Source organism: Drosophila eugracilis, unplaced genomic scaffold (genome assembly GCF_018153835.1).
Source record: "Drosophila eugracilis isolate 14026-0451.02 unplaced genomic scaffold, ASM1815383v1 contig_647, whole genome shotgun sequence".
Lineage (NCBI taxonomy): Eukaryota > Metazoa > Arthropoda > Insecta > Diptera > Drosophilidae > Drosophila > Drosophila eugracilis.
In genome coordinates, this window is record NW_024573533.1 from 105,920 (window position 1) to 171,933 (window position 66,014).

The 66,014-nt window shown below is 39.5% G+C and overlaps 1 protein-coding gene, 2 long non-coding RNA genes and 1 pseudogene across 8 annotated transcripts; 2 read left to right on the plus strand and 2 right to left on the minus strand.

Annotated features, from left to right (window-relative positions):
- Window positions 1-2,183: 2,183 nt before the first annotated feature.
- Window positions 2,184-4,078, plus strand: LOC108116722. Of its 2 annotated transcripts, none has more exons than XR_001772856.2 (2): window positions 2,184-3,720; window positions 3,772-4,078. It is a non-coding gene; the product is annotated as an uncharacterized LOC108116722 (long non-coding RNA). The 2 variants fall into 2 exon arrangements; XR_001772857.2 differs by having other exon boundaries at window positions 3,786-4,078.
- A 27,278-nt stretch (window positions 4,079-31,356) lies between these two features.
- LOC121530378 lies at window positions 31,357-36,312 on the minus strand. Its single transcript, XR_005993937.1, has 3 exons — window positions 36,148-36,312; window positions 35,900-36,087; window positions 31,357-31,546 (listed from the first exon to the last, which is right to left on the minus strand). It is a non-coding gene; the product is annotated as an uncharacterized LOC121530378 (long non-coding RNA).
- A 13,158-nt stretch (window positions 36,313-49,470) lies between these two features.
- Window positions 49,471-52,593, minus strand: LOC108111890 (protein adenylyltransferase Fic-like). Of its 5 annotated transcripts, none has more exons than XM_041819364.1 (4): window positions 52,492-52,593; window positions 51,477-52,415; window positions 50,939-51,142; window positions 49,471-50,252 (listed from the first exon to the last, which is right to left on the minus strand). In XM_041819364.1, exons 2-4 carry the CDS (start codon window positions 52,343-52,345, stop codon window positions 49,925-49,927), a joined length of 1,401 nt encoding a protein of 466 aa, XP_041675298.1. In that variant the 5' UTR covers window positions 52,346-52,415; window positions 52,492-52,593; the 3' UTR covers window positions 49,471-49,924. The 5 variants fall into 5 exon arrangements, with proteins under 5 accessions (XP_041675298.1, XP_041675299.1, XP_041675300.1 ...); XM_041819365.1 differs by having other exon boundaries at window positions 51,477-52,355; window positions 52,459-52,536; XM_041819366.1 differs by having other exon boundaries at window positions 51,477-52,355; window positions 52,492-52,507.
- A 3,844-nt stretch (window positions 52,594-56,437) lies between these two features.
- On the plus strand, window positions 56,438-57,299 carry LOC121530377 (annotated as a pseudogene).
- The last annotated feature ends 8,715 nt before the right edge of the window (window positions 57,300-66,014 follow it).

The window sequence follows — 66,014 nt, forward strand, 5'->3', positions numbered from 1 at the left end:
ACCAAAATTGCAAAAATCTCCGAAACTAAAGGAGCTAAAAAGTTAGGCCTAACAATACGTATTTTAGGGTTGCCACTGCCACTTCCAACGAGTTTCCAACGAGTCCGGCCACGCCCACTCTAACGCTCACAAACCGCGGAACACTGTGGCGTCTATAATAATATTATGAATGCCTTCGTTTGGCCTTGTATAACTTATTTATGTTAATATCTATCGATTTACCAACGATTTTTCAAATCGGAACATTTTTCGCTACTTATGAAGAAATTTAGGTTATAAGGCAGTGACGTCACTATCAGTTACTCGACATGCTTTCTCCGACAATAGGTTGCGCTTGGGTAATTTCCACTAGCAAAATGAATATTTTAAAATTGTGTAAAACAGTAACGGGTATCTTATAGTCGCGGCACTCGACTATAGCGATACTCTCTTGTTTTTCTAGTGCTCAACGCCTATGCTCTAAGAGCTCATTCGCTTTCGAAAATGCATTTAGCGCTCGCGGCGATATTACACTAACCATTTTTAATCTTCCAACAGCAATAAAATTTATTTTTGTTTTTTTCTGGAACTTCCCCGAACACTTGCAGTGGGATTCATTCATTAAGGTTAGTGATGAATGTGTTATTGCACAGCTCAAGCCAAAACAAAAATTCAATAAATATGTGAACGCTTCCCTGTATTTTTTTTAGTAAATGCTCTGCCGTAAGGTGATTTTGAGCACCTCTAATGTACACTGATAGACTGGTTCAGTGTACTCTCCAATGGATATTACCTTTTCGAGGTCGGTCTTGGCCCGGTTTTCGCGGAAGAATTTTTTTTTGGTCTCTTTTTCATGTTGGTCTCACACAGGCATTTTTTTAAGAACTTTGTCAATGTGCCTTACATAGTCGGCAGCATTTTCGAAAAACATTACCAAGTCGTCTACATAGACATAACAAGTTCTTCTTATTTGTTCGCGGAGAACGATACTTTCCTTCGTTCACGGATAAAGCTCTTTGCTCACGGTCTTTTTTGCCAAAATAAATCTGGAAGTACCATGATGGTATAATTCAAGGGTGGTAATAATTGTTGCCTTTTCTAAGCTAGCTAGAATCATAGGAATGCTTGGCATAGGATAACGATCGGATGTCGTTTGCTCATTCAGTTTTCTGAAGTCGATAACCGTCGGCATCAGACCCTTTTTTGTCAACAACCCACGTTTGAATGTTAAATGGCGACCTGAGAGGTCTGATAAAGCCATCCTTAACCATTTGATTTCTGTATTAATGGGGTGTAGCTTTGAATATATGGGTTCGATACTCTCATTACGAATAGTGGCAATAACTGAGGTGATAAACGGAAGCGCCTTGTTAAGGCGCGAAAGAACTTGTTCCCTCTTAAGGATCATTTTCTTAAATTCCTCGAGATCGGGACTAGAAGGTCATCGATATTTGTGCTGTTCATATTATCGCATTTGTGATGTTTACGTTGTTCAGATACGTTTCGATATCTGATTACGCTGTTACGTTCGCCCCAGGTTGAAACCTACTTTGCCATCAAACGTATTAAGGGCATCAAGTAGCAGTGTTGCCATTTAAGCTTATTATAAGATTGTTCTATTTGAAATTGGAAAAGCTTGTAAGATTTGCATTTCACTTATAGCTTGAAATATAGCTTACTTTACATTTTATCTAGCATATTCTATCTTTAAATATATTTGCGACATCAACGGAAAAATATGCTTTATGCCATGAAAATGACGAAGCTTGTTCTCTTTTGCCGATGATTTTGTGCGTTTCATATGATCGTGAATTTATTTCAAATCGATAGTGTCATCGAAGATCGATATGTTTGCTGAAGTTTTTCCACCAACCTCTTGGAGCTGTGAAATACTTCTTTTTAATTTCTCAGATACGGATTGAGCAGGCATGGGAAATGTTGACGTAGGTACACCTTGCCAGGAAAATATATAATTCTCATAAAAAAAGGAAAAATATTTAAATGACGATAAAGATGCTTTTCATATATATAGTGACATATCTGTAACCTCGTCACCTCCACGTTAAACATAAGTAAGGAATGGATAAATTATATTTGTAAGCTTAATCAAGAGTGGAAATTTCCTATACTTATTTGTAAACTTAATCAAGAGTTGAAATTATCCATACATATATGTTAAGCCAATCGACAGTGGAAAATTCTAAAGTAAACTTTCCCAGACTTTCAAAATAAACACAGAGAGATCGCAGTGCCCAAATTCTTTCCCATACTGCAGATCGAAAACAAAACAGTCTTATTACCAGACTCTAGCTTAGACTAAACATTCAAAACAAAATGTTCCACAACCGATTAAAGCCAGAGTAGGAGTCGTGCTAAGGACATTTAGAAAGAGCAATCTTGTATTCAAGGGAAATGAACTTGAATACAAGAGAATTAAGCTTAGCTTTGAGAAAGTTCTCTCAGAGAACATAAGAAATGTGAAAGCCCAAAACCAAGGCTTCATTAAAAATTAAAACATAAAATCAAATCAGTTCTTGACAGTTCACAGAATAGTGAAGTTTAGTTTAAAACTCAGAGTTCAGCTTGAGACATACTACTTGTTCGTAATATGTCAGTGAGTTCAACTTAAAATAGTGTGTAAAATAGTGGTATAATAGAGAAATAGTGTTTTTTTATTCAGATTCCTTATACGAAATATGTTATTGGCGCAGTCGGTAGGATTTCAATAAAATTCGGTAATGGTCAGAACTGGACTACTAAACAACTAGTATCCTTGACCGGCGAAGTGTAAACTTGAGATCCGCAAAAGAATCGCGATCCTTAATCGCAGAACCGTGACAAAACGTAGTCGCAGACCCTAATCCCAGAACCGTGAACCGCAATCGCAGACATTCACTAAAATTTTAAAATACAAAAACATTTTATTTCATTTACAAGTGAAAGAAAACCCAACAAAGACATTTACTTAAAATTCTACAAGTAAACAAAATTTTACAAGTGAAATAAATGAAAAAATGCGCAGAAAACCCATTCTAAAATTTTACAAGTGAACAAAAATTCCACAAGTGATATGAATGAAATACCTAGCAAAGACATTTAACAAAATCTTACAAGTGAATAAAATTTTACAAATAAAATAAATGAAACCCATTCACAATTTTATAAAACTCAACAAAGTAATTCAAAATTAATAAAGTAAATTTTACAAAGAACCAAAACCCATTTTTGTAAAATAAAAAACATTCAAAAGAAAAACTAAAAACTTTGTGAAAAAATAAAAACCAACATAAAAGATGACTTCACCACAACTACTATCGGAGATTCATCTGAATCAATTATTAAGTCAACTGAAGGAGCTACAATATTTTGATGGGACTCCAGGTAGACTATTCGAGTGCATCAATCAAGTGGAGTACTTATTGCAACTTTACCCAACACCAGACGCGAGACGAGCCCACATCATATTCGGAGCAATTAGAAGACTAGTAGTGGACTCAGCACAGGAAACAGTGGCACAAGCGGGAGCAAGCAACTGGCCATCTATGAAGCATCTATGGAGCACTATCCACATCATTTAAGGATCACCGCCTCTATGAAACATTTATAAAACATCTTGGAAACACCGAATATCGTGGAAGTACCAGTAAGTTCATAGAAACCAGAGCAAAAGATCTGTGACATAAGAGGGGCACAGAGGAGAGAGATTTTATGCAGAATAGAGCGTAATACTCTGGATTGTATGTGAGTATCCTGCTACAATGTTGTTTTGATGATAAATGAATTGGCAACCAGATGTACTTTAAAAGTTGTAAAAAGATGGTCGTTGATGGGTATCCAAGTGGTTGGGTTTGTACGAAAGAGAGCTTGTACTCCAGAGAATTTGAGAAGTGTTATCCCGTCAAACTAATGCGTAAAGGCACAAGAGGTGCATTTAAAATTGTCTTCAAGAGTAAATAGGATATGTAATTATAAGAATTTGAGAAGTGTTATCCCGTCAAACTAATTAAAGGCACAAGTGCCTTGAATTTATCTTGAACAGTAAAAATGATATGTAATTATAAGAGTAAAGAGGATCATAAATAAAGAGATTGGTAACCAAGTTTCACGACATATTTTGTATTGGGCAGAGCAACACAAGGACGTGTTATAGTCAGAAAGGCCGTGTCGGAAATAGGTATAATAATGAGCAAAGTCGATGCAGGAACAAAGGGAAAGGGGGAATGTTCCTTGTAAATGAGGAACTGCGAGTAGATTTCAATAGGGCTAGAGAGGAATCTAAGGAAAGTATGAATAAGAACACTCAGTATGATAAGGCTAGAATAGATAAAAAGCATGCTCATGTCGTAAGGCATGAAAATGGCGATCTTGTTTTATTGAAAAACGTAGAGCGGCACCAAACGAAGTTGGATCCAACACTTAAGGGACCATTTGAAATTGTCCAAGTGCTATATAGTGACCGATACTTGTTCAAATCATTGACAGCTAGGCGAGTGTATAAATATCTACATGATAGTGTGCGTAGTGTACCCAAGGTTCGAGAGATTTTGAAATTGGCGGAAGAGCGTGACGACGGCAAGAGAGTCGTGCGTGCAAGCAAAAGATTATTGACCTTGAGCGGAAGAGAGCGTGTACTTTAAAAGTTGTAAAAGGATCGTCGTTGATGGGTATCCAAGTGGTTGGGTTTGTACGAAAGAGAGCTTGAACTCTAGAGAATTTGAGTAGTGTTATTCCGTCAAACTAATTAAAGGCACAAGTGCCTTGAATTTATCTTGAACAGTAAAAATGATATGTAATTATAAGAGTAAAGAGGAGCATTAATAAAGAGATCGGTAACCAAGTTTCACGACAAATCTTGTACTGGGCAGAGCAACACAAGGTCGTGTTATAGTCAGGAAGACCGTGTCGGAGATAGGTTTAATAATGAGCAAAGTCGAAGCAGGCACAAAGGGAAAGTGGGAAGAACAGTTGGACTATACTTCGCTTTCCCTTTGGAGCGAGTGTGAGGCGGCTCTGGATAAGCTATAGCAGCACAAGGTCGTTGAAGAGGCTTCCAAGCCCAAAAATGTTCAGCCTAGCAATACGTTCCCGAAGAAGAGTGGAAATAAAAGTTTTCGTAGGTCTTTCTTTTTTTTCTTTAACATAGTAAATAGTAAATAAAATTGACCTCCGTGTAGTAGCGACGGGTATCAGTAGAGCAAATGGTCAGGTGGAGCGTGTCATGAGTGTGCTAAAGAGCATCCTGACGGCTCTGGGACGAGCGAACGATCATGGCAGGAGGCATTGGGCGAAGTAGAATTGGCAATAAATTGTACCATGAACCGAGTAACTAAGCATAGTGCCTCATAGTTGATGATTGGCAAAGAAGCGAGGCCCTTGGGAATGCTCCCTGTAAATGAGGAAGTGCGAGTAGATTTCAATAGGGCTAGAAAGGAATCTAAGGAAAGTATGAAGAAGAACACTCAGCATGTAGTAAGGCATGAAAATGACGATCTTGTTTTATTGAAAAACGAAAAGCGACACCAAACGAAGTTGGATCCAACATTTAGATGGTGACCGATACTTGTTAAAATCATTAACAGTTGGACGAGTGTATAAATATCAACATGATAGTGTGCGTAGTGTACCTAAGGTTCGAGAGATTTTGAAGTTGGCGGAAGAGCTTGACGACGGCAAGGGTCGTCAGCTAGACGAGTGTATAAATATCTACATAATAGTGTGCGTAGTGTACCTAAGGATCGAGAGATTTTGAAATTGGCGAAAGAACTTGACGACGGCAAGAGAGTCGTGCGTGCATGCAAAATATCTGTGACCTAAGAGGGGCGCAGAGGAGAGAGATTTTATGCAGAAAAGAGCGTACTACTCTGGATTGTATGTGAGTAGCGTGCTAAAATGTTGTTTTGATGATAAATGAATTGGCAACAAGATGATTGAGCTTGAGCGGAAGAGAGTCTGTATTTTAAAAGTTGTAAAAAGAGGGAGTTATCCTGCTAAGCTAATTTTTGATGGGTATCCAAGTGGTTGGGTTTGTACGAAAGAGAGTTTGTACTCTAGAGAATTTGAGAAGTGTTATCCCGTCAAACTAACGCGTAAAGGCACAATGGGTGCACTTGAATTTGTCTTCAAGAGTAAATAGGATATGTAATTATAAGAGTAAAGAGGATCATAAATAAAGAGATTGGTAACCAAGTTTCACGACATATTTTGTATTGGGCAGAGCAACACAAGGACGTGTTATAGTCAGAAAGGCCGTGTCGGAAATAGGTATAATAATGAGCAAAGTCGATGCAGAGGAACAAAGGGAAAAGGGGGAATGTTCCTTGTAAATGAGGAACTGCGAGTAGATTTCAATAGGGCTAGAGAGGAATCTAAGGAAAGTATGAATAAGAACACTCAGTATGATAAGGCTAGAATAGATAAAAAGCATGCTCATGTCGTAAGGCATGAAAATGGCGATCTTGTTTTATTGAAAAACGTAGAGCGGCACCAAACGAAGTTGGATCCAACACTTAAGGGACCATTTGAAATTGTCCAAGTGCTATATAGTGACCGATACTTGTTCAAATCATTGACAGCTAGGCGAGTGTATAAATATCTACATGATAGTGTGCGTAGTGTACCCAAGGTTCGAGAGATTTTGAAATTGGCGGAAGAGCGTGACGACGGCAAGAGAGTCGTGCGTGCAAGCAAAAAGATTATTGACCTTGAGCGGAAGAGAGCGTGTACTTTAAAAGTTGTAAAAGGATCGTCGTTGATGGGTATCCAAGTGGTTGGGTTTGTACGAAAGAGAGCTTGAACTCTAGAGAATTTGAGTAGTGTTATTCCGTCAAACTAATTAAAGGCACAAGTGCCTTGAATTTATCTTGAACAGTAAAAATGATATGTAATTATAAGAGTAAAGAGGAGCATTAATAAAGAGATCGGTAACCAAGTTTCACGACAAATCTTGTACTGGGCAGAGCAACACAAGGTCGTGTTATAGTCAGGAAGACCGTGTCGGAGATAGGTTTAATAATGAGCAAAGTCGAGAAAGCAGGAACAAAGGGAAAGTGGGAAGAACAGTTGGACTATACTTCGCTTTCCCTTTGGAGCGAGTGTGAGGCGGCTCTGGATAAGCTTTATAGCAGCACAAGGTCGTTGAAGAGGCTTCCAAGCCCAAAAATGTTCAGCCTAGCAATACGTTCCCCGAAGAAGAGTGGAAATAAAAGTTTTCGTAGGTCTTTCTTTTTTTCTTTAACATAGTAAATAGTAAATAAAATTGACCTCCGTGTAGTAGCGACGGGTATCAGTAGAGCAAATGGTCAGGTGGAGCGTGTCATGAGTGTGCTAAAGAGCATCCTGACGGCTCTGGGACGAGCGAACGATCATGGCAGGAGGCATTGGGCGAAGTACAATTGGCAATAAATTGTACCATGAACCGAGTAACTAAGCATAGTGCCTCATAGTTGATGATTGGCAAAGAAGCGAGGCCCTTGGGAATGCTCCCTGTAAATGAGGAAGTGCGAGTAGATTTCAATAGGGCTAGAAAGGAATCTAAGGAAAGTATGAAGAAGAGCACTCAGCATGTAGTAAGGCATGAAAATGACGATCTTGTTTTATTGAAAAACGAAAAGCGACACCAAACGAAGTTGGATCCAACATTTAAGGGACCATTTCAAGTTGTGCAATTGCTAGATGGTGACCGATACTTGTTAAAATCATTAACAGTTGGACGAGTATATAAATATCAACATGATAGTGTGCGTAGTGTACCTAAGGTTCGAGAGATTTTGAAGTTGGCGGAAGAGCTTGACGACGGCAAGGGTCGTCAGCTAGACGAGTGTATAAATATCTACATAATAGTGTGCGTAGTGTACCTAAGGATCGAGAGATTTTGAAATTGGCGAAAGAACTTGACGACGGCAAGAGAGTCGTGCGTGCAAGCAAAATATCTGTGACCTAAGAGGGGCGCAGAGGAGAGAGATTTTATGCAGAAAAGAGCGTACTACTCTGGATTGTATGTGAGTAGCGTGCTAAAATGTTGTTTTGATGATAAATGAATTGGCAACAAGATGATTGAGCTTGAGCGGAAGAGAGTCTGTATTTTAAAAGTTGTAAAAAGAGGGAGTTATCCTGCTAAGCTAATTGTTGATGGGTATCCAAGTGGTTGGGTTTGTACGAAAGAGAGTTTGTACTCTAGAGAATTTGAGAAGTGTTATCCCGTCAAACTAACGCGTAAAGGCACAATGGGTGCACTTGAATTTGTCTTCAAGAGTAAATAGGATATGTAATTATAAGAGTAAAGAGGATCATAAATAAAGAGATTGGTAACCAAGTTTCACGACATATTTTGTATTGGGCAGAGCAACACAAGGACGTGTTATAGTCAGAAAGGCCGTGTCGGAAATAGGTATAATAATGAGCAAAGTCGATGCAGGAACAAAGGGAAAGGGGGAATGTTCCTTGTAAATGAGGAACTGCGAGTAGATTTCAATAGGGCTAGAGAGGAATCTAAGGAAAGTATGAATAAGAACACTCAGTATGATAAGGCTATAATAGATAAAAAGCATGCTCATGTCGTAAGGCATGAAAATGGCGATCTTGTTTTATTGAAAAACGTAGAGCGGCACCAAACGAAGTTGGATCCAACACTTAAGGGACCATTTGAAATTGTCCAAGTGCTATATAGTGACCGATACTTGTTCAAATCATTGACAGCTAGGCGAGTGTATAAATATCTACATGATAGTGTGCGTAGTGTACCCAAGGTTCGAGAGATTTTGAAATTGGCGGAAGAGCGTGACGACGGCAAGAGAGTCGTGCGTGCAAGCAAAAGATTATTGACCTTGAGCGGAAGAGAGCGTGTACTTTAAAAGTTGTAAAAGGATCGTCGTTGATGGGTATCCAAGTGGTTGGGTTTGTACGAAAGAGAGCTTGAACTCTAGAGAATTTGAGTAGTGTTATTCCGTCAAACTAATTAAAGGCACAAGTGCCTTGAATTTATCTTGAACAGTAAAAATGATATGTAATTATAAGAGTAAAGAGGAGCATTAATAAAGAGATCGGTAACCAAGTTTCACGACAAATCTTGTACTGGGCAGAGCAACACAAGGTCGTGTTATAGTCAGGAAGACCGTGTCGGAGATAGGTTTAATAATGAGCAAAGTCGAAGCAGGAACAAAGGGAAAGTGGGAAGAACAGTTGGACTATACTTCGCTTTCCCTTTGGAGCGAGTGTGAGGCGGCTCTGGATAAGCTATAGCAGCACATGGTCGCCGAAGAGGCTTCCAAGCCAAAAAATGTTCAGCCTAGCAATACGTTTCCGAAGAAGAGTGGAAATAAAAGTTTTCGTTGGTTGCTGCCAGGGACAACGTGTGTTTTTCACCAAAAAAAAAGCAGTGTAATGGCGAGATCGCCAGAACATAGGGTGGAGGGATATGGCAAGCAACCTAGTACACCCCCAGCAGCAGGAAAAGACAGCCCAAAAGCTGATAAGGAGCATGGGGATGTGTTGATACAGCTGACTAGCCTAGGATCGAAGACCAGGGAGTTGAAGAAGCTAATGGACGGAATGCGGTCCATCACAAACCCAATGAGGGAGATAGTCGATGAAACTGACTACCTTCAAAGAGAAGTCCTATCGGCGGTACAAAGCATAATCGAAGAGCAGGGAAAAACAAAGGAGGCTGCAGAAAAAACCTGTGCAGAAGTGCTCGCGAGCGGCAAGAGATCCAGAGGGCAAGAAACCTCGAAAACGATAGCACTTCCAGCAAATAAGGCGATGTATAAGGCGCCGGAAAGCGAAGCCAACCAAGGAGAAAATAGGGGAAACATGCTATGGCAGAGAACACCAGCAATCCCTAAAAACCTGTGAAGAAACCAGAAGAGTGGAAGCAGGTGAAAAAGAAGGCACGGAAGCCCAAGGTGCGACCGCCACAGAACGATGCGATAGTCCTCGCAACCTCCACGGGTGGGTCCTATGCAGATATCCTGAAAACAGCAAAGATCCTGATATCCTGAAAAAGTAAAAACAAGCAGTACAGGCTGTCAGGCCCACAGCTAATCCTCCTAAGCAAGGTCTCCGACCCTTAAACCACCGAGCGGTGGCGGTCCAAAATGGACGTTTTATGTGTGGTTAAATCCCAGTTTGATGTGGAACTGCCAGAATCCGCAGTGGAGGCACCCAAACCGCCACACTAAGAGTAATGCCTGACATAGGAAGACGGCTCTTGGAGAAGGGCAAAATCAGGCTAGGATGGACTTAAGGCAGAGTCCGCCCAAAGATAACACCCAAAACGTGTTTTAAGTGTATGCAGTTTAATCACATAGCAGGGAACTTCAGGAACCAGGAGGACTGCTCAAAAAGCTGCTACAATTGCGGCGTAATGGAGCACCAAGTCAGAGGATGCAAAACCTGCTGCATGCTCTGCAAAAAAGAAGAAGACTGCGACCACCCAACAATGAGTGGGAAATGTCCGTACTTCAAGAAGGCTATGCAAGGGCTCAGGGGCAAATGAAGTTCCTGCAGATAAACCTAAACCACTGCGAGGTTGCTCAATCGTTCCTGGAGCAAAGTGTCACCGAACAAAGTTTAGACATGGCACTCATAAGCGAGTAATACCGAAATAAAAACTCCGGGGAATGGCTAGCGAAAAATAGCAAAAAATCAGCAATATGGAGCTGCGGAAACCCAAGGCGCCAGATTAGCAGGAAGAATAGCGGAAACTGCTTCGCCAGGGCTCATGTGAATGATATAGCTTTCTACAGCTGCTACCTGCCCCCAAGCCTTACCCTCGCTAGGCAATATCTGCGGTCGAAGAGATTTCAGAAGACGCCCACGAAAGTCGTCTCACCATAATTGCCGGTGATTTTAATGCATGGGCCACGTAGTGGGGATCACCCCGGACGAATGCGAGAGGAAAAGCGCTACTTGAGAGCTTCGCTGCACTTGACCTAGTACAGCTTAACTCTGGAAAGAAACCGACCTTCTCTAGAGCCGGCACCAATTCCATCATTGACCTCACATTTGTCCGAGGATCTCTCTACAAGCGGCTAGTCTGCGACACATCTATGCAGAAAAAAAGGAAAACCCTTCAAGAAGAAGACCTGCATACTGGTGGAATCGAGACATTGCGGAAGTCAGGAAAGAATGCCACAGGGCAAGACGTGCTTATCAACGATCAAGAGGAAGGCCCGAATTTGAGACACTACAGATTAATTACAGGGAAAGAAGACGAGCCGTGGAAAACGCAATAAAAGAGAGTAAAAGTAGGTGTTTTAACAGGATATGTGATGAAATAGACTCCAACCCATGGGGCTTCGCATATAAACTCGCCACAAAACTGTTTTGGGTATATAGCAGGCCATCGCCGACATGCCTAGCGTATATACAGCGAGTAATATCGAGCTATTTCGAAGACCGCCTGCTTCTGTACGAAACGGAAACCGGGCAGGCCACTCACATGGTCACCGGGAGAGTTCCCCAAGGATCAGTCCTTGGTCCTTTGCTGTGGGACGTCATGTACGACAGAATTTTTAGGATTATGATGCCGGAAGGAGCACGACTGATTGGCTTTGCGGATGACGTAGCCATCAGAGAACGTCAAGGGTGTCTTTTCTCGGCACCCGAATCACACATATACATTTCGATCGCTTTGAGTGTTTTGTGTGTTTGCGTTTTTGTCACCCTCTTAATTCTATACACATGATTCTAATGCACAGACACTCAAAACACTTATAGCAAATGAAGGGAGTGTCTGAAACACCCACGTTTTTTGGATGAGTGATTCGGGTGTCTTCAATTGATCTGAGTGTTTCGGGTGTCTTCAACTGATCTGAGTATTTCTGGAAAGAAGGTATATGGTGCTCTTATTTTAGGGTGCCGATCACACTCTGAGTGCCGAAAAGGCACAAATGATTCGGGTGCACTTATTGTCTGGGTGTACCCTTGCCGTTCTCTGGTAGCCATAGTAGCAACGGCCAAAAAACTCCCAGACGCTGGGGAAATCTGCAACGAAGCTGGGAAACGAGCAAGCGAGTGGCTCGACTATAAGGGTCATGCCCTGGGAGCGCACAAGACCGAGGCAGTTCTAATAAGCTGCAGGCAGAAAGTGGAGACTACCATACGAATCGGAGAAGCCATAATTAACTCCCGCCCAAGTCTAAAATACCTAGGTGTCATGATCGACCACCGGCATTCCTTTAAATAATATTTAGCATACGCCTGTGGCAAGGCAGGTAGAACGGCGGCCGCGATTTCGCGATTCATGGCGAAACACTCGGGGACCGAGGCAACCAAGACGTAGATTACTCTTTAGCGTTGTCACATCGACGCTGATGTATTTTGCTCCCATATGGGCCCGAGTCACAAAAAAATAAAAGCTACAGGCAGGATGGTGACTCTGTACAGAGATTGTGTGCCCTGCTGGTATGCTGTGCCTTCCGCACGGTATCCCATGACGCGGCAATGGTAATAGCGGGAATCATACCGATTGACCTGTTAGCAGTGGAATCTGCTAATATCCGCGCAGGTAGCACAGGGGTCGCCACCGCTGAATCCCTACGCAAGAGGTGCAGAAAACTCAGGTTTAAGCATGAACGCTATCCGCAATGTCCACTCTGCGAGTCGGATAACGCAGACGCAGAACATGTGTTTTTGTCTGTCCGAGATTTAAAAATGAACGTCTAGATCTGAGCATAAGAGTTGGGAGGACGCCAGCCGCTTGTAACCTGGTGGAAATTATGCTTAAAGCTGAAGTAAATTGGTCCGCCGTAAGCCATGGGCACAATAGTACTCAAAAAACTGCGCATCGCAGAAAGACTGCGAAATTCCAATGGTATAGAATCCTAAAGAGCCCTAAGTGCTACTTGCAAAACCTTCGAAATTCTGGATCCCACATGTTGAGAGTATGACTATTAATTTAATCTCTAAGTGCATAAAATGTATAATCCACAGCAACAGATTAAGCGGGTAAACCGTACAATTTTGTCGATTATATCTAAATTATCAACAAGTGAGCCAGCCAAAAGGTACAAACACGTCGCTCCAGTTCAGAAAGCCATCAACTCACATAAAGATGCAACTCTAAAGATGTATCCGTTTGAAGTATTTTTCGAGTAAAAATGCATAATCAATCCGAAGATCTTTTACTAAGAAGAAGAGTTACGTACGCAGTTCACTCTTTGAAAAATCGCGAAGTCGTCAAGTAGAAAACTACGCTGTGAAATAGAAAATTCGACATTTCCTTAATATCATTATATAAGTAAAGTTAAATTATTAACTGCACGCATTGTATATGAACCGATCGCTATGGCTTAGGCCACGCGCAGAAAGTGCTAGCGTCGGCATAATTGCATGAACGTACCGCATGTGCATACCCCTCGCGCTCCTCACATAGAAGGGGATATGTTTATATACATAAGTACATAGATAGCCGTCTTCTGCCGCCGCCTGCGAGCAGCGCAGCAACGAGACTTAGCCTTTACTAGACTTAAAAGAACATTGTAAAGCCACAATCAATTCAAGCCTGGGAGCGGCACCACTGCTGCTCCCTTAACATTAAATAAAGAGTAAACAAAGTATCACGGATTTGTTATATATTTCATGGCGACCGTGACAGGACCCGAAGATGACAGGACGTGCGCGCTGACTGTTGGATCCCAAAACCGTTAACAACTCAAAAAAAAAAAACTCAAAAAGAAAATCAACAAGCGAGCCATAAAGAAAAACCAGTTTAACAAAAAGAAGAAGCAGAAGGAATCGAGAAATCTGAAGAATAAATATATTATATTTTGTGCCCCAGGATATTAACGTAACTCATTCACGCTGGACTTGGGATACCACAAGGCTGTCAAAGGACCGACCGGGAGAGCTCGGAGTTGAATAGGAGGTGTTATGGCGTGTGTCTCCTGCGATCCTGCAATCTCCGGAATACATCAAACAAAAAATTTAAATCTGATTGAGTAGAGTGTGATGGGGCGGGCTAGTGTTAAAAATAAAATACAAAAAAGGATAGCGCACTTGAAGTGGCTATTATATACAAACATACCACCCCCGCCATGGGCCACAGCTGTAAAGCTGCAAAGTGAAATTGACTTTCTAAAGTCAAGTATAAAAAAGCCCAAGCTACCAATCAAAACTCACCCAGTTACAAAATTAATAAACCAAAAAAATACTAAACCTCCATCACCTAAGGAAATACCGAGGAGGAAGGACCGCTGCCCCGCCGACTGTCCAGGGCCACTAAGCAGTTTGCACTCTAAAAACACACACAGGGAAAAACAACTAGTGTGAGAGGCCATCCGCCCCTTACTCCGTGGGAGAAGTTGCCCTGTGCGAAGCCAGCACCGGCACCCGCTTGAGCCCATAGGGCCCAGGACAACAACAGCAGATACTAAGCGTGGGAGGCACGATCGCCCCTCTTTCGAGGGAGCGTCAGCATAGCCAAGCCGGCGACGACCAGCTGACGCGGACCGGTAGGAGAAACATCGCAGGATTAACCCATGCACTGCGTTGCCTAATTTTTTTGATTGGACTGCGATGCATATTTTTTTTATATAACATAATATAAATTGTAAAATTGAGCGGAACCATCTCTGCCCAATTAGTCGTGTAGGTCGTGAAGCTATGGAAAACATAGTGCAAAAACCTGTAAAGATAGATGAGAGGTAATGCAATAAGCAAATCCTCAAAAGAAAACAATAATAATTATATTCCAAATTATAACATAAAGGTATATGTACCACCTACAAAAATGACTTTTAATATAAAAACTGTGCATTCCACTGCCAATGTCATAAACAAAGTAGAATCGAAAATATTGATTTATATTGGGTACATGTACTTTTAATAATCATTGTTGTCATAATGTTCGCAAATTTATTTTATAAAATATATAAGCTGCATAATAGATGTTTAAAGAAAAGATATATGAGTCGGACTAATGACCTGGATAAAATATAAGCAACATTGTTTAAATATACAACATATATGTAATAAAAAAAAATAAAAATAAAAATAATTGTATACAAAAATAATTTAAAAAAAAAAGCCTAAACTAAGTACAATGCCCATGATATAATGGATTGGAATGAATTATACAAAGAAATAAACAATAGCAAAGCTAATTTTGACAAATCGTATAAGTCACTAACCCAGAATAGACCAATCCAGAAGATCACAGTCAGAAAACATGTTGAGATATTAGTAGAGAACTTTAACGAAGCGCGAATACTAATACATGGTCACAGGGAGAGATTGAATCAAGATCATTTGTCTCAGGTATCTAAACTTCTGATACGACTACGATCTAATATCGGTTAATATCGGTTAAAGAAATATTCGGTTTAGAAATAGTAATACCGAATGTTCTAAACACTCCCATAGCAGTAGACACTGCACCTGACGCAGAATCAGCTGAAACGAACGAATTAAAATTAGAAGAGGTAAACCCCAAAATAGAAGAGGAAGATTTAAATAATCTTACTATTCCAGCGGTATACACAGATCGAGATAGTTGCACAGATTGTGATACTCCTAGCGAGACAAGCAACCTTATCACAATGGCACAATCCAATATTGATTTCATAAATACAGCATCCAAGCTGATACCAGTTTTCGATGGTAAAAAGGAAAATCTAACAAGAGTCAATAAAGGGCGAGAGCGAACAACTCGCAGTCTCCATAATAAAAACAAAACTAAAGGGTGCCGCTAGAAATCTAATAGGAAACGAAACAACAATTTCCGAGGTGATTTCTAGACTAAAATGCAACATCAAGGGAGAAACTGTAGAAGTATTGTCAGCAAAACTGATGAACCTACAGCTACGCAACAAAACTGCAAACCAATACACACAAGAGGTTAAGCAGATGACGAAAGCCTTAGAAGGAGCACATATATCAGACGGACTATCACTAGAATTAGCAAGGAATTAAACCATTCAGCATGCTGTCAAGGCAATGACTAAGAACTGCGCAATTTTTAAGGTAAAACTCATCATGCAGGCTGGCACCTTCAACACAATGAATGATGCCATATCCAAGTTCGTCAACAGTTGCACGGAAGCAACTGGACAACCTAATACTGTCCTTTATTTCAAAAATTATTCACAGCGTGGTGAAAACCGCGGACGTGGAAACTTCAGAGGAAACTATAGTAGTAGTAATAATAATTACAACAACTACAGCAGTTCCAACTATTACAGTAATGGACGAGGCCGATATGGAGGAAACAAAGAGGCCGTGGCAACTCAAATCGAGGCCACAATAACAATAATACAAATAATTCTGTGAGAATTGCCCAGAATAATTCGGGAAACTCTCACCCTTCAGATACTCAACAGTAAACCACAATGTTCACACCATCAATCTTAGTCTTAATATATTTGTAAACTTTACAAATACAGAAACCAACAGAAAACTTGTATTCTTAATTGACACTGGTGCAGACATCCTTCGTAATATTCAGAAAAATAATAAAATAAACATTTAAGGCATAGGCCAAGAGGTAATTCTACACGACTTTCATATAGTAGATTTGCATTTTGCAATACCATGTGAAGGAATAATAGGCATTGATTTCATAAAGAAATTTAATTGTCAACTAGACTTTAATTATTATGAAGATTGGTTTATCCTAAGACCAAATAATTTGAATTTTCCAATTTATGTTCCTATAACATACAGTTCTGGTAATAATTCCATAATTCTACCAGCAAGATCTCAAGTGGTCCGAGAGATTCATCGATCATTAGATGAAGAAAGTATACTAATACCTATTTAGAAAATTCAACATGGCATTTATGTTGCGAACACAGTCGCAACAACCAAAAATGCATTTGTCCGATTACTGAATACAATCAGTACTGACCAAATAGTAAATATTCACAGTTTAAAATATGAACCACTTTCGAACTGTGACATAGTTCAAAACAATCCAGAAAATAGAGAAGAAACTGTCTTATCTCAATTATCCAAAAATTTTCCACCTCAGTTCAAGCAAATATTAACTGATTTATGCACACAGTACAGTGATATATTCGGACTCGAAACCGAATCAATAACTACAAACAATTTCTACAAGCAAAAGCTAAGGTTGAAGGGTAAAGAACCGGTTTACATAAAAATTATAGAACAGGTACAGGTACAAAAACTAATAGGGAATAAAATAGTAGAACCGTCTGTATCAGCCTATAATAGCCCACTGTTATTAGTTCCGAAGAAATCACTCCCCGGATCTGATACGAAAAAATGGCGATTAGTAATTGACTATCGTCAGATTAATAAACAAGAGGAAACGCTATATGTCTTCATAAGTAGCGAAATATTGTTCCGATTTAAAAAATCTTTGGTAAATCGATAGATATTAACAGAAATAAGTTACACAAGGTCAAACGAAGGCATTCATAATAATATTATTGACGCCACAGTTTTCAGCGGCTTGTGGGCGTTAGAGTAGGCGTGGCCGGATGCATTTTCGTTGAAAGTTGCACAGGCATCTCTTAAATACGTGTTCTTAAGCAAAATTTTGTAGCTCTTATAGTTTTTGAGATTTTGGCGTTTTTGGTTTTTCGGGTTTGGTGGGCGTTAGAGTGGGGGTGGCTTGATCGGAAAGAAACAATTCGCATTGGGAGCATCATAAAAACCTACATGCTTAATCCGAACTTTCTATTTTTTATAGTTACCGAGATATCGGATTTTCTTGAAAATCCGAAAACCTTCTTTTGAACCTTGTGGGCTTATGGGTGGGTGTGGCCGGATAGAATTACTACTATAAGATGCGCTGGCATCTAAATATTATACTTTCTGAATTTCAACTTTCTAACTCCAATAATTCCTGAGATTTCAGCAATTTTAGTTTTTTGCGATTTGTGGGCGTTATAGTGGGTGTGTCAGGATGCTGTAATAAACTTGCGCTGTCCCGGGACCTCAAGAATCTTCATGCTTAATCTCAACTTTGTTTCTGAGTTCTATAGTTCCTGAGATCTCAGCGTTCATACGGACGGACGGACGGACAGACGGACATCGTTCAATCGACTTCGCTATTGATCCTGATCAAGAATATATATACTTTATAGGGTCGGAAACGCTTCTTTGTATCTGTTACATACTTTTCAACGAATCTAGTATACCCTTTTACTCTATGAGTACCGCGTATAATGAAATCTGTTGTTAAACTGTGGAAATGTTTATTTTTAATCTATTTTTATACCAAATCCAATAACTTTTTAAATCAAAATAAAATGCAAAACCTTTCCTATATCTTCCATTATCCATATCGTTATCTTTACTTATAAGCAAGAATCCAAATTTATCCTCCCAACATTTTTTACAATTTTCCACGAATGTGTCATACCCCATATCTGTATTAATATGATCTCTATAAATATGTCGCATATTTAAATCATCTTGTTTAAACATTATTATAAAGTTTGCATTTTCACGAATCAAGTGTTTAGGTATATGGGTATATGTTTGACATAAATAAAAGGAATTAATATTCTTATGACGACCCATACAAAAATAACATCTTATGTTGTCTTGTTTTTCACAAGCTACATCATCAAATATCATAATAGAATTATTTTTTGCTTCACTGGGGTCTAATACACCATCGTTATGAGAGAAAGTATGATATCCCATTCCTTTAATAGGTTTTATTATTTTTTCAAGTACTCATATTTAGGTTGATATAAACTCTTAGAAAACACGTAAATACGAGGTGTGTTCAAAAAGTAAGGTGACTTTTCAAATTTCGCGGGCAACATATTTCCGATTATCGTTTTTTTTGTTTTGTTATATTGGTACACTCTTCCCTAACATCTGTACCAGTTTCATGGAACATCTTTTGTTTGTTGTGGCGTAAGTTACAAGTTATTTTGCAGCTCGGCGATTTTTGTTTTTCGGTCTTGGCTCGTCTGGGCTCTTCCATTGGGACGATTGGGCTTTGGTTTCGATATCATAACCATATACCCATGATTCGTCACCAGTTATGACCCTTTTGAGTAAATCTGGGTCGTCGTTGACGTCATTCAACAGCTCTTGAGCGATGCTCATGCGACGGTTCTTTTGGTCAAAATTCAGCAATTTCGGAACAAACTTCGCTGACACACGACTCATACCCAAAACGTGTAATACCCAAAGAGTGTCATACCCAAAGAGTGTACCAATATAACAAAACAAAAAAAACGATAATCGAAAATATGTTGCCCGCGAAATTTGAAAAGTCACCTTACTTTTTGAACACACCTCGTATTTTCGAATTTCAATCCGTTTGGACTCTCTATCAAACTGAGCATAACGTTGGTTTTACCACAATTTGAAGGTCCAACAATAAGAGCTCTTATTGTATTAGGTTAGAGATGTCGTGGGGGTTGTTTTTTTTCGTTTTCATCGTTTATATTTCTAACGATAATTTTTTGTTTTTGACTTATTAAACGCATTCTTAAAGCTTATGTACCTCATTCAATGAGAAATCTTTGATGATTAAACATCAATATAATGGGGAAGCGTTTTTATAATCGATTCATTAGTGTTTTCAATTGTAAACGAGGTGGTGGTCTTGTCAACAACTTAATTAATACATTACCGTTCGAAGCCCATATACCAGGATATAAATTTTGTGGGCCGGGTACACAGTAAGAAAAACGTTTGAAACGAGGTGATCAAGGAATAAATAAACTGGATGAGGCTTGTAAAGAACATGATATAGCATATTCCCATAAAAGGATTTACATGAACGTCACATTGCAGACTCTATATTAATTGATAAAGTTTGGTGACGTATAAAAGCACCAGACAGTACTCTTGGTGAAAAAGCAGCAGCATATTTGGTGACCAACATTATGAAAGCAAAGAAAAAATTTGGAATGGGGATATCAAAAACAAAAAAGACATGTAAAGGGAAGACGACGACGAAAAAAGAACATAAAAAAACAAAAGCCATTGGACATTATGAGTGCAATTAAAATTGCACGAAAATCAGTTCAATCGACAATGGGTGCAAAGAAAAACGTGAAAGTACCAAGAATAATTAATGTACCCAAAACTGGTGGTTTTTTTTACCAATCGTACCTATTTTGTCTGCCCTAAGTGCCCTAAGTACCAAGATGGATTCAAAGCAGATCCAATTCTTTTATTGAACTCCATGCATCTGAAAAAGCATATGCCGCCGTAGTATATGCAAAGGTAGGAAAGCTGGTTACGATAGTAGCTAGCAAAAGCCGGGTAAACCCAATTAAGAGTAGGAAAACGATTCCAAAACTAGAGCTGTGCGCTGCTCATCTTCTTAGTAGGCGACTACAAACAATTAAGGAGTAGATTGATAATGCGGCTAAAATATACGCATGGAGTGACTCTACCAGCTAAAGAATTACAGTACGCAGAAACAATAATAATTAAAAAAGAGCAAAAATTCCAATTTGGTTCAGAGCTCAACTGTTTGCTTAACAAAAAAGATTTTAAAATTAATTCAAAAATCTTAAGCTTGCATCCATTCCTTAATAAAAATAATATTATCAGAGTAGGCGGCAGATTATTAAATTCCAATGCCAGATTCGAAGTGAAGCATTTAATTATTATCGATAAAGGTCACGTTTCTTCGTTAATTATAGAAAATGCTTATAAGGAAAGCATGCATGGCGGAATAAATTTAATGAGAACACATATTCAGCGAAAATATTGGATCTTTGGATTAAGGAATTCACTAAAGAAAAAATTAAATGAATGTACGAAATGTGCAAGATATCGTCATATAACAAGCCAACAAATAATGGGGAATTTACCGAAATATAAGGTAAAAATGGCATACCCATTTTTAAATACAGAAATTGATTACGCAGCACCTTACTATATAAGATGTACCAAAAATAGAGGTCAGAAAACATACAAAGTATATGTAACGGTATTTGTGTATATGGCAATAAAGGCGATACACTTGGAAATTGTAAGTGATTTAACTTCTCACGCCTTCTTAGCAGCGCTCAGGAGATTTATCGCAAAAAGAGAAAAATGTGCCAGTATCTATTCCGACAATGGAACAAATTTTGTGGGTGCAGCAAGAAAGTTAGACGTAGAACTGGCAAAGGCAATACAAGAAAATTCTGTAGTCGCATCTCAACTCGAGAAAGAAGGGATTGAGTGGCATTTTATCCCCCCGGCAGGACCTCACTTTGGAGGTATCTGGGAGGCCGGCGTAAAATCTATGAAGTACCATTTAACACGAGTGATTGGAGACAGTATATTGACATTCGTAGAGATGGCAACCTTGATATGCCAAATAGAGGGAGTTTTAAACTCACGACCTCTATATCTATCAGAGGATAATGAAGTTCTATTAAAAAGAACAACGGAAGATGTTAACGCAAATTTTAGGAGTATGCAAGTTAGAATTGATAACATGACGGAAGTTCTTAAAGAAAATTATTATGTCTATAAGGAATCGATAAAGTTCTTTATGATAAAAAAACAACTGAGCTCCCTGATTGAGGAAGGTGAGAAGGTGCAGGCAGGTATAATTAGCCTTTTAATCGATATTAATCATGGTCGGCTAAATACATATATTCTTCGGCCAAACCAACTGAAAAAGGAGATAGGGAAAATTCAGGAAAGTCTTTCGGAAAATCTAATAATTCCGGGAAACGGTCAGGGAGAGAGCTTAAGGAAGTATCTGTTAACAGCCAGGGCATTGTTTCTCGACGAAAAACTAATCATTAGCGCTCAGGTACCTCTGTTTAGTAGGCATCCCTCTAAATTATTCAGACTCATTCCGGTGCCAATTAGGAATGAAGATCAGATGATCATGGTGCATACAGCTTCCGAATATTTAATTTATAATTTTGAGATTGATTCTTATCATATAATGACGGAAGCAACTTTAAATCAATGCCAGAAATGGCAACCGAATAAAAGGATATGCAAAGGAAGATGGCCCTGGAATTCTGCGAATGACAACGCATGTGAGATTAAACCGCTGAAGCCAAATAGAGCTGCGAATTGTATTTATAAACAAATAGTGGATTCTAAAAGTTACTGGGTAGAGTTGAAGAAAAAAGTAGTTGGTTGTTTAAAGTTCCGATTAATACCAAAGTCAGACTGCAATGTACTGGCTCTCAAAAAAGTTATTTGACCTGCTTCAGCAAGGGGTGCTAAGTATTGCGCCATATTGTACGGCACGGACCGACGATAAGATCTTAGTTGCCCATCATAATATGCAATCTGAAAGAGAGGAAACGCTATCAACATCATTGTATTGTTTAAAGAAAAAATAACATTAAAAAATATATACTATACATAAAAACATATAAAAATAAATAAGAACAAATGCATGTACGATAAGCCATTATAAAATTAAAAATAAAGAATATACATATAGTAAAGTTAAAACCATTATAAATAATGTTTGCGACGTAACTGTAAAGCGGGAGTTACCGACCAGTCGGTAGGCAACGAGCCTCCGGCCAAACCTCCCAGAGCTACCCTGGAAATGGTACGCTGACTGGGCGGCCACTTGTACCCACACATCTGGGTGCAATTATGTTGCAATCCAAGCATTGCTATTGAACCCAACCACGACACTCTCGAGTCGTTGCCCCGCTACAAATGCTGACATCGCAACAGGCTGCCCCGACCCTCGCCTACAGGAAAGATGAGACAAGCAAATTCTAAAATAAACATTTTTATATTTTCATGTATGAGTCCTATGTATAGTATATAAGATTTTATGTACTCTTTCGGCAGCGGCGGCTTCTTGGCCACCGCTGAAAAATACAATCGCCAGTCTAGATTTGGACCTGAAGATCGAGTGTTTAATTTACTGAAGATTGGAACCATAACTCGGGCGCAGAACGTTTACACATGAACACGTACATATATATATAATATAAGAATGTTATGTAAACATCAAACCGCTGCAGTACTGTACTGTTAAGCATCTTTATGCATATCTATAAGATGCATATGCATATGCATATCTATAACCCCTTCTCGGACTTTAAGTATACCTGCGATATGGGACCTCTTGCGAGTGTTCACCACATGTTTTTTTAGACAATGATATCGGGCCCCCGATTGTACCTGCGTTGAGATATTTAGAAATAAGTGTCTAGGCGATATTACTGTTAGCTACCTAAGTTACTGTTAGCTACCTAAAATTTATTAAAGCCGATATCAAGGCCCATTCAAAACAGTGTGCGTCATTTTCATTACATAAAATAATAATAGCTTTCTTCGAAGCTAAGAATTTTGGTAGCGGGATAAATGATGAACCTGATAAAGGTTTATATTGGTTCACATTCATTTCTAGGCGCATTATTTTAATTAATGCCCACCCGCTATCTTTTTCTTGGAATTCTTGTATTTTTCCTACTACTTCCATAATATGCTCAAGAAAAATAAAATCCAAATCCGAGAACTGATTCATAATAGTCTTTTTACTCTGAAAACTTTTAATCTCAATTTCTTCCGTTTCATTCTTAAAGAGTATATATTCGGCAAATAACTCGAAATTTTCTTGATACGTCCATCGATGGGTTGATTTGCATTCTTCTTATGCGTCTTCGTGCGGACAGAGTTTGCCCACTTGTTTTCGATAACAAACAATTGGCACGAATGACAAACTCGAATTGTTTTGTTTTTTATTTTATTATTAAATTTTTCTTTTTTATTTATTTTATGATACTTGAAAAATATAAATATATATATATATTATATATAAGTTAAGTGTGTCGCGCCTGCCAAACTGCCGACTAAGCAATGTGCCGGACGCTCGTGCACAGACGGCAAACACAGCATATTTGCGTGGCCGCTGTGAACTTCCTAATCTTCAGGGGATAGGAGCAGCCAGCCGGCAGCCTATACGGAGACGGCTGCGAGGGAATCTCCCAGAAGGAAAATACTCACCGAGTGGACTCCATAGGAGAAAAACATTAATTTATATTTATTTAATACACTGTGTTTGATCAATTCGGAGGATGGTTTCTTTTGTTTATCAGTGTAAATTAGTACCTAAGATCTCTTGAAGCTGCGCTCTCGCATGAAGAAAGAGCTTTCGCTCTCTGTCTCTCTCGCGAGAAACCGCTATTGTATCTTAAAACTCAACTAATAGCTATAGAAGAGCCTGAATAAATTTGGAGTGAACACTTGCAATTGGAATATCAAGGCGTCCAGAAGGTTTCTTTAATTTGGCAGTCCCCTTTAACTTTGAAACGTAATTTGCCTTACCGGCGTTCGTTATCTGCACGAACATTTTGGCGCCCCGGGTGTACTTGTGTGCCATATCGTTGGACATTTCGTCGTTGGATCCATTTGGACATTTCGTTGGAGCCGACGCTGCCTGGACGCTGGGCAATAAAATTTGGATTTAAAGGCCGCATCGCTGGAGATTCCATATTGGAGTCATCACAAAAATCTGGTTTGAAAATTAAGATGCCCTATTACCGAAATAGTTCGCATCAAACAAATAAGGTAATAAACCATTAAAAGAAAAAAATCAAAGAAGAAATATAAAACTTAAAAAAAGGGTTATGCAACATACTTAATCACAAATTTATATAGTACCGCTAATCCGCAAGTACCAGCATAAAGTGTCGCTGTAAAAGAATTACCGTACTTTGGTTATCGTCTTCTCTTTGTGCCAATTTCGTTTCGCTGTGATGCCACAGTTACATGCGGTTATTTCAGTTCCGTGATCGCCAGCCTAATACTTACATACATACACCAAGTTGGTTGAGTGAATTGGTAGTGAAGCTTTTCACTCAGTGTTTGCACTGCGCTCATCTGAAGTACTTGAAAAGTGTTTGTTGATAAAACTGCCAGCATTTATTCGGAGATCACTCATATTTAGTTCGATTGGTTTTGAGTGATTTGGTTTGGAATTGACATCAAAAAATCTAAACGAGTCGTTACTAAATACAACCGTTTCGCAGACAAGGCACCTACCTTGAATGCAGTTGCCAAAGTTTGGTGGAAATTATTCTGAATTTAAAAACTTTATTGGATTGTTTTCGAGCATAAATGATAGTGTCCCATCCCTTAGCAACGTTAAAAAGCTTAACCATTTATTGTGTTCTTTAGAAAATGAAGCGTTAGGTACTGTCAAGGCTTTTCAGGTTACGGATCAGAATTATGCAAAGGCAAACGAGTTCCTTATATTTTTTGATGACATATCGCGACCTTTTGAGATTCAGGCTATCCAAAGTCCATCAGCAAGCGCGTTGCGATCCCTTATTGATACTCTATCGGCAATATATGAGTCCTTGTTGTCAGTTTGCGACGAAAAGGTTATTGCAAACGCACTTTTGATTCACATTGTTATGTCGAAGGTTGATGGAAAGACTCACTCTAGGTGGGAAGAAAATCTTGATTATCAAATTATTGTGGTCTGAATGTGTTAGTGCCCTTAATAAGCGCTTTCAGCATTTGTCTGCCGAAGAGGCTACAACTGGGCGGTCTAAAGGTCGCAAAGAACAACTAGATTCAAGAAACAAACATGTTGGACAAAACATCGCTGGCAGTTGCACAAACGTGCAAACCCCCAGAAACAGCCAAATGTTTGTTCTGTAGATCAAATGACCACTTTATCACGACATGTCCATCGTTCTCAGCTGCTTCCTTCATAGCTCTTTTCAAATTCACCAAAGGGGTTCCACCTTGTATTAAGTGTTTGAGAAAAGGACACATGGTGTCCGCCTGCAAGGCAGCTCAATGCAGGGTCTGCTGGGAATCGGAAAATCAAGCGTATCCGCGCACCAATTTGTGCAAACAACGATTAGCTCTCGTATTAAAAAATATCAAATAGTAGTTGATTTAGTAGTGCTGAAATCTATTTCCTCCTATTATCCAGAAAAAGGAGTTTCATTCGAATCACTAAACATTCCTACAAATTTAGCTCTCGCTGATCCAGCTTTTCATAAGCCCCAAAAAGTAGATTTGCTGCTTGGATCAGATGCGTTTTTGATCTATTGAAGGATGGCCAAATCAAACAACAAAATAAACTTACTTTGCAATACACCATTTTTCGTTTGGTGGTGTCTGGGCGGTGTAGGTCTACAGAACCCCAAAGAACTGAAGCGTGCTCTATTGTGAGTACAGTGGAGCAGTCTGGTCCACTTGAAAAATTAGTAAAGCGATTCTGTGAGTAGTACTATATACTATATACCAGAGGAAATGCTTTGTAAGAAAATCTTTCGAGAAACAATTCTTCGATTACCCTCTGGTCGACTGCAAGTATACTTTCCTTTTAAATCAAGACCAACGTATCTCGGATCATCGTTTGAGATGGCGAGAAGACGGTTTCTGTCGTTAGAGAAACGATTAACTAAAAACTCGAACATACAGTTAATGTTCAAGCAGTTCATGGAAGAGTATTTGGCTCTCGGACATATGACTGCAATCGAGGGTTCAATACCGAAAGATCCGCATTGTTTTATACCCTACCAATGTTTAGAGCGTCCACAAAGCACGTCCACTAAGCTCAGAGTGGTATTTGATGCATCTTGTAAGTCTACTTCCCAAGTGTCGCTAAATGACCTTCTTATGGTAGGACCAACAATACAGCCATGTTTGTGTTCCACTCTCCTAAGATTTCGCTGTCGCAAATACGCACTGGTTGCAGACATAACTAGAATGTCAAGCCGCAGCGAACGTTTCATGTGGAGAAGAGATGCGGCCAGCCCTTTAAAAACTTATCGGCTAAATACTGTTAAGTATGGAACAGCAACCGCTCCGTTTATAGCAGTTTGATGCTTAAAGTATCTTAGCGACCCATTCGCAATCGCATTCTCAGGGTGCAAGAGCGCTTTGCTCAGACTTCTACGTCGACGATCTGCTCACTGGAGCAGACACAGAGGAGGAGCTGATGGTTCTTCGTCGCGAGCTTATTGAAATCCTAGAACCAGCGGGCTTTGCTTTGAGAAAATGGGCTTCAAATTGTAATACAAGCACGTGCAATAACTCGAATGGGGACATTTTTCCCGGAGATCTTCAAGATCTTAAAACTCTTGGATTAATCTGGAATCCAAAGACGGATGTCTTCAAATACGGCGTAAGGAAAGTTTTCCCAGATCAGGTAGTGAGTAAAAGGTCAATTTTGTCTTCCATCGCCACTCTTTCTGGCTTTTGAGTCTGAATTGGGATGATCCTGTGCCCCAAGACTTTGAGAAAAAGTGGAATTTAGTAAAAAAACGATTATGCACTCTTGGAAAAAGTGGTTATTCCAAGATTCGTGGGAACAAGCAACCAAGCAGTATGTCAAATTCATGGGTTTGCTGATGCGTCTACACGAGCCTATGGGTATTGCCTGTATGTTAGAGTGGTGGATCCAAGTGGGGTGTCTGTACAGTTGCTAACAGCAAAATCTAGGGTGGCTCCTTTTAAAACAAAGACGGTGACAAGACTAGAGCTGTGTGCAGCGCACTTGTTGGCAAAGCTTTGGGAAGAAGTTCGCAGCATCTTTAACTTTCCGGTCGAGAGTGTTGTCCTTTGGTCCGATTCGGAAGTGGTTCTTCACTGGATACAAACTCATCCATCTCAGATTGCTACATTTGTCTCTAATCGAGTTTCAGATATTCAAGACATTGTTTTATCAGCTGTTTGGCGGCATGTGCCAGCCAAGTAAAACCCTGCAGATTTAGTTTCGCGAGGATGCTCTGTTAAAGTGTTAAATGCCGCATTTTGGTACGGCGGTCCAGTTTTTTACAAAAGGAAGACGAGTACTGGCCAAGAAATTCACATCTTCATCATTCAAACCAAAAAATTACGCGTTGCTCTCATCGCGGCCGATGTTGAGCTAAGCCCAATTTTAAATGTTGTAGAAAGGTCATCGTCGTATCTGAAAGTAGTTCGCATTGTGGCTTATATGTATCGATTTATTAACCGAAGGAAGAAGATAACGTGGAATTCCCGTTGTCCGTCAGCTGATGAGCTCGGAACGGCATTTCTGAAAGTAGTTGAAGCCGTCCAAAAAACAGAATTTGCGGAAGAAATTGTAAGACTGCAGAAATCAGCTAATTTGCGGGCTAAACCCTTTTTATCTGTTGAAAACTATGATACTTCTTCATATTCCTTATTGCTCGTCGGTGGCCGTCTTTTACATGCCCCCATTGCTCACAACGCGAAATTCCCATTGTTAATGCAAAAAATTGCAAAATTTGTGACCCAATATTTGAGGAACTTATATAGAACTAATTGTCATGCGGGCCCACGGTCGTTGGTCGGGCTTCTCAGGCAAGTGATATGGCTAATAAATGAGCGTCGCGAGTGCAGTGCCATTGTACGGCAGTGCATACATTGTTTTCACTATAAACCGAAACTTCTATCACAGATAATGGGTAATTTACCAAAGGATCGATTGCAGGGAAATAGACCCTTTGAAATCAGCGGAGTCGGTCTCTTTGGGCCTGTTAAAGTCTCACTTGGAATTCGTGGAAAGCAGCCAGTAAAGATGTATCGTACATAGCAGTGTTTGTCTGTTTTGCATCAAAGGCTGTATATTTGGAGATCGTGAAAGATTTGACGTCTAATAATTTCTTTTACGCTTATCCAGGTTTGTGGGTCGTCGTGGTCATGTTGTCAAGATGTATTGCGACAACGCCACCAATTTTTTGGGAGCTGCGCGAGTCCTGAAGGAGCTCTTGGAACCTGTCGACACCAATGACCAGAGCGTCATGGCGTGTGCTGCGGCCCACCGATTCACCATCGAACTCATCCCTCCCATAGCGCCACATATAGGCGGCCTTTGGGAAGCGGCCTTAAAGTCGGCCAATCATCTTCTTCTCAAGGCTATGGGCAACGCTACTCTGAAGGAGGACGAGCTTCATACCGTCATAGTGGAGGTAGAGGCCATCCTGAATTCAAGGCCGCTCATCGTGGACAATCGCAGTCCCAACGAGGGAGAGGTTGTCACGCCAGCGCATCTGCTAGTAGGCACAGCGCTAGCAACGCTGCCGCCCGCATCCGTCCAGCCAAAGGCAGACGGCAACCTCAAGTACTTGCAGAGATGGAAATTAGTCTCAGCAATCAAACAGCGATTTTGGAGCGATTGGTCGAGGGAATATCTTCTAAGACTACAGCAGCGAGAGAAATGGACCAAATATCGGGACGGTGGTGGCAATTCACGACGAGAACATTCCCCCTTAACTATGAATAATGGGCGTAGTCGTAGAGGTCGTTCCAGGACATGATGGAAAGGTTCGAGTGGCTGTAGTCAAAACAAAATCGGGCCTATATAAACGATCTATTCACCCCCTTGCACCTATTCCTATTAGTTGAAGCATATGCTGATGCTGTCAACGCGGCCAATGTTTGGTCGATTCGGAGGATGGTTACATTTGTTTATCAATGTAAATTAGTACCTAAGATCTCTTGAAGCTCAAGCTGCGCCCTCGCGGGAGAGACAGATAGCGAAAGCTCTCTATTACTATAGACTATTATATCTAAAAACTCAACTAATAGCTCTAGAAGAGCCTGAATAAATTTGGAGTGAGCACTTGCAATTGGAATATCAAGGCGTCCAGAAGGTTTCTTTAATTTGGCAGTCCCCTTTAACTTTGAAACGTAATTTGCTTTACCGGCGTTCGTTATCTGCACGAACACACTTCACTACACTTTTACTTGATTGTTTCTTGTCAAGTTTTCAAGCTAACAACAATGTTGCAAAGAGAATGGCTTGGAAAGAACTAATTAAATTCTGCGATTTTTTAAAGTGGGCGTTCACAAATTTTAGAAGTTTGGGAGTTACAACATGGTTTGACATGGTTCGAAACCAAATAGAATCTCAGTCTTAAAAATAAAGTCCATTGGTTAGAATAGATCAGAAGATTCAAGATACCGATTGTTCAAGAAAAAGGAAAACAATAGGGTGTGAGTTTAAAAAAGATGACCTGTAGTTAGAAGAGAGCAGAAATAGTTTTTCTTCAAGAAAAATATGGTTTGAGAAAAAGTAACCAATAAAAGCCGAATTTAAAAATAGACTTGGCATAAATTGAAAGTAATGACTTTTCATTTACAGGATTTAAGATATCTACAAGTCAGGGTAGAAAATATGAAGAAAACTAGATATTTTTATACCCGTTACTCGTAGAGTAAAGGGTATTTAAGATTCGTTGAAAAGTATGTAACAGGTAGAACGAAGAGTTTCAGACCCTAGAAAGTACATATATTCTTGATCAGGATGAAAAGCGAAGACGATTGAGCCATGACCGTCTGTCTATCCGTATGAACGCTGAGATATCAGGAACTATAAGAGATACAAAGTTCAGATTAATCATGAAGATTCTTGAAGTACCTACGCAGTGCAAGTTTATTACAGCATTATGCCACGCCCACTCTAACGCCCACTCTAACGCCCACAAATCGCGAAAAACTAAAATCGCTGAAATCTCAGGAACTATTAGAGCTAGAGAGTTCAAATTCAGAATGTATAATCTTTAGATACCAGCGCATCTTATAAACCCACATCATCTTTTAGGCCACACCCACCCATACGCCCACAAGGATCAAAAGACGGTTTTCGCAATTTCTAGAAATGCTGATATCTCGGTAACTATAAGTGACAGTAAGTTCAGCATGTTCATTTTTATGATGCTCCAAATGCAAATTAATTTTTTCCCATCTAGCCACGCCCACCCCAATGCCTTCGTTTGACCTTGTATAACTTATTTCTGTTAATAAATTTAGAGTATAAGGCCTCACATGGGCAGTAACGTCACTATCAGTTACTCAATATTCTTTCTCCGACAATACGTAGAGCTTGGGGAATTTTAATCAGCAAAATGAATATTTTAAAATTGTGTAAAACGTTAAAATTTGTTTTAGAATAAATTCGGTAAGCAGGTGGTAAAGAGCATCATTTTTTTTAACTTAAAATCTGGGATGTACATTATGTATTCGAATCAAATTAAATTGTTTCTCAAAAAGTTTAATGGAGTTCTACTAAATTCTCACTATCTGCGACTTCTCTTTAAAAATACAAATCTACTTGAGTGTGAAGAAGTTGAAATGATAACTTCTATCCATGGTGTACACCGAAAAACATGTATCTGGAGTAAGGATTCAGATACGGAAGGAATCGACACTTGTGGATGACATAAAAATTTTGAGTACGAAAGGGCGGCAGGAAACATTATGAATAAATTAGGTTATCAAAAAAGTCTTGCGGTATTTTTATTGAATTTTCAATTGTTTATAAAATTGGTTACAATAATGCGATTCAAGTCAAATATACGCCGTTTTGTACGATGACGCGTTCCCAATGAGATGCCAACTTCATAATGCCCCTCTCATAGAAGCTCGCTTCCCTATTGGGAAATTTTCACAGGACTCTCTTGTGGCCAACTTCAGACTACCAAGCGCGTTCTCCATGGACAGAAACAGGTGGTAATCATTTGGTGCGAGATCCGGATTATACGGTGGATGCAAAAGAACCTTCCATCCGAGCTCCCGGAGCTTCTGGCGGGTCACTAAAGATGTGTGTGGGCTGGCGTTGTCTGCAAGACAATTCGGCCTCTGTTGATCAAAGATGGCCTCTTCTGCATGAGTGCTGCCTTAAAGCGGTCCATTTGTTGGCAGTACAGGTCCGAATTAATCAATATATTATAATCTAGAAAAAAAATGAGCAGAAAAATTAAAAATACAAACAAAATATTTCAGACTGTATAACTTTGTTTCAGATAATTAAATAATGATTTCATTATATAATGAAAACAAAATCAATGAAATGAAGAAATAATAAAATAAACACATTTGTTGTTAAAGTAAATATTTGTTTTATTTATTTAAGTTAATATGGGCGTGAAAAATAAATATTTTTGTAAATTTGAATTTTAAATATTTTTATTTTATTTTATTTGTTTTATTTAAATATCTAACCTATTGGCAATATTAATTAAAAACTCATCGTCTTCATCGTTCAGTAATTTTCGATACTGATTGTAATTCACTTTTATATCATCAAAACGGGAGTCGTCGTCTGGGAAATCAATTTTTTCCGGATCATCCAAATCAATTCTTTGAGCACATTGAAAGTGCTCATTCAAAAACTCATTTCCAAGTACATTCATCGTTTCATCTCCAAATGGAAAATCTTCCCATTTGAGTGATTCCAACTCCTGTGGAAACGTTTGCGTTGATGATGAATAGGTGGCGAATACTTCCATCAGATTCCTGTCTATTCTTCTTCTTCTTCGTCGAGAGCCGTTATATAGATTGGCTCCGAGTCTTCGATGACCACCACATCGGAGTCTTGGTCACCGATTTCGATATCCGTCAACAATTCCAAAGCCTGAAACGAATCGACAAAATTCACGGACATAACGCTCATGGTGATTTTGGTGCTCCTGACGAACTGATGCTGAATTAAACTGCTCTCATTTTTTTAATGAAAGGGCATACAGATATGTTATACTCCTAGACCCGACAACAATCCAATTCAATTTTTCAACTGTATTGAAAGTCAGATATCCCAAGCACTTTGTATCCCTTTTCTCCTTCAGTTAATTGAGTTGGTACATGTTTACCCAATAAATGTAGGCACATGAATTGACATTTTTATTACTGTGAGAAATGCAAGCGTTAAGAAACAACGACTCGAATGCAAATTTTTTAGTCTGTGTCCCTTTGTTTTGAAGTACTGAAATCTAAAAAATCTGAAATTTGAATAAACAACTTAAGACATTGACTTATACTTGACTATCCACTTGACAATTTTATTATGGTGCGTCCATGAACGTATATCGGTTCTTCATATCGTTATAAGTATCCGAGTGGAGTTCCCACTCAACCATACACAGGCACACACGTAGACAGAGGCTTACTTAATTTAACCCATCAAGACGTTCCCCATCTTGCTAGTTAGGGTCAGGAATACATTTCAATATTCTCAAACAACGAATAGGGGGTTCGAAAACTAATCATGACACAATCGTCACATTTTATTACTTCTTCGAACACGTGCACTGATTTTATTTTTTTTCTGATTTCTGTGCCAGAATCCATACTGACTAATAGGACTTGAGGGGTGGTGAGGGGAAATTCTAATAACAGGAGACGACGGATAATGGGTTTCGGGGTGGGGGAAACCATGTTTTAATCACTTATGTGGCAGGTTAATAGCCCATAAATCTGTGCCAAAACCAGCGAAAACTGACTACTGTTTTTGCTTCTTTTAATAGGTTTTCATAAGTTCTTTGTGTCTTTGTTAGATTTACGCTTAGGAAGTCATATTCGAAATCTGTCGGGATTGTTATTGTTCCTGTTTTGAACATAAAATATCCGTTATTCGCTTCGATGGGGTTTATCTCCATATTTTGTCCATTAGTTATTGTTGTTACCTGGATTGTACATGTAAATTGCACTGATTTTAGTACATAGGTATTCCTTGATTACATCCTTTGCAGATTCTTCAGTCATTTCCTTGTAATTGCTTTTTATTTATAATTTATGGAAATAATGTTTGACTTCGGTTGAATTTTTGTCTCCTTTTTGAAATTCAATTTGTCTTGAGAAATAATTAAACGGTCTTTCGGTAATTGCTATATAGTTTGAATTATCTTCCTAAGTGGAATCTTCGATTCCAGTCCGAGATAATGCGTCTGCTACGTAAATCTCTTTTCCAGGAAGGTATGTGATTTTGTAATCAAATTCGTTTAATTTAGTTTTCCATCGTTGTAATTTCATATTTGGTTCCTTAATGTTATTTAGCCAAACAAGGGGTTTATGATCGCTAAGTATTTGAAAAGGTCTTCCGAATAAATAAGGTCCAAAGTATTTTGTTGCCCAAACGATTGCTAAAAGTTCCTTTAAGTGTCATTGGTTTTACTACATTCGCGAGATTAGGAAAGATAGAAACCGCATAGTCCCAAAAATGACTTTATTTGCTTTGGAGTCTTGGGTAATGGAAAATTAGTTACGGCACTTATATTATTAGTATTAGGTTTAATAGCATTTGTTGTTACAACATGTCCTAAGAATTCTGTTTCTTTCTTTAGGAATTCACATTTACCCAATTGTAGCTTTATATTTGCATTCCTCAGTTTTTCAAAAACTTTCTTTAGAGACAAGATGTGTTCTTCCAATGAAGTGGAAAAAATTTTTACGTCGTCTAAATGTACTAAACAGTCTTTATAGATTAATCTAAAATCTTCTAAAATATTATTTATACACCTTTGAAATGTCGCGTGTGCATTAAGACCAAATGGCATACGTGTATATTCGTGGTGACCATGCTTAGTCGAAAATGCTATTTCAGCTATGGAATTTTTATCCATTTTTATCCTTTGGCTAGATCAATTGCTGTGAAATATTGACATCTGCCAAGTTTACCTAATATTTCTTCCATTCTTGGAATGGGGAACTTGTCATTGATCGTTATCTCATTTAGATATCGATAATCAACAACTAGTCGGAATTTTTGTTTGCCAGAAGCATCGGCTTTTTTGGGCACAACCCAGGTGGGTGAACAGTAAGGAGATTTCGACTTACGAGTTTTTCCCTGTTCTATCATCTCTTTTATCTGTTTGTTAACTTCTTCATTAACACTTTGAGGGTATTTATATGGCTTGCGATAAACCGGATCCTCGTGTTGTGTTTAGATCGAATGTTTTATTGTACTAGTAAAGGTTAAATTTTCGTCTTCTCTGTACTGGATGTCACTATATTCTTATAGGACCTTTTTTAAACTTTCGATTTCTTCACTATTTAAGTGTTTCAATCTAAACTCATTACATTCTTTTAGTTCGATATCAATAGCAAAATTGACTGAGTGATCTTCCGTGGAGGGCGGAGTAAGGCATTTTGGCTTTAGCTGCTTCTAAGTATTGTCTGCCTAACAAAATATCCAACTGGTTTGAAAATGTATGTAAATAAAATTTCTGTTCAGACGGGCATACTGCAGATGATTTTATTGTAACTTAATTCAACTGCTTAATTCAACCTGTCCTCTAATATGGTTTACTATTAGGTTTTCTTTCTTTCCTTTTAATTTTGCAAAATTACTATTCATAATATTGATTGATGAGCCTGTGTCTATCATTCCTTTATAAGTTTTATTTTTAAATTTTAATTTTACATAAGGATGTTTTGGTCTGTTTCCGAGTCTTATTCGCTTTGGCTTTCTGTCTGTATCTTTACTGGGGCATTTGGAGAAGTCTTTGTGTTGTTAGAAGTTGAGGGTTGGAAGTTCAAAGGATTTTGTTGTTTTCCTAGACTTAGGTTGTTCCTAAGAGTGTGATAATTTAATGGTTGATCTGTGGGATTTGATCTATTTTGATTTTGTGAATTCTGAGAAGTCAAAGAATAATATGAATTGTAACTTCTTTGATTGTAGTACTTCTGATCATTTCCCTGATTTTTGTTTCCTCTATTCCTATAATTATTCTTGTTTCGTTAAAATTTCTCTTCTGGATCTAGGTCGTATAATCCTAATTCCATTGTAGCTTGTTTTAGTTTTGGAATAGTCGTTATGTCTTTTCTGGCTAATGTCATATAAATCCTATCAGAAAGTTTTTTGTTAATTGTGTTACAAATTGTTTTTTCAAGCATTCTGCGATAATTTATTTTGTCAATTGGATCAGTTTCTAATTCTAACTTATCGTAAAGGTTTCTATCAGAGATCGGCAAGGGTACACCCAGACAATGAGTGCACTCGAATCCACACATGATTCGGCACTCGACTCATTTCAAGACACCCGACTCACTTTTCCCAAAAACATGGATGTCTCAGACACTCCCTTCATTTGCTATGAGTGTGTCGGGTGTCTGTGCATTTAAATCATGTGCATTGAATTGAGTGGGTGACAAAAACGCAAACACTCAAAAGAAACAAAGCGATCTGTGCACTCCGGGTGTGTGCTCTCTTCTTGCTGTTCATGAGTGCGACACACACTCGAAATGTATGAGTGTGATTCGGGTGCCGAAAAAAGACACCCTTGACGTTCTCTGGTTTCTGTGAACTTACTGGTACTTCCGCGATATTCGGTGTTTCCAAGATGTTTTATAAATGTTTCATAGGGGCGGTGATCCTTAAATGATGTGGATAGTGCTCCCTTCATAGATGGCTAGTTGCTTGCTTGTCCCACTGTTTCCTGTGCTAGTCCACTACTAGTCTTCTAATTGCTCCGAATATGATGTGGGCTCGTCTCGCGTCTGGTGTTGGGTAAAGTTGCAATAAGTACTCCACTTGATTGATGCACTCGAATAGTTTACCTGGAGTCCCATCAAAATATTGTAGCTCCTTCAGTTGACTTAATAATTGATTCAGATGAATCTCCGATAGTAGTTGTGGTGAAGTCATATTTTATGTTGGTTTTTATTTTTTCACAAAGTTTTTAGTTTTTCTTTTGAATGTTTTTTATTTTACAAAAATGGGTTTTGGTTCTTTGTAAAATTTACTTTATTAATTTTGAATTTCTTTGTTGAGTTTTATAAAATTGTGAATGGGTTTCATTTATTTTATTTGTAAAATTTTATTCACTTGTAAGATTTTGTTAAATGTCTTTGCTGTGAAATTTTCACTTGTGAAATTTTTGTTCACTTATAGAATTTTGGAATGTCTTTGCTAGGTATTTCATTTATATCACTTGTGGAATTTTTGTTCACTTGTAGAATTTTAGAATGGGTTTGCTGGGCATTTTTTCATTTATTTCACTTGTAAAATTTTGTTTACTTGTAGAATTTTAAGTAAATGTCTTTGTTGGGTTTTCTTTCACTTGTAAATGAATTAAAATGTTTTTGTATTTTAAAATTTTAGTGAATTTCTGCGACTACGGTTCACGGTTCTGGGATTAGGGTCAGCGACTACGTTTTGTCACGGTTCTGCGATTAAGGATCACGATTCTTTTGCGGATCTCAAGTGTACACTTCGCCGGTCAAGGATACTAGTTGTTTAGTAGTCCAGTTCTGACCAGTACCGAATTTTATTGAAATCCTACCGACTGCGCCAATAACATATTTCGTATAAGGAATCTGAATAAAAAAACATTATTTCTCTATTATACCACTATTTTACACACTATTTTAAGTTGAACTCACTGACATATTACGAACAAGTAGTATGTCTCAAGCTGAACTCTGAGTTTTAAACTAAACTTCACTATTCTGTGAACTGTCAAGAACTGATTTGATTTTATGTTTTAATTTTTAATGAAGCCTTGGTTTTGGGCTTTCACATTTCTTATGTTCTCTGAGAGAACTTTCTCAAAGCTAAGCTTAATTCTCTTGTATTCAAGTTCATTTCCCTTGAATACAAGATTGCTCTTTCTAAATGTCCTTAGCACGACTCCTACTCTGGCTTTAATCGGTTGTGGAACATTTTGTTTTGAATGTTTAGTCTAAGCTAGAGTCTGGTAATAAGACTGTTTTGTTTTCGATCTGCAGTATGGGAAAGAATTTGGGCACTGCGATCTCTCTGTGTTTATTTTGAAAGTCTGGGAAAGTTTACTTTAGAATTTTCCACTGTCGATTGGCTTAACATATATGTATGGGAAATTTCAACTCTTGATTAAGTTTACAAATAAGTATAGGAAATTTCCACTCTTGATTAAGCTTACAAATATAATTTATCCATTCCTTACTTATGTTTAACGTGGAGGTGACGAGGTTACAGATATGTCACTATATATATGAATAGCATCTTTATCGTCATTTAAATATTTTTCCTTTTTTTATGAGAATTATATATTTTCCTGGCAAGGTGTACCTACGTCAACATTTCCCATGCCTGCTCAATCCGTATCTGAGAAATTAAAAAGAAGTATTTCACAGCTCCAAGAGGTTGGTGGAAAAACTTCAGCAAACATATCGATCTTCGATGACACTATCGATTTGAAATAAATTCACGATCATATGAAACGCACAAAATCATCGGCAAAAGAGAACAAGCTTCGTCATTTTCATGGCATAAAGCATATTTTTCCGTTGATGTCGCAAATATATTTAAAGATAGAATATGCTAGATAAAATGTAAAAGTAAGCTATATTTCAAGCTATAAGTGAAATGCAAATCTTACAAGCTTTTCCAATTTCAAATAGAACAATCTTATAATAAGCTTAAATGGCAACACTGCTACTTGATGCCCTTAATACGTTTGATGGCAAAGTAGGTTTCAACCTGGGGCGAACGTAACAGCGTAATCAGATATCGAAACGTATCTGAACAACGTAAAAATCACAAATGCGATAATATGAACAGCACAAATATCGATAACCTTTTAGTCCCGATCTCGAGGAATTTAAGAAAATGATCCTTAAGAGGGAAACAAGTTCTTTCGCGCCTTAACAAGGCGCTTCCGTTTATCACCTCAGTTATTGCCACTATTCGTAATGAGGGTATCGAACCCATATATTCAAAGCTACACCCCATTAATACAGAAATCAAATGGTTAAGGATGGCTTTATCAGACCTCTCAGGTCGCCATTTAACATTCAAACGTGGGTTGTTGACAAAAAAGGGTCTGATGCCGACGGTTATCGACTTTAGAAAACTGAATGAGCAAACGACATCCGATCGTTATCCTATGCCAAGCATTCCTATGATTCTAGCTAGCTTAGAAAAGGCAACAATTATTACCACCCTTGAATTATACCATCATGGTACTTCCAGATTTATTTTGGCAAAAAAGACCGTGAGCAAAGAGCTTTATCCGTGAACGAAGGAAAGTATCGTTCTCCGCGAACAAATAAGAAGAACTTGTTATGTCTATGTAGACGACTTGGTAATGTTTTTCGAAAATGCTGCCGACTATGTAAGGCACATTGACAAAGTTCTTCAAAAAAATGCCTGTGTGAGACCAACATGAAAAAGAGACCAAAAAAAAATTCTTCCGCGAAAACCGGGCCAAGACCGACCTCGAAAAGGTAATATCCATTGGAGAGTACACTGAACCAGTCTATCAGTGTACATTAGAGGTGCTTAAAATCACCTTACGGCAGAGCATTTACTAAAAAAAATACAGGGAAGCGTTCACATATTTATTGAATTTTTGTTTTGGCTTGAGCTGTGCAATAACACATTCATCACTAACCTTAATGAATGAATCCCACTGCAAGTGTTCGGGGAAGTTCCAGAAAAAAACAAAAATAAATTTTATTGCTGTTGGAAGCTAAAGCGCTAAATGCATTTTCGAAAGCAAATGAGCTCTTAGAGCATAGGCGTTGAGCACTAGAAAAACAAGAGAGTATCGCTATAGTCGAGTGCCGCGACTATAAGATACCCGTTACTGTTTTACACAATTTTAAAATATTCATTTTGCTAGTGGAAATTACCCAAGCGCAACCTATTGTCGGAGAAAGCATGTCGAGTAACTGATAGTGACGTCACTGCCTTATAACCTAAATTTCTTCATAAGTAGCGAAAAATGTTCCGATTTGAAAAATCGTTGGTAAATCGATAGATATTAACATAAATAAGTTATACAAGGCCAAACGAAGGCATTCATAATATTATTATAGACGCCACAGTGTTCCGCGGTTTGTGAGCGTTAGAGTGGGCGTGGCCGGATAAAAACTCGTTGGAAGTGGCAGTGGCAACCCTAAAATACGTATTGTTAGGCCTAACTTTTTAGCTCCTTTAGTTTCGGAGATTTTTGCAATTTTGGTTTTTCGGGTTTTGTGGGCGTTAGGGTGGGCGTGGCTAGATGAAAAAAAAAACAATTTGCAATTGGGGCATCATAAAAATCTACATGCTTAATCCGAACTTTCTACTACACTTTTAGTTACCGAGATATCAGGTTGTCTTGAAAATGCGAATGCGTGTGGCCAGATAATAGTACCACTAAAAGATGCGCTGGCATCCAAAGTTTATACATACTGAATTTCTAGCTCTACACTTTCTAGCTCTAACAGTTCCCGAGATTTCAGCGATTTTAGTTCTTCGCGATTTGTGGGCGTTAGAGTGGGCGTGGCAGGATGCTGAAATAAACTTGCGCTGTCCGGGATCTCAAGAATCTTTATGCTTAATCTCAACTTTGTATCTGCTATAGTTCCTAAGATCTCAGCATTAAATCGACGGACGGTCAGGCGGACGGACGGACGGACAGACGGACAGACGGACATGACTCAATCGACTTTGCTAATGATTAAGAATATATATACTTTATAGGGGTTGTTACATACTTTTCAACGAATCTAGTATACCCTTTTACCCTACGAGTAACGGGTATAAAAATCAAAGGTTAGTGAAAACGCTGAATGGTGAAGCGAGGGCTACAGTTTAATCACAGCTAATGGAGCAACTGATCCAGAGTCAAGTGGAGGCCAGTAACAGTGAGAAGTATGGACAAAACAAATCAGAGCGCAAGTTACCGCTAATGTCTTGCAGATGACATCACCTCCACCCAAACCCCCTCGGACACTGACCCACTAACGGCGGTGCCGTTCAACACGGACATCGAACAGTCGACGCAGAGGAATCCCAAAGCTGAATCTTGTAAACAACTGGGCCACAGACATTCGGCCGAAAACGCTGACCTACGCTATTTCGCAAACACAGCATAAGCACCCCACTCCAAAATTAGCTTTCATATGTACTCATAGCGAGAATAAAAATCAGTCTTATAACGACACCAAAAGAAGGCAGATCATGTTTATTAAAATACAAATTGAATTTACCAACCAAAAACCCAAACAGAAGACAGCCTGTTCCGGACCATCGACACAATTCGTGTACTAATCCTGCAGGTGCAGTGTTTAAGGGTTCTTTCGGGATAGCCAAGACAAGGCCATAAAGATCCCGAATGAAGGACGTCAACTGCGAAGGTTGTCCCCGGACTTTAACGACGAAAGAGTCATGCATGTAAGGAGTGTATGTGTGCCACCTTGCCAGAGGACCGACTGGAAGCCAACGAATAAGCATTCAAGTACACAGGATTATTTTTGTTTGTTCGTTTTGTTAGTTGCACGTGACGATTGGACTTCGCATTGAAAAAAGGGCGGTGTCATTGTTGACCTCTTTAATTACGAAGGCCATTCAGTTGGAGATGGCTATGATTCCTTCATCGAGGCTATTAGGAACTTCTAGAACCGACGAGGACTGGTGGTCAAGATAAAAAGTGATGGGAAATATTTCGTTGGAGCCCAATCGAGAGGGCCCAAGATTCAACGAGGTTTTCGAGCTAAAGAACATCGAGGGTGAGCAGTGGTCGAGCTTTCGAGGTGTTCATCTGATATTCGGCCATACCACGCCGAGAGTGGAAACGAGGCATCGTGGAGAAAGTGTTTACTGGAGTAGATGAAATGCCCATACGAGCGGCGACACGGACTTTCGAGCGAGCAAGGATACTCGTTGTTACTCCGATCTGAGAGTCTTCTTAGATCAATTTTTTTTTTCAGTTCACAATTTGATCAAACAGATTTTATAAATTTATTTTTTAATGATTTTTATTAGGATGAGATATGTGTATGCTAAGAAACAATGATAGTACAAGTCTAAAAAAACTTTGAAATTTCGAATCACTGACTTACTTTTACTATGCACTTGACTTTTTGATTAAGACGTGCTAGTTGATCTACAATATTGGTATTGCTTTTTATGATGAGTATCCGACCCTTTTCATGAGAGAGAGAAAACGGAGAAGAGGCTGATCTAACGCGAAACGCCCTATACGAAAATATCTACATATATTAACCCGATCACAAATAGAATAATTTAACGTTTTGTAAATTTATCAAATTGGTGTTTGCTTTGCCTGGGAACTTACTTTACGGGAATTAACATTACAAGCCTTATACACAATAAAAATAATTTGTGTAGTGTTCAGAAGTTGCACTTTCTCAAACAGTCGTTCCAAGTAAATCGCGACAAAGGCATCTGTCAAATGCAGCTCACGGAGGGAAATTACGAAGTGGCTTAGGGAATGATGATCAAGAGGTACAACAATTCTCGCCTCGTTTTCACACTCCAGATGAACGCCATCTACGCATTGCCCGGGCTGCAAAATAATAATACTGATTTAATACGGTCGATGCTAAGCACGGTCAATGTTTCAAGCCTTGGTCGGGGAATCGCACCATCGGTTGGCGCATTACGTAGCATCTAAGTTACCCAAGGAGACCCACAACTCTTGGGAGCACAATCAAGGAAGCGGTACCACCGTTCCGTCTTAAAAGATTTTGGAAAACGACTCCCATCCTGGCCCAGGATCTACCATCCCGAGCAAAGCGCGTGCACAGTGCACAGGAGGACATTATGCGTCCTAGATGCGATCTTGCGATCTTGCGACCATGCACCACCTTTTGGGCCGTAGACTGCTACCAATGGAAGTATATGGTAAATAGGCCTAAATGATGTGTAAATTTTTTAAGTAATTCGCATGTCCTTTCGCGATGCACTGGCTTTATTGCCAGTCAAGTTTGGGGACATACTATTACATTATATTAATTTTGTATAAAGATTTTGTGAAGTTTCATTATTTGAAAACACTGCTGTTTGATGAGGCTGCTGGAATGCGGCCTGGATGCTGTAAACCAAACTGGACAAGATATCTCGATAATCATTTAATAGTAATAATCTATTCTGACTCACGGCGCAGGTGGATTGAACGCAGTATGGACACAGATTCCCCCACGTTCGAGGAATTCTACAAGTTTCTAGATTCTAGATGCTTGCTACTGGTGGCAAGACAACAAGAAAAATCGAAAAACATAAAAGGATTACCAAATCAATGGTTGCAATTGAAGGCGGTAGATGCAACATATGTAAATCCACAGAACACACTATCTATGGTCAGCAGTTTCTAAATTTACCCGGATTGCAAAGGCAAAATTTTGCAAAGGAAAAATCCCAGGGCTATAACTGTTTGCGATCTAGTCATAGGGTCAACAGGTGCAGTCTACATGCCTTTGTAAATATTGCAAAAATAATAACTTTCTTTTTCATGTGCACGGACAAACACACACTGCTTGCCACTACCCAAGTGGTAGGGTAGAATTAACGAGACACCAACGCAAGACAAGAAACTTCGGTGACTCTCAGCCATTTGGCCCAAGGAGCGGGAACTTCAGCAGTTATATGTTCACCAGGCACTGCAAACTATTCAGAGGAAAAGGATATCAAGCGAAGTACACCACCTACGACCATGGTGTTTGTTAAGAACTTAAATCGTGATTCCATAACATGTCATGTTTTGTTGAATACGGGCTCTGAACTGTCGTAAGTATCCGATGTATCCAACCTCTCGGATAGACGACACGTTCCGCATCAAAAATCTTTGTTACTGAAACATTTTCGGTAAAAGTAGACATGACAAGGAGGTGCTTGTCCAAGCCCACGTGCTAGGCAAGATCAAAGAAGGCTTTGAAAAAGCAAAATATCAACTCATCGGTTGAAATGTACTTTCTCACCAAGCACAGTCGCGATGAAAACGGGAAGTATATAGTAGAGGTTTCATTTAACTAAAATCCTAAATATGCAGACACTCTACAAGGTGTGCATTCTCAACGCACATCGTAATAATGTATCGACAAACATGTCTCGTCTGCAGAGAGATACCTTCTGATCCGATAAAGCATTTCCAATTATGCACAGTCAATAACGGTACTTCGTTGACATACCACGCAGAACTAGCCGCAAATCCTGAATGCACAAAACAACAAGTGCTAACCGACGTTTCAAGAATATTTGATCCCCTTGGACTTCTAGCTCCCATTGCAAATCTCGAAAACCTGAGGCCTACTCTGTATATACGCTGGGATCTTGGGGATTATAAGTGATGAAAACTTGGAATTAAGTTAACATATTCTTTAGATGCGATCCGGTCACCACGACTCTGACGCACACAATGGACGAAAAACTGAAATCATAGAGATCTCAGAAATTATAATAGTTTGAAAGTTTGGATTAATCGTGTACAATCTGGAGATGCCAGCGCATCTCATGGAATTAAGCATGTAGTGACCTGGAGTAGGAGAAGTGCACATGCTGATACTTCGAAAGCAAATAGAAGGTACAACCTCTCGCAGAAGGCCAAGTTTCTTATCTGGGCGCGTTAAGTGGACATATTTATGGTCTACAGAATACAATTGATAATTATAGTTAGATGACAATATTATATTATATGATTTATGTTAATGTGTGAACAATCTGCAAGAGCCCAGAATGAATTATAGCTTGCATGTGCCTTGACATTTTTATTCGTCTATTATTTTGATGTCTGTTCTTATATGCAACCAGACAATAGTAAGACTTCCTTGTAAGTAAGATTTCCTTGCTCAGAAAAATCTATTATTTCTTGCTTATTACATTGTATCCAGCTTCTGGTATATCTGGAACCTTAAATAGCCAACATCCTTTTTTCTTCAACTCTATCCAGTATGAATTTTTCTGTTCTATTTTCTTATAGATGCAATTAGTGTGACTATTAGGCTTAAAAGGAGTAATTTCGCAAGCACTTTCACTGGCGCTACTCCAAGGCCAGGCACCTTCACATAATACGTTATTGGCTTTCCATTTTCGACATTTATTCAAAGTTGCTTCAGTCATGAGGTGATAAGAGTCGATTTTAAAATTATCTAAATATTTGGAATTCAAGTCTGCAATAATTACATTGTTTTTATTTTTCACTGGCATCGGAATTACTTTAAATAGATGGGAGGGTGTCAACCAAATAAGGGGATTTTGACATTTAAAATGAGCTTATTATCCAAAAAAGACCACTTAGCCGATAAGGTATACATCTTTACCTCCGTTTCTGTTCTTTTACCTGGAAGTATTAATGTTTCTGTTATTGCATCCTTTATTACAACAAAATACTGAGGAGCTGCCAACTAGGAAGACTGGACACGATACTGGCAACCACCTGAAACCTACCAGGAAACATTAGAACTAATCGATAAGAAACAAGAACAAACAAGAAACACCACTTAGAGGGCTCATACGTTGTTCAATTTGACAACGAAACGATCACAATCGGTGACCGGAACAACAGCAGCAACTCCGACCGAATAACCTTCTTTTTTTTTTTTTTTTTTTTTATACTTTGCTATTTATTTTATTGAATCTTCTCCCTATGGTGACTAACAATAAGTGTATCAAATCTTAAACCTAATTACTCTAACTAACTGTCATATGACTGATATAGTGCTATAGGGGGCCCGAAAGTTATTGCTGGCTTTGCAGGTCGTTGCTTTGTAGACGGGATCGGGAGGAGATTGGGGTGCATAGAGAGTTTTTCATTGTAGGACGCTTTTGTTTGTCTATTTCATCTTTTACGGTAAGAATGCCCAGGTCCCTGTGGATGTTTAGATTGCGAATGTACCATGGTGCCCCAGTGATAATTCGGAGGGTTTTTGATTGGACGCGCTGTATAATGTCTATATTCGTTCTGATGGCGTTGCCCCATAGCTGGGAGCCATATGTCCAGATGGGCTTGAGGGTAGAGTTGTAGAGCAAGACCTTGTATTCCAGACGCAGGGGTGAACGGGCATTAAGAATCCAGTGGAGGCTGTTGGCTTTCAGTTTTAGGTGTTCTTTTTTGCATTGGATGTGTCTTCTCCAGGTTAGTCGTCTGTCAAGGTGGACGCCGAGGTACGTTACATCGTTAACTTGGGGAATCTGCGTGTTATTTAATGATAGTGGAGGGCAAGTTTGTCTGTTGAGGGTAAACGTTATGTGTTTACATTTCTGTTCATTTATTTTAATCCGCCAATCAGATAGCCATCTCTCTACTACGAGCAGGTGATTTGCTAGCTGTGTGGTGGCTCTGCCTGGGCACCCCTGAGCGACTTAGAATTGCGGTGTCGTCAGCGATCGTAGATGTTGTTAGCTGCTCATTTGTGGGAATATCCGATGTGTATAGGAGGAACAGAGTAGGCCCTATCGCGCTTCCTTGCGGGACTCCAGCTTTGATAATGTAGTCTCCGGATGTTGCTGTGTTGCACCTTACTGCGAAGGTTCTGTTGTATAAATACGACTCAAGAAGCTTATGAGTGTATCCAGGCAAGTGTGTTTTAATTTTGTGCATGAGACCATCTATCCATACTCGATCAAAGGCTTGACATACGTCGAGGAATATTGCGCTGCAGTATTCCCGATGCTGAAAGGCTGTGCGAATTTCTGATGTTATTCTGTTTACTTTTTCGATTGTTCCATGGTTTTGACGGAAGCCAAATTGATGGGCAGGGATAACATTGTGGGCTTCTAGATATGGTATTATGCGGGTTAGAAGACATTTTTCGAACAACGATCCCTGATATAGTCAAGATATCTGACTGAGTTTGTCTTTCGAATTGGCAATGTCCTTTCGATGCGTTATTAAATAAAACAATTTTAAAAATTTAAGCAAACCTACTTTGCTCTTTTTTAAATAACAAAGATCTTGAAGAGAATTGTAAAAATGAATATTCACAAATTTATGAATAACCTTCGAAATTCAAATTACATTTGAAAGTCTAGAGTTTAGTTCCACAGTCTTTCTGGATGTCGCCTAGGCATTCGACCGCAATTGGCTGGACGCCTTAATTTCTACAATTAAAACCTTGCTTTCACAGAACACCCATTAAATACTGGAGTCCTATCTATCTCAAGGTAGCGTGCTTGGACCAACACTGTATATAATTTTCACAGCAGACCTTCCAACAACCAATCTTATAACAACCTAAACATTTGAATAGACGGCTTACTTGACAAAAGCACATCAAAGCCAAGAGAACATAATTTTAAATTAAAATGAAGAAGCCTACATTTGTTAATAAATGCCCGTTCTCCGCTAAAATTAGAGTGAAAGGTACTTCTATACAATGCAATTCTCAAGCCAATTTGGATATATGGCTCCGAGCTATGTGGAAACGCATGCGTTAGTAACCTAGAAGTAATACAGCGAGCTCAATCAAAGATACTGAGAACTATAGCTGGTGCACCGTGGTACAAACGGAATGAAAAAAATTGACAGAGATTTAAATGTGGGAACTGTTAAAGACGAAATCGAATATACGATCAAGTTAGAGGTTTATCCAAATAGGCTTGCGCTGTTTTTAACCTGGAGCACTAGCCATTCACGACTCCGAAAAATAGATCTACTCACCCAGGGACAATAGTAAGCTCTCCTAAAAACTTAATTTTATATTTATGAATTAGGCTGAGATTTGAATACTTGTCGGTCTCAAAGATAGAAGTCTCGATATATAAAATACCGTACAAAAAATGTGAGTGTGGTACAAGGAACTGCATTTATGAGTTGGAAGTTTATTCCTTAATATCTCGAGAATTACGTAACGGAAATTAAAATGTAATATCTCAAATGAAAGATATACATTTCGAACATATATATTAAAAATAAAATTCACAAGTTTTAAGTTAAAGACTCGCTTATTTCCTTAATAACACAAAAAGTCATTTTTGTATGCACAAAAATTATCCGTACACTTCATAAAATGTTGAATATTAACAACAATTCCAAAGGTTTAAGGATTTTAATCTTTAGTGGGTCCTTCGTTGGAATGGAAGCTTGTAAACGTCGACACATGCTTTTTATAAAGTTGCTCGTCTCGTCAGCATCAATTCAATCCCATTCAGGTAATAATGCGGTTTTTAAGGATTCCTTCTAAGATATGTTGTCCCTTTCTGGACGATATCCCATAAATGTTCTATAAAAGCCACTATTCCACTAAGTCCGACAAATATTTCGGGTTGTTATCTCATTGAAATACGATGTTTAAGGGCACTTGGAATGAAATTTTGGCCTAAAATGTCTTTATACATAAATTTATTAATTTTATCTTCCATAAGGACCATTCGAGCCACTCCACCTCCATCCCATTCTTGCCAACGTGCTTAAAATATGGAATAAAGTTTTTTCCTTCATGGCTTCATTTGCCTTCTGACATACTTTAAAAGGACCGCCGTGTCCAAAATTTTTCATTTTTGATTTGTCAATAAAGGTTACGTTTTCCCAAAATAATTCCGACTTGCTTACATGCACTTTTGCCATCTCCAAACCCATTTTTTGTTGTAATCAAAAATCAATGGGTTTTTACGAACAACTCTTCCATGTATACCAGCATTGTGCAGGGTGTTCCGGATGGTTTGGAAACAAAATTTTTTTTCAGAAGGCTTCTCTAGGCTTTTAAGAATTGTTGTGGATGTTATTCTGGGATTTTGTAATGCCGTATTTACAACGTTATGCTCCTCCCGTGGTGTCCGTATGTGGTTCCTTACAGATTTTCTATGTTCTACTGCAAATTCTCCTGTGTTTACGTATTTTTTTTGTATCAAACTTTGCATTGTGGAAGGTGACTTGACAATATCTCTACCATTTTCGGGTTAATTACGGTTCGCTAAATATAATTTTATTATAGTTTTTCGAAAATTTAGGGATAAATCTTGACCCCGACCCATTTCGTCCAATTACAGCAAAAAAAGCAGCGAAACTAACTAAACAACTTTGAGAATAGTACACCGAAGTTTGCTCCGAAGTACAGTTCAAAAATTAATCGCTGATTGCCGTTGTATTCAGAAATAGAAGTCAAGAATGAAAAGTGTACGAATAATTCTGGATCGTAAAAAAATGTTTTTTTTGCGTTATTATCGAAATTATCTAGTATTTAAGTTAAAATTTGTTAATTTTATGCTAAAACATATGCTCGAAATGTATATCTTTTATTTGAGATATTACATTTTAATTTTCGTTACGTATTTCTCGAGAAATTAAGGAATAAACTTCCAACTCATGGGTGTACAAATAAATTATGTGCCGACTGTATATTAATATATCGCTTCATGGTAGTAATCTTGCTCGTGAATCATGCGGTCAAAATACTGTATTTATACCGGGAGGTTGTGGGTGCCTTTACAAAGGAAAACCAAAATTCATTACCTCGATTTAATAAAATTGTTTATCTATATATACATAAATGAAATAAAAAAGTCGAATGTGCCGAAATTAGAGATAAATGTAGATAATATTTAAAATCTATTGTTTGCTTTAATCGTGCATAATATAGCATAAATTAACATATTCACATATTAATTAAAAAACCTCATATTAAGACTATTTTAATTATTTCCGTTGCGCACGATAACACCATTCTGCAACTAAAAGTTTATATAATACTTGTGCCCGCCATTTCCACTTAAGTGACTGATTGCCAAACGCAAGCTATTAGCCGGTCACTGGTCACTGTGGTGGATGATGGGCCCCCAAAGGCGATCGATTGGACTGACTTCGTTACTATAAAATAATAATAGTCATTAAAAAAAATATAAAGTACGTTAATTATAAATCTTTGATTAGCAAATCCCCCTCCTGAAAATAATAGATCATCACAAAATATTGAGCCCATAACATCAAATTAGAATATGATAATTTTTATTATATGAGGAATACATTTTTTATTAGGCCCGTAGCAACGAAGGACAGTCTTCCCCTTCTCACCATAGAAAATACAAATTGCAAAATTGCAGTAAATTCCTAATAATGCTGATTCCGCTCAAAAGGAAAAGCGTTTTCCAAGAAATTCATTGGTTTATCGTCAGCAATGTAACCACAAGGAAACAAAAATGAGTCTGAGTTCTTAATTCGTAAATAAAAACTTTACCAATTATTTGATTATTTATATTATTTTTTTTTTGTGGTAAAATATTAATACGCTAATAAATAATGGTTTCATTCAGAATATGTTAGCGTGGTTCCACGCCTATAACCAAACTGCCTTTATGGATTGAAAAATTTGTCTTTAAAAATTTTGGGATTTCTGGATGCTGTCAATGCTAAACATAATACGAAATAATTTTAAACATTTTCAACGAATTCAAATTCTCTCATGCCTAAAAAGTAAAGGGGAGATATTTTCAGAAGTATTTGTTTTGTAGGGTAAGTAATGACATTTGTGTGAAATTTATGGATAACATTGAGCTTAAATATGATCACAGTATTTGTCAGTAAATCTACATCTAGTATATACAAATCAGTATTTTACACACAGTTTTGGATTCGTAGCATACACAAATAAATTAACTTTAATTCGCGCTAAAAGGAAATTACATATTAGTTTGCTACTCGTCTGCTTCATTTTCTGTCTGGATAAGCAATGGAATCTGTTGAGGAAGGTCGCTAGTTGCCCATAGGTACAGGTCCAGTGTTTTTTCCGTGCAGTCGGCGACAAACCGTACAAATGGCCGAATGTCGCCCTCGTTGGCCAATTTCAGGAAGTAGTAGTACTTGCTACGTTGTTGCTTTGGAATAATGACAGGCGGGTACCCTGCTCGCATTAGCAAGGTGTTCATTAGCAAACGAGAAGTTCGTCCGTTCCCGTCGATGAAAGGATGAATGGCTACGAGCTTGTAGTGAGCGAGCGCTGCATAACTGTGGATGAGACAGAACCTATTTATTAACATTGGATTTAATATCATAAAATTCACTTTTTACAAAATAATAAATAAATCGGTAAATATGAACTAGAAATGTTATACAAGGTCAAACTTGTAGACGATAGAGTTTGCTTGACTGCATGAAAATACTTCAAGCTGCGATGTCATCTAGATCCCTAGATCTCAGCGTTCATGCGCACAAGCATACAAAAGGACAAGAAGTGTTGATTATAAGTCCTCACACAAAAATTGGCGCTGCGATAATTTCTGATAGCAAAATGGTTATTTTAAAATTGAATAAGACAGTAACCTGGTAATTTAATTGCAAAAGTTTGTAATAATTTATACGGTCATTACTAATCTTTATTATTTAAATTAGATATTAGGCCTATGTTACTTGCCTAACAACAACACATTTGTATGTGTTTGAAGAAAAACCAAAGAGCCCGCGAATTTTAAACAAAAGAGCACAGTTTTCTTCGTGAGCCGATCATTTGCTCAGAAGTTTTTTGCTACCCATTCACTTTTACGCATTTAAACACAATTTTGGGAAATAAAATATGCTATTTTTTATAGAAAGGAAATATTTTTAGATTTTACTTTCCTTAAAAATAAACTATAAACATTTAATTTGTTTGCCTCATTGTTAAATTTATATTTTAAAATGCGAAATATGTTTATGATATGTTTCCCACTCACTTAACGGGATGTAGAAACTTGCAGTGATCAGAGTTTATCCAACGCTGAAAGTGCAGCATTAATTGCGAAAGGTCCCCCGGACCAGGTGGTATATGACCCCCGACGAACACTTGAGTACGCCGGAACTCTCCACCCTCAATTGGGTCCACATGTCCTAGTACTCGGCGGTGCAGCTCAAGGATGTCTTTAATAGTGATTTCTATTCTGAAGAAAAGTAAAATACATATAAATAAGAACATTTTTCAAAATTTATGCCAATAGTAACAAATTATTTATTTTTTAATTGTGCAAAAATAAAGCGTATAGGGAATTTTTGAAATGTTAAAGTTTTTTTATATGGACATATACATAAGTATGCACAGTTAAATCGATGTTTGTATGTAAGGATAGCTGGTTTTCGGAACCTATAGATCTAAAACCTATCAAAAGACGGGCCAAGTTTACTTGCATAAAAACATTAACAAGTTTGTATTATATTGAACATTTATTCATGTTTTTATAGAGTCTTATAGGTCATAATGCTAAAAGCCTTACTTACTTTTGTACCAGGCTAGCATTAATGTACTTCATAGCTAGGTCCATTCCCAAGATCTCGTTATGCTCGTCAATAGATTTGCCGTCCACAGCCATGCGAGTCTCTAGGACAGACCTCGTTTGAGCCAGCGTCATAGTATTACCCTCGATTCCTACCGAATGGTAAATGTGCTGAAAGTAGGCTTCCTTTTTAGCCCGACGCAGGGCGGCGTTGGTCTCGTGGATTGCGGAGAGTGCATCGCGTTTTGAGTCCAACGACTCAAGACGGCGCTCATCAAGAATCTGCACAACATTAGCAGTTCGCTGTCTATTGGCAATCGCCTCTACATTAGTCGGATTGATAGTCAAGGCCTGAAAGTAGTATTGATCCGCCAGCACAACGTTGTGTTGGCTGTGCTCTAGAAACTCGCCGTAGCGGAGCAGTACTTCAGGGTGCCGGGGAGCTAGAATTAGGGCATGTTCAAACAGACGACCAGCCTTGTCAATCTTGTCCGCCAGATACATGTCGTGGGCCCTTTGAAGAGCCACTAGCGCCTCTTTGATATTTGTCTGCTCTTCCTCCATTGAAATAGTCCGGACATCTTCACGGATATTTTTGAAGTAAAACTCCTTGAAACTGTTCATCTCCTCTACGGAATACAGCGCGAACTCATTCTGAGTCTGATGATTGTGGGCTATGGAGAAGTGGCGGTTCTGCCGTAGGTTCCAATTCCAAGTCGAGGAAGTGAAGATATGAAAAAACCATGCCGCAATACTACCAGCAATAAAGAACAGTGCTATACGGAGATGGCTGCTCGCGTGTGCTCCATAGAGTGGCGGATTACGTTGTTGGTGATGAGCAGGTAGATTTGTTTGCGTTGCGTTCTTGCCCATAGCTAATTATCTGTGTTCATTTATGTTTTGCACAAATTTTGAATAATTTGCACGCCATGTACATGTTACGCTAAATAGAAACATTTAACCGTCACTTTGGTAAATGTGCTTACCTGCAGGTACTGCACTCTGCTAACATAACTTACGTGCTTTCTTTTTTCCGTGTGACCGTCTCTGACAGAAATCTCTAATTCATAATATGTATATAGTTTATATTAATTGCGATTTACTTCCGCGAAACGATTAGAAGGCATAACGGTTTCTCCCCAATTTTGCAGATATAGTTTCATATACATATGTATGTATGTACATATATTTATCTCGAAATTATAACGTTATAAAATTTATTTAACAGATGAACATATACATTTCGCAAAGAAAAATACCAAAAAGTATCGTTAACTGAAATTCTGGTAGAATATATTATATTCTCTTTGGGTATTCAAATAAATTGATAATTTTTATTGTCGACAACATTAGCAATATGCGATATCACAAAGATGAAAATATATTTAAGGAGATTAGTTGCATAATTTTTTACACCGAATGAGGTATAGGAGGAAGACCCATAAGGGTTCACTTTATTATTGTGCTCTTGGTTATTTAAAACTGGCTTAATCTTAACCTTTTTTTCTTAAAATATATTACACCTTTTTTATAGTATAACAAAAAATCAAAATATTAAAATGTTCATAATTACAAGCCGAAAATTTGACTAAGTTGTCGTTCCTTTTCTTGCATAAAAATCCAATTTATGTGATTTTTTTAAGTTTTGTTCGATTTAATCATGGATTTGGAGCCGGACTTCTTTAAAAACGCCCTCAAGTTATAGCTAGCAGAAGAAATTAATTCTCTTTAATTTTTAAATATTTTGATTGTTTCATGGTAAGAGGATATTACATAGGGCTTTTTGCAAGAAAATAAAACTTACATATTTAACATTTCATTTCACAGGAGTGCAACCAATTATATAATTGTTCTATGTATGAATTTAATTCATTGCTTAATACAATAAGCTTATTTTTTCGATTGAACGGGTTAAGAAGGGCAAAGTGTGGTCAATGTGCTTACTGATAGTTTCTATAAACAGATTATTTATGGGTGTTGATCAGAGAGCAGAGCAGGTAAATTTAACAGTTGTGTGGTCGTATAGGCATATAGCTAGGGAGTATCCCAATGGACGGCTGCCAAACACTTTGTCTCAACACCTCCTAACAGTTCCAATATGAATCTAGAGCTTATAAAATTCTAGCTTATATTTTGTATTTATGTGTATAACGGTGCTCATTTAAAAATACTGGGGGATTTGTGTGCGATCGGAAAAAAAAAATTCGCACAATCTGAACTTTTTATCACTTATAGTTACCGAGATATCAGCTTTTCTAGAAAATGCGAAAAAAGTCTTTTGAGCTTGGTGGGCGTATGGGTGGGTATGGCCGGATAATAGCAAGACTATAATATGCGCTGGCATCTAAATATTATACATACTGATTTTCAACTTTCTAGCTCTAATAGTTCCCGAGATTTCAGCGATTTTAGATTTTCCGGCTTTGTGGGCGTTAGAGTGGTCTAGTCAGGATGCTGAAATAAACTTGCGCTGCGTAGGGACCTTAAGAATCTTCATGCTTAATCTAATTTATAGTTCCTGAGATTTCAGCGTTCATACGGACGGACGGACAGACGGACGGACGGACAGACGGACAAGGCTGAATCGACTTCGCTATTGATCCTGATCAAGAATATATATACTCGGTCGGAAACGCTTCCTTCTATCTGTTACATACATACTTTTCAACGAATCTAGAATACCCCTTTGTTCTACGAGTAACGGGTATATAAATAATGAAAGTGAGCAGACGTCAGAACATTGATATCATCTGGGGTTTTTAAAATAGGACAAAGTGGCTGTAAGTTCAACATTTCGGAAATTTCACAAACTAAAGTTCGTTGCTTGTAAAATTTGATTAAAGATTTCTAAAAAAACGCGAAGCTTCCCACAAGCCTCCAAAGTGCGGGGAACAGGGATGAAATTCCACTTGATTTTACAAACAAGAGTTCGCAGCTCGTAAAATGTCAGAATAGATTTTCCAAAAACGCGAACAAAATAGTATTTTTCAGATTTGACTGCAGCTTCCCACAAGCCTCCAAGGTGCGGAGAGCAAGGAGGGATGAAATTCCACTTGATACTGCATAACTCTCTGTTTTGAGGATCGCTAAGGAACAGCTGCCGAAGCTCGATCGTGTTTTGCTTCAAAAAATTGTTTGCGTTGTCCGACCAAATCGCTTTCCTCTCAGGCTTATACATTTATTTAGGGCTGCAAAAAACGATTGCGTTGAAGTATCTTCGATGACGACCAAATATGTAGACTAAGTGACGAAACAGACGAAAATGGCTATGTAGAATTTTGTAGGGGGCCTGTTTTTGACAGCGGACTTCCACTCCACCACATGGAAGTCCACTCCAGTGATTACAAATGGGTAATGGGTGATTGGGCACGATCATCTGGGAGTTCAATAAAAAAGCTGCAGATAACTCCAGTTTCGGAATGGAATGGTTTCGGAAGAGTCAATGAAACTACGCCTTGATATTCCGAGCAAACAAGCAAGAGCCGTATGCGGCCATGCTTGCATCTAGAAATCCATGAATTTCGCAAGATGAGTTAGGCTTCAAAACAAAGCGAGGAAATTTCAAACAATCTACGGTTGCGATCTATGACATATGCTCCAACCTAGACGAGTGCAAAGATTGCGGTACGGACTCATCTCAGTCTAGCTCATCTTTCCACAGGACCTGCATAAAAATCTTTAGCTTGGTAATGATCAGTGCTATTAACCTCAATGGATCGTAGAATGTAGCGATTGGCGAAAGAATTCTGCGCTTTGTTGCGAGCTGGTCTGAGAAACAAAAGAGGTAATTATCCGAAAGAGTATTCCAAGGTAAGACGAACGCTTTTGCAACATCCGTGCAAAGTTGGTGTATTTCTTTATGAAGGCTGTGTACTGCGACTTGAGATCTAAATTTCGACCTAATTTAGCCTTGAATGCTTTAACCCGAAGGAGCGTATATGAATTTCCTAAAACACCGAATCTAGTTTTGGCAGGAAGCAGAACCGAATATTGGCCATATTCCAGCCTAGTGTATTGCTGTTGAAATAGCTGCTTGCACGGATCATTCTCCTTCGAAATGGTTGTTATAGAATCTGGGCAATTGTCGATTTCCCAAAATCTCCTTAGTGTATCAGAAACCGAGTCTGATTACGACTGAGTGCTGGATTCTTGAATTGAGGAAATTAAGGATCAGGACGTAGAGACTCCTACATTTAGACACCCTGAGATTGTCCAGCCAAGTTTGGATTTCCGAAGGATGGGTAAATGGCTTCCTAAACGTATTTGTCCAATGCAAAGTAGCTCGGAGAATACACTTAATCCAATAAGCAAGTTAATGCGCTGACTTTTGTAGAGAGGGTCGACAAGACCGAGATTTTGCATTCAGATGCGTTAAGTTCGAAATTTGGGTGATAGTCGTTACTGAGTAACGGCAGCTACAAGCTACATTTTTTGTCAAAAAATGCTCCTTAAGCTCACATAGGCTACACAATGGCAATGCCGAGGGTGAAGCAATAAGGGTACTACGGATGACATTTGCTAGATACATTTCCCACCTGTTTGCTAGGATTCTAGTTTACCATAGCGCATTCCACGTTATCTTCGAAAATCCTAAAAAGTGGAATATTTGTATATAAACCTCCGTGTCGATCAATATTACACAGCAGTCAGAAGCCAAACCAGAAGCCTAACAAAAAAATCGAAATAAATACAGCCAAAGAGGGAAGTTGCTGAGCGGAAGTTGCTATACAGGTATAGAATGTTTAAAGTTGAATGTTAATCTGTGGCGTTTTTCTAAACTTTTTTGGCATTCTAGCCAATAAGTTAATACAAATAAAGTTTTTATATTTATTATACCTGCCAATAAATATTGAGAGAAAAGAGAATCGCTTTCGGTTTTTAATTTAATTTCGTCGTGAACCCAACTTGTGTCCATTTAGAGTTCAATTTTCAGAAAGAAAAAAGTGAATTAACTTGTTGCTCGAAATGCTACGTGGAAATGAGACAAAACCAGCAACAGAAGCACCTTTGATAACAAACTCCATTTTAAAGCCTATCGAAGTTGTGTCTCGCTTCGATTGGATTCAGCAGAGGAGTGAGCTTACCCTAATCCTAGTTTGCTAATTAGACGGATGGATTCCCAGGAGCTAGCTGTACGGGTTTTGGTGCATCACAATTCGCACAACTTTGACTTTCCGCTAACCGATTATGTAGAATGGCCTCTAAAAGTAAAGAAAATTGGTTCGGAGACAGGAAAGCTTGAGTAGGTTCTGGGCAAGCAAGAGCCAGAAAAGTAGACTCAGTCAGCATACAAGAAGAAACCTATCAGTATGTGGTAACTCACCGCAAGGACTTCAATCATGACTCCTTTGAGGTCAGCATGCTAAGCAGTCAGCGCGAGGTTCTGATGGTCTTGCCAGTTGGTTACCATGTGGAAATAGAAGTCTCACTAGAGAGCGGAGTAATTGGATCAGTCTTTTCTTCATTCAGACTCCTCTTCTAGAGAAGAAACTTTCTGATCAAAAGGTATTCCAATGGACCAGTCTCCAGTCACATACATCAGCTCAAATATGGATCCAAAGATGGAGGAAGAGGTTTAACGCCTATTTTAAGTTTAATTCAGCCAATCTTGAAGAGAAATACTAATCGAATCGAAAGCTTGCTATTGATGTACTTCAAAAAAACTCCGGAATATAAATGGTTGAAGGAGGAACTAGAGGAGATACACTCGCGAGATGGGAGGTTCACCTGCACAATTATTTTCTCCCAGGTCGACGATAACCAACAAAGGATATCTCTGAAGCATATTTTATGCAAGCTCGATGATAAGGCCAATAAAATTCTCTAAAGCAAACCTAACTCGTACACTCACCTACAATTTTTGCTTATGTAGAATTGTAAATATAAAAATAAATAGAAACTGCTAAATTTTTAAAAGTGTTTTTACTGACAGCCAAATCAAGAGTAGCTCCGCTTAAGGCGAAAACTTTTACTCGCTTTTAGCTGTGTGCAGCTCACCTTTTAGCAGATCTTCCTAATCGTGTACTGTAATTAATTAATTGACCAATACATAAAGTTGGCCCACAGACTGACTCCAAGATCAGTCTGCATCGAGCCGAGTAGCGGAAATCCAAGAGTGGTCGAAGAAAGAAATTTGGCGACACGTCCCTACGAAAGTGAACCCAGAGGATATAGTGTCTCAAAGATGTGACGTTAAAGAGTTCGCTGGGACATCGTTTTTACCCGATTCAGAAAGCAATTCGCCTGTAAATTCTAACTTCGAACCAGCTTCAGAACTTGTGTCTATGGGGTTTAGCAAGTCGATGTACGACGCTAAATTTACGTAATTGCTATCAAAAGGCTCGCAGTTAGTTAAATCTTTCGTGTCATACCTCCACGTTACGAATTGTCACGAATTGTCCTCTAGCTCTTGTAAGTCTTCTGCGATCTAAAGGCATTCACTTCAAAAAAGGATGCGAGTTTGCGTTCATACCGCCCAGATCATCTCACTACAGTGGTCAATGGGAAACCGGTGTGAAGTCTGCAAGGCGCCTGTGCTAAACTCAAGGCCGATCGGAACGCTATGCAGCGACCCCAGCGACGGCGAAGCCGTAACCCCCGGGTCTCTCCTGATCGGCGGCCCGCTGTTGGCACCACCAACCTCGTCGCTCCCGAAACAAATCAGCCCAACCTGCTTGCGGCGATGGCGCAATGTCTTGTGTCTTAAGCACAGGTTTTGGTAGCGATTGTCCGCGTCGGCGCTAATGGGAAGGTCCGAGTGGCGGACGTGAAGACAGCGGAAGAAACCTACCGGCGTGCCATTCATAAATTGGTGCTCCTACCGATGCTATCCTGAAGGACATCGTCCCTTCAAAGGGACGGTGGTCGTTCAGGAATGGGTTTCTTCCAGTGTAAAGAGGGGAGCGGAACCCAATAAAGCTTTTCGCTCAGGCGAATTCGGCAGCCGCTCTCCGTCCGAAAATAACACAATTAAAAACCTGCAAGTTCCCGTTCGGTTAATATAAACTCATATTAAATATTCGATAAGAATGCAACCATCGTAATCCAAAATAATTAAAACCGCTTTAGTGGAGTGCCGCGACTTTAATATATCCCTTACTATCTTCTTCACTTTTAAATTAATGATTTTTCTAGCCAACATTAATGCAGCACGACATTTTTTCATAATATTTATAACTGAAGGTGACGTCACTGCTGAAGTAAGGCTTTATAAAAAAATATCTTAATATTTATTTGGGAAAAAAATTGAAAAAAAAATGGTATGTGGGTAGATATTGAAAAACAAATGTATGGAAAACACAGTTTTCCGATAATGGTATTACATTGAGATGTGCTAAAATCTCAATATTATACAAGCTTAATGTCTGTTTAGGTGAGAGGCCATTGTGCCGCCGCTGAGCTTAAGAGCGCATCCGCGCTGAAGAGCGCATCCGCGCTGAAGAGCGCATCTGCCCTCGCCCCTCTCTGCACAATCTTGCACTCTCTCTCTCTTGAGTCCAACTTCAGCGGTCGGCCGTCGGCGATCGTTTTTTCTTATGATAAGCTAAGTTAAGTCAGTTTTTCTGTATGTAGTGAATAAAGCTGACGGCTTACTCCACGACGCCCCCGACTTCATCTTCTCTGCAACCAAAAGGTATCTTTTTGTGGCAACACCGCCCCACTACAACAATGTCAGCTCTTTAACTCTTACAGTACGTAAGATCTCAACGATTTAAGTTATTAGTGATTTGTGGCTGTTAAAGTGGGCGTAGCAGAGTACTGAAATAAATTTTCGCTAAGTAGTCATTTTAAATATGTGCATGGTTAATCTTGACTACGCGTCTCTTAAAGTTCTTGAGATCCTAGCGTTCATACGGACAGACGGACAACGGACGGACATTGTTAACTGACTTGACTATAAGTTATGATCTAGAAATTATTTATTCTTTTGCAATAGATAGTTAAGCAGGACATAATATTTAGTACTTCTTAATGTTAAATATCTATTAAGCTGTAAGCCCGGATGTTAAATCTCCTTCTTTGTAGTCGTACGTAAAGTAAGATGATCCTAAAGTCTAAGAATAAATTGTTATATTATTTTAAATTCCTAGGAATTTAAAGTGATGGCCCCCTGGATCTTTTCTACCAGTGGAGAGGGCAACTCAGCAGCTACGGTGGTTAAGCCCGTGGGCAGACTATGGCATGAACAATTGACAGCGAGAAAAACTAGCAGGGCTGAGTTCGTGAAGTTTTTCGGTAGGGTGGAGGACTGGCCCTTGTTCATCGCAACGTATGAACAGATGACGAAGCTATTCGAATTCACGGATGCCGAGAAACTGATGCGCCTTAGGCATACGATAGAAGGACCAGCCAAGGGAGTAGTTCAAAGTCTAATGCTGCATGCGGAATGTGTTTCGCAGATTATCGCCACGCTGAGAATGCGATTTGGGCGACTCGAAATTTTCATGTACTTTTTAGTGACAAGAACTAAACAGTTTCCCCAAGTGAAGAAGAATAAACTTGAAACGTAGGTCAACTTCTCGGTGGAGATTCAAAATGTTTGCGCTCCAAGTTTGACCAGTACTTGAATACCCTCGCGATCAAGCAGGAGCTAAAGGGCAAGCAGACGTTCGGCAGAGCTTAGAACGTGGCTATCGCAGATGGCATAGGAGCCACATGATAGTTCCAAGCTGGAGATGTTTCCAGAGCCACAAGGAACAAAGGTGAGGCGTTACCAATCCTTGCATCATTAGTTTTTAATGATAACCCAATTTTTTTTACGGTATTTATTTATTGAATCTTCTCTATTCGACACTGACGACAACTATTCAAATCTTAGCCTAATAGCTGTTGTTGCTTGGTGGAGAGATCTCTTCGTCTGAGTCGTGAGTGTTCCATGGTAGAGACCGCGCAAGCCTATTTGGATGAGCCTGTAGCTTGATCATAACTTTTGCTTTTAAATTTTCGATTTCGTCCTTAGCGGATCCCACATTTAAATATCTGTGAATGTTTCCATTACGTTTACGCTGTATTACTTCTAGGTTACTAACGCATGCGTTTTCCCATATCTCGGAGCCATATTTTCAAATTAGCTTGAGAACTGCATTGTATAGAAGTAGCTCGTACTCCATATTTAGCGGAGATCGGGCATTTATTAACAAATGAAAGTGTTGATCAAATTAGAGTTTTTAGTTGCTTTAGAATAAATAAATCGAGGGAGTTCAATTTTCAAAATTTTATTACGAGCTCAAATCAAACCAATTAACTCCGCAACAAAACGAAGCCGAAAGCAAGAAGTACAGCTTAGCTACAGAAGATTCTAGCTAGAGCAGTTCTACAAAGCTCCAAAGAGCGCATGCGCTGAAAAGTAACAGAAAAGTGCATGCGGCACTGAGATAAAAAAAAAAAATTAGAAACTGCTGACCCGTCAACAGAATCCTTGAGGTTCAGCAGTTTTTGCAGAATGATGGAACTTAAGGTGGTCGAAAGACCGCCTTCGTTGATCAAAACGCTGCAGTAGCCAATGGCAATCTCATCGTTGTCCTTATTGTTCCTTTATGTTTTACAAACTTGGCCTCGGGAGAGAACTGCTTATTCTCCACATTGCCTTTGGCACTAGCTGACACATAGAAGTCCTTGTCGTAGGCAGCGATTTCCAAATCTAGTGACACCTCGATGTCCTGGTACTCCTGCAGTTGATGGGTCATCTCTTTGCGCGGTCGAATAAGCTCCTTTTCCAGCTGAGCACCCTCTTGGCCGTGACGCTCACGAGTGCTTTCTAGTTCCTGCTGCAATTCACGTACGAGTTCAAAATAGTAAGTCTTGGAATTTAGACCAACAATGGCCCAACGATGGGCTTGTGCATAGAGTTGGATTTGCGTGCAGCAGCCTCTTGCAGACGACAGATGTCCTGTGAGTGGATCTGATCTTTGAACGATAGCTCCTTACGAAGACTATAAATAGTATTTTTCAAGTCAAAACGCGAGAGTGTCTCCTGTTCTAAAAACTTGCGCATGTCTTCGCACTGCTGGCGCAGACAATTCAACTCCTTGGTTCATCAGTAATCTTCTTCCGATTGGCATTGGCCAGCTCAGCCAGACGATCGTTCAGGTAGCGCTCAACAGGGAAGGAAGTCTCCTGATCGGCCAGGAACGAGAATGTTGGCGGTTGGCAAAAACACTGCTTCAGCATGGCGATCCTGCGTCACAAACGCGTTAGATGACGGAGCCTGAGTCGTCGTAACGCCAGCCTCATTGGCAGGATCCAACTCGGAAACGGGAACAGAAGCAGTGCTGGACAATCGATCGCAAGGATGTAATAGGGCATGATGTCGGCGATTACACGTTGAGCAGAAGGAGAATGAGCATCCACGGGCTAAGTGTCCAGACTTGAGGCAAACAAAGCAGGGGGCAAGCCGCCGGACTTCATCGTACCGGTCCTATATTGACAAGACGAGGAACCTTGGGCATGAACACGAACGATTATTCAACAGCCTTCGTCGGCTCACTTGATACCTTGGCAGATGCGGAGCTAAGGCCAAGTCCACAGTCTCAAGTGTACGGCATCTTTGTTCCAAAAACAGAGCCATAGATCCCCAAGTTGGCAGGTTGACAGCACTGTTCCTGCGGGAGAGTCTCCCCACTTCGCTTTTGTGGCAGGGTCCAGTTTTCGATAGATAATCTGGTTGAGGAGGCATCCTTGATTTTCGTACGCCGTCCCGGAACTCATAAGTGCCCGCAAGCGAGGACCATTGAATAGGTCGGATAACTCCCGATGAGTTGTAACGGATCCCGGTTCGACTACGATTAGCTGCAGAATCTTGTTGATGTGAGCCTGAATAATTAATCGTCGATTACTGAAACGGTTGCGCAAAAGATCAAGGAAAACATCATAATTCGCGTCAGTAATCTCCAACGCTCTCACAGTCTCCAAGGATGACTACCGCAGACATGAAATGAGCCACCTGAGCTTCTCCATCTCGGTCAAAAGAGGATGGCTGTCAATCGTCGTCTTAAACAGAGCGCAGAAATCCGGCCAATCGCTGAATGTTGGCATCGGCAACGAGGGTAATGAGGGAGCTGGCGTGTATTTAGTGGGTGAAATACCAGCACCACTGGTGCACGTACGTTGCTAGCTGAGAGAATTTCCAATACAAATCCCTACCGATTTCGCAATCATTTAGCTCCTCCAATTCTTCCAGAAGCGTGTCAAATCGGTAACGCAGACGCTTCTCCATTGGTTCCAGAGTCATAATGGTCGAGTCCTCGGTCCGCATCTCAGCCTTGATCTTCTGATGCAGGGCCTCCAATTCTTTACAGGTCACTTCTGCTTGGCTAAGCAGTAGACTCTCCCTGCTTGCAGTAGCAGATTGCGATTTCAAATCAAACCAAATTAACTCCTCAACAAAACCACTCCGAATGCGGAGAAGTACAGCTTAAAAACAAGAGCTTCGAGCTACAGCAGTTCTACAAAAGCTGCCAGAAGCTCATGCGCTACAAAGCAACAGTAAAGCGCATGCGAAACTGGATAATCAAAACAAACTAGAAGCTGCTGATAAACCTGCCGCTTCTCAACCGGTTTTTTCTTTGGCTGCTTGGCTTCCCCCCGATGAAGGCTTGCCTTTAACTAAGTCCTTGAAGGGCAGCAGACACAGCCTAGACACCGCACGCCTTGTCGTTCCAACAGCTGTCTTAAGTACGGCAACAAGGTACATTTTTACAGATCACAACGCTGCAGCATCCAATGGCCATCTCATCGTTGTCCTTATTGTTCCCTTATGCTTCACGAACTTGCCCTGGGGATCGATCTCCTTGTTGTCCATGTTGCCTTTGGCACTTGCTGACCCATAGTAGTCCTTGTCGTAAGCAGCGGTTTCCAAATCCAGTGACACCTCGATGTCCTGGTACTCCTGCAGTTGATGGGTCATCCCTTCGCGCGGTCGAATAAGCTCCTTTTCCAGCTGAGCACCCTCTTCGGCGTGACGCTCGCGAGTGTTATCTAGTTCCTGCTCCAATTCGCGTACGAGCTCAAAATCGTGAGTCTTGGAATTTAGACCATCAATTCGAACACGAGTTAAGCGCAACTCTCCGATGGGCTTGTCCTCGAACTGCTGGCTTGGACGATCCAACTCCATGGTCTTATCGATCAGTTCATCAGTAATCTTCTTCCGTTCGGCAATGGCCAGGTTGTCTTTGCTCAGTTCATTAAAACGCGACTCGTACATGCGGGCATTTGCCTCAGCAGTGCTGCACTCCTTGGTTTTCTTGTCCAGACGGTTCTTCAGCTCCTTGTTCTCTTCCCACAGACGCTTGCTATCGATCTCGCCATGGGCACGATCCCTGGCCGTATCTTCCAGAAGACGACGCGTCTCCAACAGCTCAGCCTCGAACATGTTCTTCATATTGGTCGTCTCGTGGGTGATCATGTCGCTGGTGGTCTGCACCTAAATGCTAAGGCGGGAATTCTCTGTCTCCAAGTTATGCACACGGACAATATAGGTAGCCAGACGATCATTTAGGTTCTGCAGCTCAACCTCGTCAGCCACGCGAGAGTGGCCGGGGAAGCTCAGGAAATGAGATAAAGCTGAAGTTGGCTGGCCAACCGAAACCGTAACAGAACATGATGTCGGCGAGTACACGTTGGGCAACGGGAGGATGAGCATCCCCGGGCTAAGTGTCCAGACTTATAACAAATGAAGCAGAAGGCAAGACGTCGGACTTCATCGTATAGTGCATGCGCCATGATACCGCACAGGGCACACGGGATAGGCTGTCTTCCGTTTGGGTTCTTTGGTTGGTAACTCAATTTGTGTTTTTTATAAATATGAACTGCCTTCTTTTGGTGTCGTAATAAGACTGATTTTTATTCTTGCTCTGAGAACATATGAAAGCTAACTTTAGAGTGGTGGTACATATGCTTTGTTTGCGAAATAGCGTAGGTCAGCGTTATTGGTCGGATGACGGTTCGATGTCCGGGTTGAACGGGACCGCTGTTAGTGGGACATTGTCCGAGGCGGTTTGAGTGGAGGTGATGTCATCTGCATGACATCAGCGGTAACTCCGGGCTCACGTCGGCTCACTTGATCCGCTGGCAGATTCGGAGCTAAGGCCAAATGCATAGTCTCAAGTGTACGGCATCTTTGTTCCAAAAACCGAGCCATAGATACCCAAGTTGGCAGGATGTCAGCACTGTTTCCTGCGAGAGAGTCTTCCCACTTCGCCTTTGTGGCGGGGTCCAGTTTTTGATAGACGATCTGGTTGAGGAGGAATCCGTGAGTTTAGTCCGCCGTCCCGGAACTCATGAGGGCCCGCTTATGACCATTGAATCGGTCGGATAACTCCTGATGAGTTGTAACGGATCCCGGTTCGACTACCCTTAGCTGCAAAGTCTCGCTGATCATCATAATTCGCGTCAGTAATCTCCAACGCTCTCACAGTCTCCAAGGCTGACTCCCGCAGTCATGAAATAAGCCACCTGAGCTTCTCCATCTTGGTCAAGTGAGGATGGCTGTAAATCGTCGTCGTAAACAGGGCGCAGAAATCTGGCTACTCGGCATCGGCAAGGTGGTTAATGAGGGAGCAGGCGTGTATGGCTGATATACCAGCACCACTGCTACTACTTGGCAACTTCCATCTGGATGTCGATGTGCACGTCCGTGGCCAGCTGACAGAATTTCCAATACAAATCACTACCGATTTCGCTATAATTCATCTCCTCCAATTCTTCCTGAAGCGTGGAAATTTGGTCACGCAGAAGCTTCGCCATTGTCTCGAGGGTCATAATGGTGGAGCCCTCAATCCGCATCGCAGCCTTGACCTCCATTCCATTTCTCTACAGGTCACTTCTGCTCGTCACCGCAGCATCCGCAGAAGACTCCATTATGAAATGTTTTTAAGTGCACGGTTATTACAACAAAAACAACATTTTTCCGTGGCACTTTTTAATTGATTACAATATTCAAAACGCGCTGTAATCAGGTCGGGATCACCAAAATGTTGAGCAACTAAGAGTTTTTAGTTGCTTTAGAATAAATAAATCGGGGCAGTTAAATTTCCAAATTTTTATTACGAGTTCAAATCAAACCAATTAACTCCGCAACAAAACCAATCCGAATTCGAGAAGTACAGCTTAATTACAAAAGCTTCTAGCTACAGCAGTTCTACAAAGTTCTCAAAAGTGCAAGCACTACAGAGTAACAATAAAGCGCTTGCAAAACTGAGATAATTAAAACATACTGCTGATGAAGCCTCCGCTGCTCATCCGTCTTTGCTTTGGCTGCTTGGCCCAACAGTAGTGGACCTGTACCTATGAGCAACCAGCGACCTTGCTCAACAGATTCCATTGCTTATCCAGACAGATAATGAAGCAGACGAGTAGCGAACTAATATGCAATTTCCTTTTAGCGCGGATTAAAGGTAATTTATATGAGAATCCTAAGAATCCGGATTTAGTTCCCTACTATGACCCACTTACGTATCCTTTATATTTTTTTTTTCTTTATGTAAAATCCCGATTGGTACATACTAGTATATTTACTGATAAATACCGTGATCATATTTCGTTA

Bases quoted from the DNA above. Each gene is read 5' to 3' on its own strand.
- LOC108111890 (XM_041819364.1), bottom strand. From the start codon at position 52,345: ATGGGCAAGAACGCAACGCAAACAAATCTACCTGCTCATCACCAACAA. The intron at 51,143-51,476 runs GTAAGTAAGGCT...ACTTTTCTTCAG, and splicing joins AATGCTAGCCTGGTACAAAA to AATAGAAATCACTATTAAAG. The intron at 50,253-50,938 runs GTGAGTGGGAAA...GTTAATAAATAG, and splicing joins AAGTTTCTACATCCCGTTAA to GTTCTGTCTCATCCACAGTT.